Source organism: Trachypithecus francoisi, unplaced genomic scaffold (assembly GCF_009764315.1).
Source record: "Trachypithecus francoisi isolate TF-2019V2 unplaced genomic scaffold, Tfra_2.0 Lachesis_group4, whole genome shotgun sequence".
NCBI classification, from domain to species: Eukaryota; Metazoa; Chordata; class Mammalia; order Primates; family Cercopithecidae; genus Trachypithecus; species Trachypithecus francoisi.
The window spans coordinates 64,324,514-64,396,602 of NW_022681469.1; positions in this window are offsets into that span (position 1 = coordinate 64,324,514).

The window sequence follows — 72,089 nt, forward strand, 5'->3', positions numbered from 1 at the left end:
AGAAAAATATTTAAATTGTGAAAAATGCTTTAGTTTCTATTAAAAAAGATATGCAAATTAAAAACTAAGAAATTTTAGCTAAATGCCTATTAATTTACCCCTCAAACTTATCAGTTGCTCAACTGAAACCTTTTCATAGTGAGATTTTCTCCCCTTGCAAGTATCTCCAAATATGCATAATAATTATTTTTTAAGATTACAGACAATTGTAATGAAGTGAAAACACACATTTATAAAATGTTTTCCAATTTTTGCAAACATGAAAACCCATAATGCTTAATATTGGGCAAAGGTAAATTTTCATATATTTAAAATATTATGGGGTGACGTCACCAAAAGAAAGAAATGACACCTAGGACATCAGAAGACCTACAACACCTCTGTATCATCTCTTCTTGTACTGCCTCTGACGCAGGCTGAAAATAAATGTAATTGGTCTTGAATGTGTATGGCATCTATCTTTTAAGTAAGCAACATCTAAACCTAATTTGTTGTTGATGGTCTCTAGAGTAGAAACCTGAAACTCAAAATTTCATCACTTTTTATTTTTCAGTGAGATCATAAAGAATATACAAATAGAAAATTAACATATGTGTCCTTCATTTAAGATTCTTTAGGAAAATTGCTGCCTTAAATAAAGTTCTTAGTGCCTTTTTCCACAGACTTTACATCAGCCTGGACAAATTTTTTGGGACAGTTTTTGTTCATGAAAAGGTCATGAAGAAAGCCCCAGTGGTAAAAGATCGTTCCTGAAGGTTTTTAAAAAAATTAACACTGAAACAATATTTCCTTTAGAAAATAAACAGAAATTCTATAAACTATCATACAACATATATTTAAATGTTTGAGTTTATTCATATATGACGATCTTGTAAACTTTCATACATATGTATTTTATAATATATACACATTACTTACATTTATATATACCTTATGGAAACATACAGTATTAAATACAAAATGCATATCCACAACACATATGCATATGTACACATTTGTGTGCTTGTACACACATGCGTGTACACATTGACGTTTTGGAGAATCCTTAGTTGATTTGCATATGCTTTGCTATCATTTTAATTTGGTAACCTTTGAACCTAAATCACTCAAGTGCCCAAGTGTTCAGTACCACCAACATTTCTGGAATCCCTATTTCTTTCAGAAGATATTTTGATATTCTAGTATATATATATACACACACACATATATGTTACATATTATATATATTTATTATATATGTGTATACATATGTATGTGTATGTATATTATATATGTGTGTGTATTATATATTTCCTTATTCTGAATATATGACTCCTGATAAGAGAGTCTTTCTTGACTACAATTCTGAACCTTGGTACAATCACTATTTTGGAACCTTCCTAATGCTTGCAATGTCTCCTATTCTAAAATTATTTGCAGTATAGTTTTATTATTCTTCTCTTTGAAATATTATGTATAAAATATTTCTCTTTAATCACACTATCCACGTGACTCTAATTACAGCATGCATTGGTATTTGTCATTGTTTTTTGAGAATATCAGCCTGATGATTTTTAAGTACTTATTTTTTCTGAGCTTCTGTTGTCGTCCTAAGCCACAGAATCCAATTTTGAAAGTAAAACAGCTAAAAATCATAGGAAGAGTAAAACTATCCTATACGTGCTCTCACGTAAGCTATTTGTTTTGTAATTCTGTGAAAACAAAAATATTGACTCATAGTTCTTTGAGAATAAATCAAGTTAATTACTTAGTTTCCTCCTCTGTGGTCTTAATCATTTTAACAGTAGACTTTCATTCTTCAAATTATCTGATAAGAAACTGGTATTGTTTTTCTTCTTCAGTAGGATGGCACCACATACAGGTTTACACTTAAGGTAATAGATAAAACTGTGCTCGTTGAATGAGTTTATGATAGCAAGGTCTTGAGGTGTATGCCCAAATATGTCTTATGATGAGTGAAAAGGGATTATTATTTTACAAATATAATATTCAACATTTATACCTTCCTATGTGTGTATGATAGCTTCTCAAGTTCATTCTAAAATTGGTCTGTATCCTAGACACTTTAATAGCCTGATGTCTATAAAATCCTGTCAGAATTCAGTCAGTGAGTCTATCTAGTTTTGCAATTAGATAAAAAGATAACATTTTGATTAAGGCAGAGATCATCATAATCAATGATTTAGTTCTTTGGTAACATCGGAGATGTAAACATTACAAACAGACATCCGTGCAGTAGGATTAGACTTGCCACACTACTGATTTTACACTTAGTCATATGACTTATGTAGGGTAATGGGACATGACTACAAGTAACCTGTGCCACATCTGAGCAGAGGTTTTAAGAGCCAGCTCATTGTTCTGCTCTTGCTCTTTTCTTTCTGCCATGAGACTAATATATCTCAGATGGGGTTGGTTCTTTATTTTAGAATGATGGTGCAGAGCCAAAGCTGTCCATGATAGACATATAGCGTGTGCAATATATAAACTTTCTTGCAATAAGCTATATAGATAGATGTTGAGATCATTTGTTACCATAGTATGACTTATTCTAGACTCACTGAACTATGCAATATATAGTGCACAGATGCAAAAGGTGTATAGAATACAGCATATCAGAGACAATAGTCAATTTTGCTCAATCAAGCAATGCTTGTTTTAGACAGGATTGACTTTATGCTGTGTCTGCCTTAATACTTCAAGAATTTGAGGAAATTGCCAGCTAAGACTCTATTAGAAAGCCATTTTTCAGTACAAGCTGGTTTTCTTTAAATATAAATGAGAGGAAAACAATGAAAAACTAATGAGGAAAGTAATTTGATTTGTTTTAATCTCATAATAAATCCAACATAGTACTATAAAATCATGAAGAATAAATAACAAATTAACTGAAAATATTATCTGGAGAAGCTTTTGGTTTGCTATGAATAATTTTCTACTCACTGTTCTAGCTGGTGGAATGAGATCAGCAAGCCAATCATTTCCAGAAGGGTAATTAACCTTACCAAAATCAAACTCCAAAAGATCAAACATTGTATCAAGTTGAAATTTAAAGATTATAAATGTAATCAGTAAATTTGTCAGATCACTGAACAGGTATGATATGGGAGAGCAGACGATTAGGCTGGAGAGGACATGAAATATTCTTCTCCGGATTTTTCTAACTTTTGAAACTCTTAGTTTCATTAATGACACTACAAATGCAGGCACAGACCCCATGAAGGGAAGACCACAATATGTAAGAGTCTACACATTTTGTATGTCTCCTTGGATACATACATACATATTGGACTGACACAATAATAATACACAGGATTTTGAGCTCTATTTTTAAAATAGCAGGTATGATTATTAAGTCATATAATCATAGGATAGAAACAAATAATAAAAGATCATCTAGATGGTCTCTGGTTAAAAGCAGACTTCAAATAGTTTATCTCTTTCTAAACTAATTATGTAAGAAATCTTTGGTGATTTAAATCTTTCTCAGATTTCATCCTCTCTTAAAAAAAGATGAAACTGATAAATGCAATAAACTACATATTTTTGTTCTAAATAACTAAATTTAGCAAATGTTTCAGTAGATATGTGGTTAAGAATTTCTGGGGAGGAGCAGCAAGAAAACTCATAAAATTTTGTAAAATCTTATATCAATTACATTCGAATAGATTACTGTGATAACTATGTTTTATAGTACGATGTTTTGATGCTATTTAATTTTAACTACAAATTCACTCAATATTATTAATCTAAATACATGCATTGAATAAATAAAATTGTAGGGATTACTCTTTTTCATATTTTATGATTTTAGTATTTTTGTATTACTGATAGATATATTTTGTTTTTAATATTTTGTCTTTCTTCCTCTAATTCTATTTCCTTTTCTCTTTTGTTATTTAGAAAATGAATGGGAGCAGTGGTGTGCATCTGTAGTCCCAGCTACTCACAGAGTTAAGGCAGGAGGATTTCTGATGACCAGAAGTTCACTTGAAGGCCAGCCTGCGCAATATAGGAAGATGCCATCTCAAAAAAAAAAAAAAAAAAAAAAAGGAAAAAAAAATGCTCCTTGTTTTCAAACTAAACTTCTTTTTTTTTTTTTTTTTTTTATTATACTTTAAGTTCTAGGGTACATGTGCATGACTTTTATATCATGTATAACTCCCCAATGCAATCCCTCCCTCCTCCCCCCTCCCCATGATAGGCCCCAGTGTGTGATGTTCCCCTTCCCGAGTCCAAGTGATCTCATTGTTCAGTTCCCACCTATGAGTGAGAACATGCGGTGTTTGGTTTTCTCTTCTTGTGATAGTTTGCTAAGAATGATGGTTTCCAGCTGCATCCATGTCCCTACAAAGGATGCAAACTCATCCTTTTTTATGGCTGCATAGTATTCCATGGTGTATATGTGCCACATTTTCTTAATCCAGTCTGTCACAGATGGACATTTGGGTTGATTCCAAGTCTTTGCTATTGTGAATAGTGCCGCAATAAACATACGTGTGCATGTGTCTTTGTAGTAGAGTAATTTATAATCCTTTGGGTATATACCCAGTAGTGGGATGGCTGGGTCATATGGTACATCTAGTTCTAGATCCTTGAGGAATCGCCATACTGTTTTCCATAATGGTTGAACTAGTTTACAATCCCACCAACAGTGTAAAAGTGTTCCTATTTCTCCACATCCTCTCCAACACCTGTTGTTTCCTGACTTCTTAATGATTGCCATTCTAACTGGTGTGAGATGGTATCTCATTGTAGTTTTGATTTGCATTTCTCTGATGGCGAGTGATGATGAGCATTTTTTCATGTGTCTGTTGGCTGTATGGATGTCTTCTTTTGAGAAATGTCTGTTCATATCCTTTCCCCTTTTTCATTTTAATTTGAGAGAAGTTAACTGTGATAAAATTGCTCAAATTAGAAAGACCACTGGTTACTTTACTATGTATAATTTTTAACTTGCAGCATAACTATTGTAACCAAATTAAATCCAAAGTAAGCACCAATATAAAGAGTTACTTGGAAATAAATTAGTTAATATTGTCAAGTAATAATACTTTAAAATCCTTAAAATGAAAAAAAGGAGTTATTTCACAATGCACAGAACAAAGATACACAAAGTAAAAATTCACTTACAAACATACAAAAACTTCTTAGTTTTTGGATCATATATAGTATATTACCACCCTATGAAGTCCACCATTAACAAGATAAAAGAGGTGCTATAAGTCTATACATTAAAATTATGCTTGGAAGCATTAAGAGAGGAGATAGAGATAGAGAGAGAGAGAGAGAGAGAGAGAGAGAGAGAGAGAGAGAGATTTACCATTTAGGAGCTCCTGTGAATCTTCTCTCCTGTTACTTGATGATATTTTTATAAAGTGGATTTTTTTAATCTTCCATAATCACATTCTATTACTTTATTTTAAAGCTATAATCCAGAAGCAGATTTCTTTTTCCAAAACTGCTAGTGGTCAAAGAAAATAAAGGACAAGGAGACGTTGTGGGGTGCCCACAATCAAGCCGATTAAACTGCAGGATATACGGTTTGTCAAAAACCTTTTTGCTGCCTCACATTTTCTAAAAATGGAAAAGGTGAAGCTTTCACAAATAGTAGGCTCCAAATAAACCAGTACACTCAGCGCAAAGCTTGTGATAACAGCGAAATATTATTTTTTTCCACACATTAGGAAATTCTACTATTAGCTGGTAACCATCATCATAATAGGACACTTCTACATATTAATGTGAGATTTGACTTATGGACTCTAAAAACTCTTTCTATCCCTCAGGCTACATTTGTCCCAAAGAAGCATAGTCACAATGTAGCCTTGAGGGACTTTTATACAAAACTTATAGGAGTATACAGATTCTTTCCTTGGAAGGGAAAAATACAAAACAAAACTGGGTCACTAATGGTGATTGTTAGTACAGTAAAGCTAAGAACACTCCTTTACTTTTTCTTCTTCATTTTATTTTCTGTTTTACTCTCTGATTTTCTAGAGATAGAAGTACTGTGTGTAGAGAATCCAATATAGACTATATGATAGTCACACATGATGCTATGTATCAGTGACAGCATACTCTATCAAAATTCATTTATTTCTGTCCATCACCATATCTAGGTATTGAAGTAATAGTCGAAGGCTTTTTATATGTGTGTGGAATAGAGCTTTATCATAATATAGCTTTCTTCTTTTTATATTTTAACTTATATTTTTACAAAATCTTTCTTTACCTAAATATCACTATTTCTCAGCTTAAAATATTAAGAGCAAATATGACATGATTTTATTGATATTATTCTTCATTTTTCCAGGTGTCTGCTTTTCCTATTATAAAATTTGTGGTATATTTCACATTCACTATACTTGACTACTCCTTGTCTCAACATATTTCATCAGTTATTGTGGTTGCTGAGTTGCCAATAAATTATTTAACTGAAATAACTGTTCTCTGGTGGACAGCATTTCTTAGGAAAAACTCCATGAAAATGAAACTACTTTAGGAAGTCTTGAAAACGCAAAGCGGTATTAAAAGTATCTGATTTCTAGGTAAGCTTTGAAAAAAATATGATTTTAGGTATATTCGTTTCTTAAAATTCAATTTATCTAGAAACAACTGGTGTATTGTTATGCCATAAAAATAGCATGAATAATAAAATAAGCAAGAGAAACAAACAAAAAAAGAGAGTTGTCCATAAAATGTTTTTAGGTCATATCTAAGCCTCCATTTTTTAATCCATTAAAATTAATAAACAATAACAAATTCTTAGACTTTTAGTACAATATTGTCCTTTTTAAACATTTAAAATAAAAGAAAAATATGCACTTAAAAATACAAATATACATTTTCATATCTAGTACCATGATTGCTTTAGCTATTACATGTTAATACCAAATTGATAATCACCAACTAACTTAATAATGATGATTTGTGATGACAATTTTGAAACACAGTTTAAATAAAGAAGCCATTAAACATTCTGTATTTACAACTTGTGTGAATAAATGATTTATTTGTTTTATACTCAATGAGATTTGTAGAATAGAGCCGATGGATCAGTGGGCATAAAAAGCCTTTCCTGTACACTTATGTTGCTCAATAATATTTTTCAACAGCCACTTATCTTGTGACTTGGGTGATAATATGCAATGCCATCATACCCAGATTATACATTTAGGTATGGTCTTGGGAATGTATTGCTTAATGTATTTATGTAAATGGCTATCACAAATGATATAAACTCACCAGATAATACAAATAAACAAGGCTAATGAAACAGTAACCTTAATTTCAAGGGACTTATTGTCGCCTAATATACTACATAGATGACGATTAGTGTAGTAATTCATCATGCATCAGTCACGGAGGTACAGAGGTAAGAATAACAGCAGCTACTCTTACTGGACATTTATTGTAATTCAAGGACTTCAAAGCACCTAATACCTATTGATTATTTTAATACTTACAATGTTTCAGTGAGTTTGTTGTTTTTAATTCACTATACAGGTAAGAAAATGGAGAGAGATAAAGCTCAATGAATTTGGATAACCAGTGACAATATTAGAAAATTATTCAACCTGATTGAAAAGATTCAGATCTTAATCAGGAGGCTCTGTGGACTTTGCATCAATGTTGTGATCAGGAACATTTACAGGGAAAAGGAAGCCTGGAAGAGTCAGTAGACCAGAGTGCTCAGCTCACTGATGCTAGGCTCTAAGAAAGGGCAATTTTTGTAAAAAATACGAATGCATTTTTGTTGAGTAAGTCCAGTGCACCAAACAGGAAGGGGGCAAGGGGTAAAGAGGTAGATTATATCAAGGATTTACTTCAGTGGCATAATAATTTCCTTAACTTCCATCAGTAAAAATTACTAAGAATCCCAAGGCTTATTAGCCAGGAGATACACAGACCACCAGGAATTCCATGTAAAATTTGCCTGCTGGATGAACTTGCATTGGAAATTTTTTAAAATAACATTTAACTGAAGATTGGCATTTCCTTCATTTACAAAAATAGACAACAAACCACAGTGGCATTAGCAATATCTGTGACATTATCACCAAAATACATTGCAGATATTTTCGTATCACATTATACTTCTTTTGTAAATCTTAAAATCTCATTTATACTCTCCACTTTTTGAAAGTTGTGTTATTAACAAGTCTTTCACCACATCCTCTTATTTAATGATTTAAATAAAAAGCACACGTATTACTAAATCACAAATTTGTATTTTTCAATACTTTTATAATTTTCACAATATAATGGATTTTCCTTGTAACACTATGTATTTTATATTATGCATTAAGAAATATCACCATTCTAAGAAGTGATTCAGAGAATTCACCACACTGCCAAAGACAAGAAAATAAATGATTTCTTGTTGCTAAACCCAAACTAGGAGCCCAATTGATAGCAAGGACTTCAGTTGAATCACTTATCTGTTACCATATCTGAAAAAGTCACACTTCTGTTTCTTATTTTCTGGGCCTACACTATAATTATGATAATGAAAACACTGATTCCCTTGACCACACATCAAGATAATTTGGTAAAAAATGTAATACATTTAGTCTCAATAATACCTTACAGGCTGTGTGTATATATATATATATTATATATATATATATCTGTGTATATATCTGTGTGTGTGTGTGTGTGTGTGTATAAAATAATCTCCTTCCTTCCACAAGAAAATAATTTTTTGTCTCTGAGTATTGTAATGTATTGCCTTTTTTGTCCATCTTAAATTAATCGTCTGTGTATAGGATTTTTGCTTACTCTATTAGGGTACAGTTAAAATAATAAGTTTCTTCCAGTACAATGAAAAAAAGTTAAGTTTCAGTAGGAATTCCTCCAAAATTTTCTAAAAGTTTATTTAAAAAATCTAAGTAGCTGTTTCCTATGCTAGCCTAATTATATATTTTATATTGCTAGCATCAACTAATAATATTATTGAATGCATGTAGTTGGAAATGTAGAATTATTTATAAAAAGTAAAAGTGAAATACAATTTCTTTCTTTCTTTCTTTCTTTTTTTTTTTTTTTGAGACGGAGTCTCACTCTGTCACCCAGGCTGGAGTGCAATGGCATAATCGCGGCTCACTGCAAGCTCCGCCTCCCGGGTTCATGCCTTTCTCCTGCTTCAGACTCCCTAGTATCTGGGACTACAGGCGCCTGCCACCACATCCGGCTAATTTTTTGTATTTTTACTAGAGACGGTATTTCACCGTGTTAGCCAGGATGGTCTTGATCTCCTGACCTCGTGATCCGCCTGCATTGGCCTCCCAAAGTGTTGGGATTACAGGTGTGAGCCACCGTGCCAGGCCCTGTGAAATACGATTTCATTTGCAAAAATAAACAAAGAGTTTAAAGTATTTTTGTTAGATCGTTTTGGTCATAAAAGGGAAGTTTGTAATGTACTTTAGAAATAAATTAGGTATGATTTTTTTTCTGCACATGTGTTATATCTCACTGTAAAAATATAAACTATGTATAATCATCAAATTGCAATTATTATACAATATGGAGTGTCATGATGTAGTGAGAGGGTAGGAGATTTGAGATCACATGAAATTTCTCCAAATTACTTGCTGTGTTACATTAGTGCAGGTTGCTTGATCTCTCTGTGCCTTCTTTCTTTCTTTTGTAAAATGAGTATGATAGTAATTTTCATGCAGAATTATTGTGAAGATGAAATGATAAGATATGTGAAAATGTTTGACTCACTGGTGTGTTAAGTTTATTGTGGCCAAATTTGGTGAATTACCTCATACTAGTCCAATATGTATTTAGCTGAATTTTATTCTTCGTTGTTGACTTTAGGAAACAGTTCTTATTTGATAATAAGTTTGATTACAATCACAGTTTTCTAAATCTTAGTTTACCTTGAAAAAATCAAGTGATTTGGACACAATGTATAGAGAAGAACACATAGTTTGTAAATCTAAATCCAGTTGATAATTCTAATCCCATATCATAATCATTAGTTCTCTATTTTGGTTAACTTTAACTGTATCATTGCAGATTTAACTCAACAAATATTTATCCATGAAAATTGCTCTTTATTGTATGCTTTTTCAAGTACATTACATGATTTGTGAAACAAAATGAACTATAATTATCACTAAAATTAAAATGTTAGGATAGTACTTTATGAAAGTTCAACAGAGACTAAATATAACACTATCTCTCTCCAGAGCAAAATCAGCAATAAGCATAAGAAAGTGAAATACACAAGATCTGAGACCAGACTGCCTGGGTTGATGTAATTGCTCTGCAACTAACCAGTTATGTGACCTTAGTTTAATTGTATGTGAAATGATACTAATACATAGCAATACTATGTACTAGTCCTTTCTCACATTGCTACGAAGAAATACCAGTGGGCTCACGCCTGTAATCACAGCACTTTGGGATGCCAAGGCAGATAGATCACGAGGTCAGGAGATCGAGACCATCCTGGCTAACACAGTGAAACCCTGTCTCTACTAAAAACACAAAAAATTAGCCGGGCATAGTGGCAATGCCTTTAGTCTCAGCTACTTGGGAGGCTGAGGCAGGTGAGTTGCATGAACCTGGGAGGCGGAGGTTGCAGTGAGTCGAGATCACGCCACTGCACTCCAGCCTGGGAGACAGAGTGAGACTATGTAAAAAAAAAAAAAAGGAAAAAAAAAGTATATACCTGAGACCGCACAATTTACAAAGAAAAGAGGTTTAATTGACTCACAGTTCTGCATGGCTGGGGAGATCTCAGAAAACTTATCATGGCAGAAGTCACCTCATCACAGGTGGCAGGATGGAGAATGAGTGCAAGTAGGGGAAATGTCAAACACTTATAAAACCATCAGATCTCATGAGAACTCACTCACTATCATGAGAACAGCATGGGGGAAACTCCTGCCATGATTCCATTACCTCCCACCAGTTTCCGCCCTTGACATATGTAGATTATGAGGGTTACAATTCAAAGTGTGATTTGGGCGGGGACACAGAGCCAAAGCATATCATACTACTTACTCCATAGTGTTATGATAATTAAATGAATTAATACTTGTAGAACAAATGCCTGTCACAAGCATCTCACAATAAAATACACTGATTTTCTCACTGTTATCATCATTTATATTTTAATTATGGATGTGGCTTAGCTATGTCCCCAACCAAATCTCACCCTGAATTGTAATAATCCCCATGTGTCAAGGGCAGGGCCAGGTGGAGATAATTGAATCATGGGAGAAGTTTCCCCGATGCTGTTCTCTTGTGGTAGTGAATACGTTTCATGGGATCTGATGGTTTTATAAACGCGAGTTCCCTGCACAAGCTCTCTCTCTTGCCTGCTGCCGTGTAAGATGTCCCTTTGCTCTTCCTTCATCTTCTGCCATGATTGGGAGGCCTCCCCAGCCATGTGGAACTGCGAGTCATTTAAACTTCTTTCCTTTATAAATTGTAAGTCTCAGGTGTGTCTTCATTAGCAGCGTGAGAACAGACTCATACAATTATTGTCAAGGAAAACATAACTTTTTAGAAAGATACAAAAAATATTATTTGAGGATTTAAAAAATGTGAAATCACATCAGTCATATTTAAACTCCATACAGGCTTCCTGAAGGACTTTGCATTCGAGAAGAGGGACTTCCATTTCTAATACTGAGGGAGAATGGCATGGCAGGTATGTGTGTATCCAGTAGAGCCACACTACCTAGATTGGAAACTTGATTCTACCATTGCATTCACTGGACAAAATTTGGCGAACAACCACAACTGTGGCCTTCATGAAGTGAGGAAAATAATAGTACACCCCTTGTCAGTTTATAATGAAGATTAAATCACTATTTAAACGAACATGATCAAATACTATGATTAAATGGATGATAAATGCTCCATAAGTATTAACAACAATGCTTCCTTTAATGATCTCTGAAGATTAGCTACCAATAGATTGACATTAATTAAACTAACTGTGCATTTTGTTCTATAGTTTAATATTTATGTCAATCAAAAGTATCAATACTCAAGAGTACTTGATTTCCTCTTCAAAAGATGCAATTCACTGTGGTAGGGTTGCTAAAGTTTGCTAATATTCATGTTAGCAAATCTCTTAATCTACATGTTTTTTGTCACTAATCACTACATAATCAAGTATGCCACATATGACAGACAGACCACCTTCAGCTAAAGCAGAACGTAAGTACTATTCCTTTCTTATAAAGAAAACACTTCTCTGATGAAGAGAAATCATGTCATTTCCTGAGTGGAAGTTCACAAGGGGGTACTTGCAAAGTGAAAAGAATGAAAACGAGTCGATTTTGAGTGGAAACATAGGGAAAACCGGAAGAAATAGTATAAAGTAAAAAAAAAAAAAAAAAAAAAAATTATTCCATGCTAAATATGACCCCTTCTTACAATGAACTATAGTTCTTTAAAAATGGAAAGCTTATTCTCTGATTATATTCTGTCATAAATCATATGGACAGATGTGCGCCTTAGTCATGCATCATGGTTGATTACCATCATTCAAGGTTTATGCAACACAGGCTGAGGATTTTATTTTTTAATTTAGAATTTAATTTTCTGATATTGCAACAGACAGAAAGTAATATCCCATGAATTTTTCTTTGTTATAGTACATCTGCACAATAGAAATATTTACATCAAACATCTTTCTTTGCGACTTTAAAATCATATATAAATCTGTTTATTCTCTTCTAAAGAGTAGCATATTTGAGTTTTTAAATGTGGTTTACAATAAAGTGTTTGAAAGTTTGTAATTACGTATTACCTTTCCTAGTTGTTAAAATAAATGGTAAATCAACACAATGTCAAAACGTGTAAATAAATAAAATTATCTGAAGAAATAATGTTTATCAGTGTGATGGCAGAGCCAATTTAAATTTTTGGCACAAAGTCAAGGATTTTAAAAAATTACAGTGTGTGTGAAGACCTTTCAAATATTGTTGAGCTACAGCAGCCTGACTTAGGTGGGTGGGATAAATCCATGGGATGGTTTCCTTCAAAAGCAAACTCTATAGGACCAGAGTAATCTATTGGAGTTTCCATTCAAATCTTGTTGATTAGTACAAGTCAGAACTGTTACACAGAGAAGATTAACATGAGATTACTCAATATTTCTATTAGACAGAGTTCAGATTTGACATTGGTCATGGATATAAAGTTAATGCTGAATTGGCTTCGGAATTCCAACTCAAAGTTATCTGCCAGCTCCAATGAATGAACAAAAACAAGACTGTCATAAAGCAAAAAGAAAAGAACATATGGCTGAAACAAAACAAATGCTGTTTTTGGCTGATAGATAGCAAAATGGTAATTATATATACATTGGCAATCATATTTTATCAAATTAGAATTCTAGATAACAAAATATATACTTGTTTTACCTTTAACGAGAAAATTCAAAATAAAGTCTGAATTTATTTTTCAAAGAGACTTCAATTTATTATGAAGTACATGATCTTAAAAATCATTTTCTATTCTTGTGAAACATACATAACAAAATATGCTTAGCTGAATAGACTATAATACATAGGTGAAAATGGAAAAAAAAACAGACTAGAGTATAATCATTAATCATAAAAAGAACTTCATTCTTTCAACACTGAACAAATACTTATTGATTGATAAAATGTATAAGGCATGTGTGGTATTGTAGAAAACACTATAATTTGGTAGATTCAACCCACTCTGCCCCTCAAAGACCTTACATTCAAAAGGAAAGACAAAAAGATACTTTATATAATATGAAGCATGAAAACAAGTGGTATCTACCAGAATAAATGCTATATATACCATAACTTATATTTGTCTTTTTAAATAATAGACCTACAGACCTGTCACAATGGAGAATGTATGTCTCTATCTATCTATCATCTATCTATCTATCTATCTATCTATCTATCTATCTATCTATCTACATATTTTTTAAACAGTTGTTTAGTTGGGTCAAGTATGGAGCAGGGTTCTGAACTCTGAAGTTACAGTAATGGATACATGAAGTTCCTGCTCCTATAAAACTTACATTCAAGTCAGAAGAAATAGACAATCAACTAATCAACCAAACAATCAAATTATAATTTTAAAAAAATACTACCGAAGTAGGACAAAAAAGAGAGTGATGAGAGGTGCTGTTTTAGATTGGAAGGTCAAGGAGAATTTCTCTGGAAAGGTCACATTTGCACAAAGATCTGAATGAAGACAGAAAATCTGCCACAGGATGTCTGAATCTGAGACAGAAGAGACTCAAAGTATACAAGAGGAAGTATTCTAGGAGTAGCAAGGAAGGCTGTGTGGCTGCAGTGGCCCGAGCCAGGGGACAGATGGCAGAGGAGATCAGAGACATATAAGGGAGTATAACCACCAAGAGTCTTGTAGACCGTCAAGGAATAGGCAGGCCGTGAGGAAACTTGTATTTGCAAGGTTTTGAGCAGAGGAGTGGTATGATTTGCCACATTTTATTTTATTTTAGAGAATAAAGTATTTAATTATCCAGTAAAGACTGAATATATTCAAAGAACACAATGATGTTATTCAATATACATTTACATTGTTTAATGATTATCACAATCAGATTAACACATCCATCACCACTCATGCTGTAATTTAAATCACCAGAACTTGTTTATCTTATAATAGAACATTTGTATCCTCTCGCCAACATTTCCCCATTTCCCCACCCTCAAACACTAGTATCCACTGTTCTGCTCTCAGCTTCTGTGAGTTTACCTTTTCAGATTCCACATGTAAGTGAGATCATACAGTATTTGTCCTTCTCTGTCAGGTTTATTTCACTTATCATAATGTCTTTCAATTTCATCCATGTTATAAAAATCGGCAAGATGCTCTTCTCTTTATGGCTAAATAATATCCCTCTGTGATCTGGCCTACTTTAAAAGAACCACTCTGGCAACATGGTGGAGTTGGACTATAGAGCTGCCAGTGCAAGTATGGAGATAATTTAGAGAGCTTTTACAATAGTTTAGAGGAAAGATGCATGTTGGTTGCCTATGCAAGGGCATTCATAGTGATAATGGTTAAATAAGTATTTCTGATCAAATTCTAAATTGATTAATTCTATGGTATGGGAGAAAAATATAAACCAAAGTTAAGTGATTCGTGAAGCATAAACAATAAATATTTTCTTGAATTATTTGCTTTTGACTGATTTGGGTTTTTGAATATATAATTAAAACCCATGGGTAGATCACAGTTTCAGAAAAGATACAGAGTGACTAATTTTATTTTGTAAAATTCCTTGTGAAAAATTGAATTTATAAGTGGTATGTTTTTAATAAATATTTTATGCATATTAGTTTGATGATTATTTTTATTTAGTTTTGTGAAAATTTATATGATATAAAAATTTATCCTTGTGTTGAAAATAGTCTAGAAGGCTGTTACAGGCACAATATCATAGACCTGTTTTTAAAATGATAGTTTGACAAAAACAAGCAATAGGGAAAAGACTCCCTGTTCAATAAATGGTGCTGGGATAGCTGACTAGCCATATGCAGTAGACTGATGCTGGACCTCTTCCTTACACCATATACAGAAATTAACTTAAGATGGATTAAAGACTTAAATGTAAAACCCAAAACTATAAAAATCCTGGAAGACAACCTAGGCGATATCATCATGAACATAGGCATGGGCAAAGATTTCATGACAAAGAAACCAAAAGCAATCACAACAAAAGCAAACATTGAGAAATGGGATCTAATTAAATTTAAGAGCTTCTTCACAGCAAAAGAAACTAATAGAATAAACAGACAACATACAAAATGGGATAAAATACTTGCAAACTATGCACCTAACAAAGGTTTAATACTTAGAATCTATAAGGAACTTAAATGCATAGGAGGAAATAATAGGTTGTCTGAAATATGCAAAATCTGTTGACGAGTTTATCGCTACTCTTATAGATTCACAATATTTTCAGAGAGGTGCAAATTTGCATATGAGAGAATTCCAAAAGATCTTTCAAAATAAAATACATAAAATAACTTAATTCTAGGTCATTGGATATGTTCAATGACAGTCAGAAAGCAGGTAGTCAGTTTTCATTGAAATAATCAGGGGGCACTTCATGTAAAATGAAGTAGTCATGATGGGGAAAAGGTGAAAAAAATGCTAGGAAGGAAAGGAAAAAGATAGAAAGGGAGGTAGTGGGAGAAAGAAAAGCAGGTAGGCAAAGGTAGTGGGAAATAAAGAGCCATTGATATATGCCAAGAATTATACTAGGATTTTTTCACATATAGCAAGGTACTATCAAAGAGCATGTGTAATTTCTAACAGAATGCATGACAGCATGCAAAATTATTCTTGATTTTTATAAGATCTCTCAGGATTTGTAGATGAGATCTTTAAAAAATCTATAACATTATGAATTGTACATTATAACCATCTTTTTTTACAGAATGTTTAATTTTTCAAAGTAGCATTTTTTTTTTAACTAGCTTCAATTTTATAACTTTCACCACTGCTAGCTACATGCAAGTAATGTGGCAGTTCATCACAGATTTCAAGCATAAAAGCATGCAAATGATGCAAGCTTCAATATAGAAAAGCAGCTATGGAACACGGTCTCTTTGATAAATGGATAATCGTAAGGCTGTTTTCCTTTTTGCTAGATCTTTTAGCCAGAGTTAAAATAGAAACTAGGATTAATGGCAACAATGTAGTGTAATATTTGCATATATTTTCCACACAATCAAACAGAAAGATAATTTATAGTATGCTCTAACTTATTGGGATAATGGTTGACAGAATACGATTTTGAGTTTATGAATTAAATCTTTATAAGTGCCTCCATTTACCTTTCAATAATCAAATTTGTTGGGCTGCATATAATTTCTTTTGTACGAATAAGTATGTTTGTAAATTATTTTTCAAAAGCCAGTGTAAATCTTTAGGAATATTACTCAGAAAACCCAAAATGAATCAAATGAATAAGGACTGGAAATAAGATAAGTCAGTTATTATTTATGGCAGACCTATGTGGGAAAAACTATTTTAGTGTTCTCACCTTTACATTTCATAATACTCATTTGCATTGTCACAATACCGCTTGATAAACATATGTAAACATGAATGACCCCTTTAACACCATGTCCTAGAGAAAGTTCTGATATAACATAAATGTTCAGTTCTTGAAAGAAACAGTCAAAGAGAAAGAAAAGGAAAGAGCAGGAGATAGAGAGGAAGAGAGACAAAATAGACAGTAATTTTTAGAACAAGAAGCTTCTTATAGGAGAAAAATATCTTTGAAAAATGCAATGTTGCTTGTAATGCATAAAATATTTGAAGGTTTTTCTTTTGATGAGATAGACTCTTATTTACATTGAATCAGTTGATTATAACTGATCTATTTCAACAACCTCTGGTAAATTTATACAGAATGAAAATATCTTTTATTGTATTGACTTTTATTCATTTTGACTCACTTCCTTCCTTTGTTCATTCAACAAGTATTTTCTAAGGATTTGGGGCCTCTACAAGATACTACTAGAAACACAGTTGTGAGTGAAATTCAATCTCAGCAGAAAAGGAACTCAAATTCCCATAGGAGGGAAAGGCATACAAATACATGACGGAAAGAAATGCAAAAATTTAACTGAATCACAGACACAGAATTATACAAACTATCTGGGAAATAATTTCAACTTCCTCTCACAGATAATTTCCTAACAAAGGTCATTTTCGACCTGGAACTTTTTATTCATTTATTTATTTATTATTGTTATTGTACTTTAAGTTCGAGATATATGTGCAGAATGTGTCAGTTTGTTACATAGGTATACATGTGCCATGGTGGTTTGCTGCACCCATCAACCTGTCATCTACATTAAAACCTGGAACTTTTAAGGAAAAAAAAAAAACGACTGAATCAAGCAAATGAGGATGCCGTGAAGGGGGTTAAGAGAAATCAATGACATTTTGGCAGAGGTAACATTATGTATAAAGGCATGAAGGCAGTAAAACATTGAGTGTTCAAGACATTACATGTAATTTTCTGTTTCAAACCAGACATTTTAATGAAACAAGTTGGACAAAGATGAGTTTTGAGATGTTGTCATTCGGCCATGTCCAACCCTTTGAATGTGAGAACCTTTTGGCTTAAATGTGGTCATGGTTATCACCACATTATGCCTGGTCTTTTATTTTATTTTATTTTATTTTAGCTCATTAACTATTGTTAGTGTTCATGTATTTTACATGTGGTCCAAGACAATTCTTCTTCCAATGTGGCCCAGGGAAGCCAAAAAGATGGACATGTGTGGTCATGGCAAAAGATTTGAGGAAGACTGCAATCAAAGAAGAAGCATGCACTATCAAAATTTTAGGAAGGACAGTCTCCCAGAGACCTAGAAGAAAGACTGAACAATTAGATCATGTGACTATTATAATATCCAAGTGAACAACAATGAGATTCTAAAAGAAGATGGAGGCTGTAGTTTTGCTTACCATACCCTTATAAAATAGTGTTACATTATATTTTCTAATTGAAAATTAAAATAAACATTTAGTGCAAAATAAGAGGGAACACAATGTATAATTTCAAAAGCTGTGTTATTTTATATTACATACTTGCCCTTCTCTTCTTGCTCTCTGGCCTTGAAATAAATTACAGTCCCACACTGCAAAATTTTATGGTATTATTTTTCTGGCCAACTTAGGGCTTGTAACTGCTGGTTTAATTGATGTGTTCCACTATATGATTAATTCAATAATAGTGATTTTGGACCAATCATAATAATCCATATCAGATGCCTGACACTTTTACCTAATAAGCAAAGATGAAGGCATAATCTAGAAAACACAGATTCTCATAACCAATAACGTAAGTAAAATAAAAGCAAGGCCAGTTATGTGCAATATATTATAAGGTATCATTGGCTTATACTTAGCAGAAATAAATATTTTATATCCTGGATATATGTCTCACTGCTCATTTTTACCTATATAACAAACCTGCACATGTACCCCTGAACATAAAATAAAAGCGAACTTAAAAAAATAGATCGCATTATTAGGTATTTTCATAGCACACTTCAAAAGTGAAGTTGATAATTATCTCAAAAATAAAGTATGGGTGAGAAAAATGACTTTTTAAATGTACCTCCCGAACAATTAGGAATTATAATATCAAACTCTGAAACAAGTAAAAACAGTAATAAAGTATCATATGCATTTAAGTAATAAGATCTACTGACTTAAATGTTTCCAATGAAGTTCATGTGTTTTGATGAATATCATAGTAAACATTTGGAAGATACCAGTGGCAGAGATGGTGAGGACATAAAGTAGAAAGGCACATGTACATTTTCATTTATCTTATCACAGCAAGGGTATTACTTAGTTTATTTTTGCTTTACCACCCAAAATAGTCATCTACAATTGACTTTCTACCACTTTTTTCCCCCTGTAGTACATGGGATATGGTAGTGGTTTTTTATTTATTTTTTTGCATGCTTAAATGACTAGGTATTTTAGAATTCTGCAAGCACTTTAAAAAAAATTTTTTTTTCAACTCCTCCATGAAGCATATGCTAATGCCTGCAACGGTCCTTCCCTCATATTCTGAGATAAGAATGGTTTGGATTTTATTAAATCAAAGGGGATGAAAAGTATAGAAATGGATTATTCTATATCTATCTCTTTGATATTCATATCTGAGGGTGGCTAGCCAAGGCATCTAAGACATAAACCAATGATTCCATGCCATAGAAAGGAAAGAATCATACACTGTTAGGTTTTATAGATCAAAGTCAGTATCCCAGGTTTTATATTTGAATGTCATGATCTATGTAGAAATGTACTGAATGAAGTTTCAAGTAGTCAATACCTGTGACAGACATGGTTTTCTTTTTGTAACTATTGATTGCTTTTCTGAGGAATCTCCAAATCCCACTTTGAAGCCATTCAATCTGGATCACAAAAAGACATCTTAGATGACTAACGAATTTGCCAAGGGTATTTGGAAGAATTTTTGGCTTTCTTCCAAAGTATTTTTTAGCTTAAAATCAAGGCTTACTATTTTATGACAAGAGCTTTTTACCTTAAACAAAGTCTGTTGAGTTTCTGCTTTTAATCCCCACACACAATTTTATAATAAAGTTTGAAAATGAAAGATTCAGGTGATTCTAGTTACATTAACTCTTTTAAATTCACTTAATTTTTAAGCTAAGTTTTCATTGCCCCTTATCTACAATTCATTGAAATTTTCTTTATTACTAGCAGTTTGTGGTTTTATATGCTTCTAACTAATCATTGTTCATTATACCAAGAGAATCAGATTTCCAACTGTGGTTTGATGTCATTGTGTATATACAGGACGTCCACAGGTGCCTGGAAGGCCATAAAGAAAAAGAAGGAAACTAGCCAAGATTAAAGTTTCACAGGTCCAGATGTGGCTGCTGCTGCTGTTTGGGGAAAAAAAAAAAAAACATTTTAGACCTTGGCATTTCGGCATTACAGCTGGCAAGTAATAAGAGAGAATGAAGTCTGTGTGCGTGCGTGCATGCATGCGTGCATGCTCTTTTTGTGACAGAAAAGGGGGAAATGGAAGGCAGGAAAATCCAATCTGCTGGAGTAAAATAGAAATGTGGATGAGAGACTGTTCAATCCCACTGGCAATGAGGTATTTCCCTTTTATTAATGAAATGTTCTGGCACAGTGGAAAAATATAATTTGCATGAATGAGCACATCAATCTAAAAAAGTAAAAGTCCTGACTTGTAGTCATTTCTTTCAGTTTATTCACAAAATTATCATAAGCAGGATTCATTGTCTTCCTCATTAGTTAAGTTATTGTTTTTTTTTCCACCATTATTCACCTGCATATATCCTTCAGAGAGAGTTCCAACAAAGGATCTGGAGACTACATAGTTCATTAAATCATGTGATATGTAAATATCAAGTGGCTCATAGCAGATGTTCATATCAGGATATTACAAATAAATCCAAAATTCTAAGTCTCAATGACTCATTTCCAGAAAAAAAAAATAGCATTATATTTGCTTAATATTAAAATGTCATCAATGTGATTGTAAATTATTACGAATTATTTTTCATGTGTATGTAATCTACCTCTTTTTATTTTTCACAGTGCCCATCACTGGATACACCACCAATGAAAAGAGATGTTCTTAATTCTAGTCTAGGAAGTCTTGGAGAGTAGTCTGCAGAAATCTAAATGGCAAGACAAGTTAACATCTGTTCATTCTTTACTATAAGTCTACACTTACAGGGTAAAATTGAGAAAACACAATTTAAAATCGTCCTAGTCTGAAGAAATCAATCCTTGTTTTTTTCAATGGCAATTTAGTGTGGTAGTTAAAACAACACAGCTTTAACATGTGTCCGTGACATCAATCTAAGGCACTGATGAGTTGAAATGTATGTGTGTGTATACACACACAGACACACACACACACACACATATAAATCTGTGCTTTATTTAAAAGGCATACAAGAAAAAATATTTTAACACTATTTATTCGTTCTTACCCCAGAGTAAATGTTCACATTCTTGACTATATTAAAACATTCAGTATCTTTATTAAGTTTAGGATAAGAAACTGAAATAATGCAATCTCATTCTATAAAGAGTCTTGATTCCAGCTAAGACTCTTATCATTAATAATATATCAGGACTTGATTTAGGGAGTCACTTCATTAGTTCTTTAGTTACCTCTATTGATACTATTTTCGTGAAATTGCTGGTCACGATGGAGTGTGTCTTATATAAGAAGTGAAAAATGACAATAGTAACTTTGTAATTCTTGTGTCAAATTAGAAATTGCTTTGAAAACTTATCTTCCAAAATTCTCAGTTGAAGCACCTACCAAGATTTTTTTTTTTTTTTTTTTTTTTTTTTTTTTTTTTTTTTTTTTTTTGAGGCGGAGTCTCGCTCTGTCACCCAGGCTGGAGTGCTGTGGCCGGATCTCAGCTCTCTGCAAGCTCCGCCTCCCGGGTTTACGCCATTCTCCTGCCTCAGCCTCCCGAGTAGCTGGGACTACAGGCGCCAGCCACCTCGCCCGGCTAGCTTTTTTTTGTATTTTTTAGTAGAGACGGGGTTTCACCGTGTTAGCCAGGATGATCTCGAACTCCTGACCTCGTGATCCGCCCGTCTCGGCCTCCCAAAGTGCTGGGATTACAGGCTTGAGCCACCGCGCCCGGCCCCAAGATTTTTATCACAAAAAAACTTTAAGACCTCCCTTGACGCTCCCTAAGTTGGTGTTTTCACCTCCCCTAGATTGTACAAAATGCAACACAAGGAAGAAAGTATTCCTTAATACTAGTTGGAATACTAGTTGGCTAGTATTCCAACTCAGTAACACTCTAACTTGACCATGATGATGTTGAAGCTTTTCTGCAATACTGACTGTAGAGTCTTTAGCCTCATCATTTACTTCTTTACCATAATGCTTAGCACACATAGAGGAAACTAAAACAAGCAAAGAAACAACACAATGAGGTGAGGAGAGTGGCTTTAGTTAATAGAACGATACCAAGGAGTACTTTATTATTATTTCAAAATTTCAAATTGTTCTAGCTTGCCAGGATATACTCTACTTTCCAAAGAAAAATTGAAATGAAGAAAAATACAGTTCTAAGACAAGAAAGTAAGAACGTAATCTGGTAAATGTGCTAATTTTGAAATGTTTTAAGGAAGGACATTTTCAAAGGTGTAATGCCTATGAGCACTGACACTTTTCTCTTTTGTTTTCAGCTTGTGACTTTTAACCAAGACATAGGGTATACATACAAAGTTACTAAATATCTGTTATAATTTAAATGAATTCTAAGCCTTGGGGCATCAGCGAGGTTATTTTTAAAGGGAAATTACTTTTGAATTTGCCATACTACATTGTGTTCCATTGCAAGAAATTTAATCTGAATGCACTGAAAAGAAGAGATGTAGTTTTCACTTTTTGGATTGTGCTATATCCTATATTTAACAGATTTTTGTCATATTCTTAAAGTCCACCAAATGTACTGAAAAGTAATAGTATATATCCATGTCTTTCTTTTCTTACAATTGACTAAATACTAAAAACAATAGGATTTTTCTTAAAAGTTAATCATGTAAAACGCAATAAGTAATCACAAGCTAAACTTTGATCACTGCTAGTTTAAGTTCTGTCTACATAATTGCAAATCTCCGAATATCTTTTTAAAAGTAAATATTTTGGAATAAAAATTTGTTTTCCATTTATATATTTGCTATTCTATAAATTTTGTTTTCATAAATATATTAATAAATTTTATGTAATGAAGATTTCAGAGTAACAATGAAAATATTTTTATAATTAAATTCTGAAGTTAATCTCTATGTTCATAATCTATAATTTACCTCATGAATTTCAATCTAATTTCATATAACCTGAGATGAGATTTTATGGATGAGAAAAGTTTCCAGAAAACTAGACTATTTAAAATGTATAATTAAATAAATAATAAAAATATTTTATTAAACTAATGGCTTGTAATAAAATAATTTTATCCCTCCATTCTTCCCCTTATTACTGCCCTCTTCCTCCACCTATTCCCTCACTTTTCCTCCTTGCTTCCCGTCTTGCTCTTCCCTGGTCCTGGCCCTCGCTTCTCGCCACCTTCCCATCCTCTGTCTTGTTTTCCTATTTCTCCCCTAACCTGCTGCCTCCTGGTCACCCCCATCTTCTTTTCCACAACTTCAATCCTCCCTTTTGCTCCCTTTTTGTCTCGATCCACTTTTCACCCCTCCATCTTCTCTCTTGTTTCCCTCTCACTCACACCCTCTGCCCTCCCACCATTCCCACCCTTTCCTCCTGGCCCTGCTCCCTGGCTCTTCCGCGGCTCTTCCTCTTCAATTTCCCCCTAAGTCCCACCCCTCATTTTCTACTTAGACCGCCCCCTCATTTTCTGCTTAGACTCATGCCCTCAAAAAAAAGAATAATCGTTTTATTTTGACATTTTGTGTAAAAATCTTTTAAAAATTTATTACAATTTCTAATATGCTGTATATACTTTCTACAATAAATACTTTAATATTTCCTTATTGATATGAATTCACCCTTAAAAATTTCAATTATTTGAAATACTTTGAATCTATTCTGTAACATAGGGAGGACAAATTCTCTAAATTACTAGAATTTGCTATTGATTTTTGTATTTTTCTCCACTATTAATTTATTATGAATATTGGTTGCAAGTAGAACTTAAGGTAATAGGCTTATAAAATACATGTAATTGTACATAATTTCAATGGGTCTTGGTATAATGACGGATCGCACTACTTTTATAACAAAAAAAATGAGTTTTACAAATTTTGCATCTTTATTCCTCAGATATTTTGTATTTATAAGTATGAGTATGAAAGGTCATTCCCTCATAAAAAAGATATTTTTACATTAGCAAATATAGGTTATAGTTGTGGAAGATAATAATTTATTAGTCCAACTAAGAAATTGTGATGTGTGTGTGTGAAAGTGGGAGCAAAAGAGAGATCTATCTTAATATCTGTCATATACACACACAATATGTTTAGTTCTTGCTGAAAAGTGAAGATTATGCAATTCACATTTTCTTTGGGAATTTGATCATGTTATCTTTAAACGACAGACAATTATTAACTATGGAATGTAATGGCATCTAAAGCAAAGGAATTCTAATTAACAATAAGAATGAACGTATGACCTTAAAGAGTGAATATACTAACTAATTTTGTTGACTGACATTATCTCAAATTTCAGAAGTGGTCTAAAGAAGCCCTGCCTATTTGAAATATAATGTAGGCTATATATTTAGTTTTAAATTTCCTAGCAGTCACATTAAAAAAAATAAATTAAATTAAAAGGTGAAAGGAACTTTAATAGTAGATTTTATTTTACTTAATATATCTACTAAAGTATTATTTCAGTGTGTAATAATTTAAAATGTATTGAGATATTTTGTGGTTTTTTTTTTTTCTTATTTTGTCTTCAAAATCTATACATTTTAACCCAGATTAGTCCAGTTTAAGAACTCAGATGCCACATGTGGCTACTTGGTATTTATAATATTGGACAACACAGGTCTATAGTGTAGCTAAAATCCAGTAACAGCATGATCTTCTTTAAAAAATATCAGAGCATCTTCTTCCTAGACACCATATTTAGAAGAATATAAGCAGGCAACTGTCACATTTAAATATTACAATGACTATAGAAACAAACCTTCTATGAGTGCAATTAAGAGGAAACTTTTCAAAACAGAGGAGGTAATTAAGTAGAAAATGTGTGGTTAAATCCACACAAAAAATGTTGGATGGAAAGATCCTTTTCTAAACAGAAGAACACCAAACATAAAAGGAGAGGGGAGGGGCTGAAACTTAGCATAGGCAAAAATTACCATATTTACTGAATAGAAGGCCAGTTTGGCTCGGGAAAACTTCTTCTTTTTTCCCCCCCGAGAGAATGGCCACACGCCAATAGATACAGGCCTAAAATAGAGTATATACTATGGTAACCATAGTAATGAGTAGTTGGAACTAAAAAAAGCTGGTCTTGGGTGAGCAGATGTTCCGTCAAAGCAAGAATGAAAACATGAACTGCATTTCACAACCTCCATTTTATCTACATACAGTAAGACAGTGTTCTATGAGCCTGTGGGAGAAATGTACTGAAGGAGGAGGAACCAGAATGCCAGGAATGCCTTGTTATCAGTACAGGCACACAAAGCTAGGTTCCAATAGAAGAATTCATCAGCAAGAAACATCCCCAAGTAGGGCTATGAAAGATTGATACATATTCCAATTACATCTATATCTACATTCATGCATGTAAACTTTACTAAGTAAAGTAGCATGTCTTGTAATCTTGCAAAATAGTCTGTCTAGGTTGAAGTATGAAAAAATTATGTACTATTTCTCAATTTCCTTCAGGAAGTTTAACTTAAATATAATTTTTCTAAGAATAATATGGTTATCTATATCATGCCAACACCTTCCTAGACTTCAAGTTATTTTTACTGCAGAACTAGATCAGTGTTGTGGTTAGGAAGGAATATTATGCAGATTGCCTAGGTTTGAATCCTAGCTCACCAGATGACTTTGGACAAGTAACTTACACTCCTTAAGACTCAGTTAACTCACCTTCAAAACAGAATTAAATAGTGTCAATTCATAGTATTGATATGAGGATTAACATGAAGAAATTAGGAGTGTCTGGCACACAGCATTAACAAATTTTAGTTATTTTTAACAATAATTCATTGTTATTTTTATGCCATATGCCAGTAAATTCCCAAATACCTGGCAAGAAAAACATTGAAACTATGTTTTACTGTGCCTAGCAAATTTTTGTTGATGCATGTGTAATATATACATAAATGCACGAAAAATGCACAGAGACTCATGTCCACATATACTTCTATATTTTCCATCCCTTAAAGCAGGCATCTGATGAGAAAAAAAAAGTCATCCTCAGAGAAGACAGGTAGTTCTCATCTTCCAATGTGCTGTTTGGCTAACAATCCATCATTGCATTCATCTGGTAGTGTTTCAAAACATATCCCAAGCTGCAGAAGACTACTGAGCCAGAGGAGCATTGAGTCATAATTAGCTCAAAATTAAAGTTCACCAAGGAATGGATTCAAATTCAATTTAACATAAAAAAGCTTTAGAAGGAGGGATCATTGTGTTGAGATCTCAATGAAGCAAGCTTGCATTCTTGATTATTGGAAACTCCTTGATAAAGAATCTCCCTAGATCCTTAAATGCTTTGTGCAGCTGGGGTTTGAGGTCATACTTTTCACTCCACTTGGTGTGGGAAAGAGAGTTGGCACACGTTCGTCTTGATCTACTTGTAGCCCCAAAGCATTCTCAAAGAAATAACAAAAGCAGACAGAATTGCCTTGCAAGAAATGTTTCTCAACAATAAATTTCAGAAAGCAGTGCTATATCTGGGAGGAGAACATTCCAAATACAAGTTGAATGATAAACCCCACTGGTCAGGGACAGAAAGTCTTATCAAAGGTCTAACAAAAGCTTTATGTTATCCAAAGTTTAACAAAAGCTTACACATAAAGGCTTTTATCATAATGTTATACACACTTATACATATATATACACACACATTTCTATACATATATACCTATATAAGTATGTGCATATACTGAGTATATGTGTGTGTGTATATATATATATATATAAAATAGAGTATGTGTATATATATGCATATATATATAAATAAAATAGTGGAGAATGTTCCACATATCCCAATAAGGGGTCAGTACATATGAAATGAATATGAATTATGTTCTTATGTAATACAGAAGAGAAAAAGAAACCCATTAAGATAGCTAGAGTAATACAAATCTGTGTGCTTCCATATCATTTTAACTATAACCAAAGTGTGGGTTGAGGAGGAAGTTAAACCATAAATTAAATAATTGTTTAGAATTACATTCTTCCCAAATTTTTGCATCACCCCACTCTTGCATTAGGATAGACAATAATTGTAGATTATTAAAATGGTAATACTCTTAATGTTTTATAGATTGACATTTATGATGCCCAAGAGCTTAAAGAAATGTTAGTGTCACCTTGCATTTAAGTTACCCTCAGACTTTATTTATAATACTCCAGGATTATTCCTTTGCAGCTAAGGATAAATATTCGAAGAAGTAGGAAGTTTGGCACAGAGATTAGGCATAAATGAATATAATGGTACTAAAATGACAGAGATGTGGATTTAGAAACACTTGTATCCATACAAGAACAAAAATCTTTAAATTCCAGTTCTATCTTCACATGGACCTTGTCAATAATGTTCATTGAACTGAAAAAATTTAGACGCTGGAAGAATAAAAGACCAATTTGCCAATGTAGTTTGCTAACATTCTGTAAAAGAAGAGGGATAAAGTTTTAAAATATTAAGTGAACTTGTTTTAATCACTGATGGGAACAAGAGAACTGCATGGTCAATCTAGTTTTGAAAAATTGGAACAAAAACATGTTTTAGGTTATTTTCATCAGATGTGAGGTTTTACTTGAATTTGCTCTTTGTTTTTATATGTTATAGCTCAGATGTCTGTGGTAGGTTCCATTCTCCAATTTGGTATATATATATATCCCATATATTGGATCTGTAGTAATAATTTAGTGCCAGGAATTGCTTTAGGCTTTTCAGGAATTAACTGTTCAAATGGTGTGCCCTTGGAAAATTACAAATCAAAGCATGGGCACTAACTGAATCAATATAATTGCCCTCCATTTGGTGTGGGCTTGTGTGTTGAAAAAATATATAATCCTAACAAAAGTAGATGTTTTGGAGACTAATAGAGGCACAATAAGAGAGATCAGACTCTCTTTGCAAGGTCAATTAGAGACTGCTTGTGCAGTTTCCCTCCTGTCTAATGGCCTTAATATAACCACATATTCTTATTATTGCTTGAAAGTTATTGAACATATGTAATCGGTGTATCTGCCTTTGTGGGTCCCTTCAATATTTCTGTTCAAGGCAGCTGCGCTTGAAGCTTAAGGGTTTGCAGCTGTTGGAAGCTATATCAGGAACGTGAGGGTTTGGCACTCATTTTCATAGTTCCTACTGTGTAGAAGTTTGGCAAGAACTGTGGAAAGGGTATGGTGACTTAAAGAATGTTTGTAAAACTTTCCCCCATCATTGTGGTTCTGAGCACATTAAGTCTGGAGTTGGAGAATATAAGGGTGGTTATTTTGATTGGAGCATTTGGGTTCCATTTATACAATTAACCGTAAGGGCAAAACATTCTGAGATTTTGCTTAAATTTCGCTTTTTCCTTGATAAGTACAGTAAAAAGAATTCTGTGAAGTAGAGCTAAACGGTGTTTCATTTTCTCAATTCCAAAAACAATTTTCAAAGCTTTAACATGATCATTCATACATATAGCATCTTTAAGGAACATATTAATGATGGTAATCCTAAAAAATTTTTCAAGCTCATAAAACCATTTTATTCACATACATTGGGGAAAAATTATAATTCTCAAATCATCACATAGAATATTTGAAGTCACTTTAGAAATAAACCAGTCATGGAGGATTAAAAACCATTACTTTAGAAAGAAAATTTAATGAATTTTAGCTTTGCCCAAAAAGGATATTTTGTAAAATTACCATACTGAGATGTAGTGATATTTATGACAAGATTATTTAACTCCTATAAAGAAAAAGAAATAGTTAGTATATTTTTACAATTTCTGAACGTGAGATTATTATAAACTATGATTCTCAATGCTTGTAAGAGGAAATTTGAGAAGGTGACATTTTTCTGGGTAGATTTTAAAATAATGTGTTGGAAGAGATTAATAATTCAAAGATATCTCTATTTCTTGATTGATTATAGCATATAATTAAAAGATATTTTTCAACTCTAGTAATTTTGAATTCAGTTTAGCCATAGAATCACACTAAATTAAGAATGAATTTATCTAGATGGATATAGATATAAATACTTTGGGAATATTCGTGTCAGGTTAGCTATGCTATTAATCAATTTGTAATTGTTTCAACATTTCTGATGAAAATGCATCAAAAGCCTTAGTGTGGTGGCTCACACCTATAATCCCAGTACTTCGGGAGGCTGAGGCAGGTGGATCACCTGAAGTCGGGAGTTCGAGACCAGCCTGGCCAACATGATGAAATACCATCTCTACTAAAAACACAAAAAATTAGCTGGGAGTAATGGTGTATGCCTGTAATTCCAGCTACTTGGGAGGCTGAGGAAGGAGAATCACTTGAACCCAGGAGGCAGAGGTTGCAGTGAGCCTAGATCACACCATTGTACTCCAGCCTGGGCAATAAGAGCAAAACTCCATCTCGGAAAAAAAAAAAATGCATCAAAATAACTATATGTACATCAAATACATCAAAGTATGCATATATACTTTTTAATATATGTACTCTGATGCATTTATTTACATATTTGATAGATTTATATTTTTGGAGAAAATATTTACATTTCTCACTGAAAATATAATGATGCATAAAAACAAAATAGTCATTAATAATAATCCTCCATAAAAATATCTGGAATGTGAAAGGGAAATTTCAATTCTTCTGATAGGATTAATCTTGGCGATGGTTATATTTCCATGTACAAACCAAAATAAAGAAAAACAGATAAATGAATTCCTCAAAATTAGCTTTTCAAGCATATCAGTGGAATAATTTAACAAGTAAAGTTTCTGCTACACTTTATGTAGACGTGATTTACCACAACATCAACCATATGGTATGCACATACTCTGTACTACCCCTTGTTCAGGCTGTTAGCATGAGAGTGTATCCAAATAAGAAATTCATCTAGTACCATTTATTAAACATTTCTTTTGTGTGAAATATTGGAGATTCAAATATTATTTCCGAGTTGTTCTCTGTATGTTTGTTTTATCAATCTTCAAAGAATATTTCAGGGTAAAATTAGTTTTTCCACCTTTTAGGAAATGCCATTAAACTCCAAGTCATTAAGATAATTTTTGTCTAAATTAGAAAGTAAATCACAAGCAAGTTGTCAACATTCTGATTCTTACACTAGTTCATAAATCTAGTTGTCTGAAACCTAGGAGTCATTATTTCCCCTGTATTCTTTTCCATCCCACATTCATTCCATCAGCAGGTCCTGTGAATAATACTTTCTGAGTAGTTCTTGATTCCCTCTTTGTCTCTATTTCTGCCCTGACAGTATCTATCTAAGCCTTCACCCTTCATCATCTCAAATCTGGGTGACTGAAATAGCCTCTTTATTATCACATTCACTGTAGTTGTCCTTTAATGTAGTCTCCACACTGCTTTCTGCTAAAGTGACTTTTAAAACTACAAATCAGGTCATGTTAGCTACATATCCCAGGATGTTCCCCCTTTCAGACTTTGAAATCAGCAGTATGACTGCAGAGACCACCTTTTTAACTGCAGAGACCACCTTTAAAAACTTCTGGTGCTGCTTTTAGGAGTTTATGCTCCTCACGCTTTAGAATCTTTGCCCACCCTGCCTTCTCCCCTCCAAATCAATTACTTTCTACTCATTCTTCACATGTCATCTCAACTCAGTGAAGCCTTTCCTAAATTATCAAGTCAGATTCACTTGTTCCTTGCCACTATAATTTTTTTTTTTTTTTTTTGGATGGAGTTTAGCCCTTGTTGCCCAGGCTAGAGTGCAATGGCATGATCTTGGCTCACTGCAACCTTTGCCTCCCAGATTCAAATGATTCTCCTGCCTCAGCCTCCTGAGTAGCTGGGATTACAGGCATGCACCACCATGCCTGGATAATTTGGTATTTTTAGTGGAGATGGGGTTTCTCCATGTTTGTCAGGCTGGTCTCAAACTCCTGACCTCAGGTGATCTGCGTGCCTTGGCCTCCTGAAGTGCTGGGATTACAGGTGTGAGCCGCCATGCTTGCCACTATAGAATTTTTTTACTTTACTATTAAAGGTTACAATCATATTTTTGTGATTGTTTATTTAACATCTACACGATGAAGGTCATGAACACAAGAATCTCTATGTTCAAATGAATTAAATGAAAATTTAGATTAAAAATAATTCAGAAGGAATATAGGCCTTCAAATTATATTTTTCAAGTAAATGAACATTTCAGGGAAAATAAGAGGTCTACAAATGCAGGAATAAAGAGAATCTTATGCACGTGTGCATGCGCATGTGTGTATGTACATGCTTTTCAATAGACTTGCTCTAGTTGTAAATTTTCCACATCTCTTGAACAAACACACTATTTACTACGGTTGGCAATTATGTGTATAAATAATTAGTTGCTAATATTATTCTTAAAATTGGGGAATAAACATTGAGTTATGAGAATGCAAAAGAAGAAAATAATAATTCTACCTATAGACAGTGGGTAAGGAATTATAGAGATGAGGGATTTTGTGCCAGGCCTTGAATGGTGACAAAAATTTCAGCAAGCGCATGAATGGCAAAGAACACTATAGGCAGTGCAAACTATGTGAGCAAAATTATGGCCTCCTGATTGTGCTTAGCGTATTTTTGAAATTTTAAGCAGCTACTTATGAGTGAATAATACAAATAACAAGTATTTAATGAGCATTTACCAAGTATGCTTTGAAATGTACACTTTCACTTAATTCTCACAAGCATATCATGTATGCACTACCGTTACCACTAAAATTCATAAACCAGAGTGTTCCGAATTCTCATACTAAGCATTAGAGCATTTTAGTAAAATTTGCATGAATGAATAGCAAAGGAATAAATATATCTGAATTCAGACGCCCACAAACTTGACTACCAGATTATACTTACTCTTGAGGAGTAGAGGCAGAAAGGGGTGAAACTGGAATTATAAATGGTAGTTGAATTGTGAGTGTATTGGATTCCATGTATAGGAGTTTAAACTTTGTCCTATTGGCAACTGAAAACACTGGAAAGTAAATCATAGGGTGATTATAATCCAATATAATTTTTAGAAAGATTTGTAGGGTGGACCATATGGAAAATTAATGAATGCAAATTGATTAAATTGCCTATGACTGCATTAAATTGCATATGACTGAGCTAGGCAACTAGAAAACTTAAAGGTAATTTAATTCAGCCAGTTTCTAAAACTAAATACTGAGTGATTATGGAATCCTCCTTCAAATTCTGCCAAATGCTGACTCTCTAAGGGAAAAGTGTCTGGTGAGGGTAAACCGGCTTTGAAAAATAGCTGAGGTGCTATGAGACAGCCAAGTGGCGTTGTCAATATAAAATCAGCAATGTGGATGGCGAGAGGAGGGCTAACTCATGATACAAATAGAAAAATTGTGGCTGGGCACAGGGGCTCACTCCTGTAATCTCAGCACTTTGGAAGGCCGAAGGGAGAGGAGAGGATCACTTGAGCTCAGGAGTTTAAAATAAGCCTGAGGAACATAATAAGACTTCATTTCTATGAAAAACAAAACAAAACAAGCAAACAAAAAAATAGTCACATGTGGTGACATGCACCTGTATTCCTAGCTACTTAGGAGGCTGAGATGGGAGGATCACTTGATCCCAGGAGATTGAGGCTTTGCAGTGAGCTATTATCATGCTGCTGCACTCCAGTCTGGGCAATTGAGTGACACCTTGTCTCAGGAAAAAAAAAAAAAAAGAAAATTTGTAATATTCATATAGACATTATTTAAAGAAGGAAGTAATCTGACTTTACAAAAATACAGTAATACTTACGCAAAATATTTATTATATCAGAATATGGTTATTGCTGGCACCACAATTCATTCAAATGGAAATGTTTGTCCATATACTCAGTATAGATTTTTGACAATACTTTCAATATTATGAAGATAAACATTAGTGTTTCCAGCTAATGTTGCATAACAAGCAAGGGCCAGATTTACCCTTCCACTTAAACAAACAGAAAAACAAACACAAAATACACACAGAAAAAAATGGTTGACAGGCATTAAACAAAAGGTAGTGCAGAACTGTGATCTCTCAGAGAAGAGCAATTAATAAGGTGAGCCTTACAATTGCACCAACGTGTTTCTGGAGAGCGGTATCCAGAGTGCAGTGCAGAGAAAGGGAGAAGACTCAAAAATTGAACAAAATTTTTACTGATTTGAGGATATAAAACTAAGTTCCAAAAGGCCGATGCAGTTAGATTTTGATGGTTAGAGTCACGGAAAAGAGAGAGATGCACAGGCCAAGAGAGAGGCCTCTGTCTATTTGCAGTGTGCTCTGTCCTCAAGTCTTTGACTGACCACTGATCTACTCAGGTGTGAGAGTAGACTACAAAGGGAAGGAGAAAGAACTAAAGGAATAGGAAGAAAAATATCTGGAGCTCAAGGATTACAGTTCATGTTTCCATTATTTAGAGTGGGAAGCCTTCTTAGCACATGGAGCAGTAAGTAGAATCCTTAGATTTACTCAAAATTTAAAACATCACTTTGAGAAACACTGTTAGGGAAACAATAAGGCAAGGCATACACTGAAATAAAATATTTTCAAAACACATACTGGAAAAACACTTTTACCCAGAATACATAAAGAACATCTACAACTCATTAATAATAATACTATTTAAACAATGTCTGAAATATTTACATAGATACTATACCAAACAATAAACAGGTATACCTCAGAAATATTGAGGGTTCAGTTCTAAACCACTGCAATAGAGCAAATATCTTAATAAAGCATGTCACAGGAGTTTTTTGATTTCCCAGTACATATAAAAGTTATGTTTACACTATACTGTAGTCTATTAAGTGTGCAATAGCATTATGTCCAAAAAAAAATGAATATACTTTAATTTAAAAATACTATATTATTTAAAAATGCTAGCAATCATTTGAGCCTTAAGTAAGTCATAATCCTTTTGTTGGTAGGAGGTCTTGCCTCGATGTTGACAGCTGCTGACTCATTAATGTGGTGGTTGCTAAAGGTGGAGATGACTGGAGAAGATACTTAAAATAAGACAACAATAAAATTTGCCACATCGATTGGCTCTTCCTTTCACAAGAAAACTTCTCTGTACCATGCAAAGCTCTTTGATAGTGATTTACACACAGTAGAACTTCTTTCAAAATTGGAGTCAATCCTTTCAAATCCTGACACTACTTTAGCAACTAAGTATATGCAATATTCTAAATCCTTTGTCATTTTTACAGTGATCACCACATTGTCACCAGGAGTAGATTTATACTCAAGAAATCACTTTCTTATACACCCATAAGAAGCAACTCCTTATCCATTGGAGCTGTAACATGAGATTGCAATAATTTAGACAGAACTTCAGGCTCTACTTCTAATTCTAGTTCTCTTGTTATTTGTGCCACATATGCCATGACTTGTTCCACGGAAGTCTTCAACACTTCAAAGTGATCCATGAGGGTTGGCATCAACCTCTTCCAAACTGCTAATGATATTTTAACCTTCTCCCATGAACTACAAATGTTCTTAATGACATGTAAAACGGTGAAGCCTTTCTAAGCCAGGCATTGACATTTCTCCAGCTTTTAAAGTCCTAGGCAACTTCTTCCATTAGACAGCTGTCTCATCTGCACTGAAAATCTGTTGTTTAGTGTAGTTACTTTTGCCAATGATCTTAGCTAGACATGGATAATTTGCTGCAGCTTTTACATCAGCACTTGCTGCTTCACCTTATACTTGTAAGTTATGGAGATTGCATCTTTTCTGAAACCTCGTAAACCAACCTCTACTAGCTTTAAACATTTCTTCTTCGGCCTCCTCGTCTCTCTCAGCCTCTATAGAATTGAAGAGAGTGAGGGCCTTGCTCTGGATTAGGATCTGGTTTAAGGAGTGTTGTGGCTGGTTTGATATTCTATCCAGACCACTAAAAATGTCTCTTTATTAGCAATAAGTCTGTGTTGCTTTCTTATCATTTGTGTATTCTCTAGAGTAGCACTTTTAATTTCCTTCCAGAGCTTTTAATTTGCATTCACAACGTGGCTAACGGCTTGGTGCAAGAGGCAACGGCTTGGTGCAAGAGGCCTTGCTTTTGGCCTATCTTGACTTTTTAAATTATTTATAGCTTTTTATTTTAAGTGAAAGACGTGTGACTCTTCTTCCACTTGAACACTTAGAGGCCATCGTCAGACTACTAACTGGCCTAATATCAATACTGTTGTGTCTCAGGGAATAAGGAGGTCTGAGGAAAGGGATACGCATCAACAAATGGCTGGTCGGTGGAGCAGTCAGAACACACCAACATTTATCTATTAACTCTGCTGTCTTATATGGGCATAGTTTGTGATGTCCCAAAACAACTACAATAGTAACATCAAAGATTACTAATCACAGATCAACATAACAACTATCATAATAGGGAAAAACTTTAAAATAATGCAAGAATTACCAAAGTGTGACACAGAGATATGAAGTGAGCACATGGTGTTGGGAAAACGGTGCCAACTATTGCTTAACGCAGGGTTGCCAGAAACCTTTGGTTTGTAAAAAAAAAAAAAAAAAAAAAAAAAAATTATCTTCCATTTGCATAAAGAACAATAAAAGGAATTATTTCCATATAGCAATGGCAAATAAGCACATGAAAAGAAGCTCACCATCATTAGTCATGAGATAAATAAAAATGAAAACAAAATGAGCTACTAATACAATACGGATAACACTAAAATGCTAATAACACTAAGTGTTAATGAGGATGTTAAATTTATCTGTATTATTTGTGAAAATACAAAATTGTATGACTGCTTTGGAAAACAAGTCAGCAGTTTCTCATAAAGGTAAACACAGATTGTCTTATACCCAGGGAATTGCAGTGCTAGATATTTATCCAAAAGAAATGAAAACATGCATTTCCATAAAGACTTACTCAACTTTATTCTTAATAAACAAAAAAGGCAGCTTTATTCTTAGTAGGGAATTACTAAAAAACAAAACAAATTTCCAACAACTGATGAATAAATAAATAAATTATGGTGTATTCATAAAATGAAGCACCGCTTAGCAATAATAAAAACAGCTTACATGCAACAAGAATGATTCTTCAAAGTTTATGTGTGTGTGTGTGTGTGTATGTGTGTGTGTCAAGACAGTGTCTCACTCTGTTGCCAGGCTGGAGTGCAATGGCATGATCTCAGCTCATTGCAGCCTCCGCCTCCAGGATTCAAGTGATCTCCTGCCTCAGCCTCTGGAGCAGCTGGAACTACAGGCACGTGCCACCACTAGCTAATTTTTGTATTTTTAACGGGGTTTCACCACGTTGGCCAGGATGGTCTCGATTTCTTGACCTTGTGATCCGCCCACCTCGACCTCCCAAAGTGCCGGGATTACAGGCGTGAGCCACCGTGCCCGGCTCTTCAAAGCTTTTTTTAAGTAAAAGAAGCCAGCTACAACAGAATATATTCTCTATAATCCCATTCTTACGACGTTCTAGAAAATGCAAAGCTTTAGATTCATACAGCAGATGAATGGCGATCAGTAGCCAGAGATGAGATGAGGAAAGTGACTGCAAAAGGTATAAGGCAACTTTCAGACTGATGGACATGTTCTAGAACATGATTGTATGGCGCATAGATGATTATCTAAACCCGTCAAAACTCATTAAATTGTACATTTGAAGTTGGTAAATTGTATTGTATGATTAAAACATTAATGCGAGTGTTAATTAGTAGAGGGGTTGTGTGGGGGGGCAGGGAATATATGGGGATTCTGCATTTTCTGCTCAATTTCACTGTGAACATAAAAGTACTCCAAAAAATGTGTATTTTTAAAAAGTCAATAAAAAATGCTGCTGAAAATTAAATTTCACTTATTAAAAAAATTAATGTGGCTTTGCTAAAATCTTAATACCTTAATATTATAAAGGAAATAGATAAATAACATTTATAGGATTTTTAATTAATTATTGTTTTAGTAGAAATATTATACATGAGAAAATACTGAATATTTGTTAATATGTAGCCAAAGTTAAGATTAGCTTTCCCTCAGTAGATTACAAAATGTAACCTCTATTAGCATTAGCTAACATTTCTGTTTACCTTTTTGGTTTGGGAAACTATTTTTTTTTTTTTTTTTTTTTTTTGAGACAGAGTTTCGCTCTGTCGCCCAGGCTGGAGTGCAGTGGCCGGATCTCAGCTCACTGCAAGCTCCGCCTTCCGGGTTTACGCCATTCTCCTGCCTCAGCCTCCCTTGTAGCTGGGACTACAGGCGCCCGCCACCTCGCCCGGTTAGTTTTTTGTATTTTTTAGTAGAGACGGGGTTTCACCGTGTTCGCCAGGATGGTCTCAATCTCCTGACCTCGTGATCCGCCCGTCTCGGCCTCCCAAAGTGCTGGGATTACAGGCGGGAAACTATTTTTGTAAAAATTATTATTTAGTATTTCTGAAGGTATGTTCTAAAATTTTTAATTGATTATTTTTTTCAGAAGAGAAACAATCATTAAAACATCAGAAGGAATCTAGTAGTTACAGTGCTGGGTAACAGCCAGACCCCTAAAGTACATACTGTATGTTTCCATTTACGTGAATTTCAAGAAAAAGACAAAATATAGTGATAAAAGTCAGAATGTTGGTTCTATTTGTGGGACTAGTGTCTGGAGACTGGCATGAAAGAATCTCTGGGGTTTCCATAAATGTTCTGTATTTTGGCTAGGTGCAGTAGCTCACGTCTGTAATCCCAGCACTTTGGGAGTCCAAGGCAGGCTGATCACCAGGTCAGGAGTTTGAGACCAGCCTGGCCAACATGGTGAAACCCCGTCTCTACTAAAAAAAAACAAAAATTAGCCAGGCGTGGTGGCAGGCGCCTGTGATCCCAGCTACTCAGGAGACTGAGGCAGGAGAATCACTTGAACCCGGGAGGCGGAGGTTGCAGTGAGCCAACACTGCCTTGCTGCACTCCAGCCCGGGCAAGGGAGTGAGACTCCGCCTCAAAAAAAAAAAAAAAAAAAAAAAAACCCCAAAAATTCTATATTTTTATTTCAGTAGTGGTTACTTGGATATGTGTGTGTGTACATGTGTGAGTTTCAAGTTGTGTAATTCATCAAGTTGTATAAGAATTGTTCACTTAGTCCATGTATTTTGTACTTAATTTTTGAAGCACTTTTTTCTGTATGGGAGTTACATGATCTATTCATTTTTTTTGTCTGAAAATCTATTAATTGCCCTGGCTTCTTGTTCTTCATTTCTTCCCTTGGTAATACACTTCCATGTACTTTATGGGTTCAACTCTGCTTTCTTTTTTCCTCCCTCCAGTCCTTTCATCTTTCTTTCCTCTCTCCTATGTTTTCCTTAACAAATATTTTGGAAAACCTGCAATATCCTCAAATATGGTAGGTACTAGGGATTCAAATGAATTGCTGAAATGGGTATTGTCCTGCTCTCATGGAGATTAAATTCTAGGAAAAGCGACTTAATTGTTTTCAGAAAATTCAAATAAATTGAGAAATGATAAATTGTGCTAAAGGCATATAATGTCAGGTTGTGAGCAAGGCAGTAAGTTCACAGATGGTTTTCCTGAATAAGCAAGCATAGGTGGATGAAGGTGGAGGGGGAAGTCACTGGCTGCGTAGTACATGTGGACAGACACTGTGACCAGAGAAAAGCATCAACATGAAAGAAAAATGTTCCCCTCACTTCAACTGGCTTCACCAAAACAGTACTCTCTCTGTTTATCTATGGCCTCTATATAAATTATTCCAACTGTATAGTTTTCAAACCTAATCTTAACTGATAACAATATTAAACCCTATTGTCATCTTGTCTGAGAATAAGTTATAGGTCTTTTTTCCACTTTTTCAGTATAATCTCTAGACCTTTTCATATATATCTATGACTTCAATGAATAAGTCTTCAAAGATTTGTCCTAATTCTAACTCTAGCCCAGATTTTCCCTTTGCACCCCAGATTTATATATCTATCTGCCTTCTTGACATCTCCAGGGTATATAAATACATCCAAATTGGAAAAAAAATCCTCTCTGCCCCAAATTTCCCCAAATTGACCTAGTTACTAGTGTTCCCTATTTTGGCATCACGTCTATTCTGACACAAAGCCAGAAACCTAAAATTTAACCTGGACATCTCTTTATTCTTGTGTTCCACATCAGTATATATTTCCATGACATTTCAGATAACCTCTATTGTTTAGATTGATTAAATGTTTCTCATACCAATTCATATTTCTTATTTTTATTTTCATTATTTTTGTTCATTCTACATCTCCTCCTTTATTGGGCCCCAACACACTTCCCAATAACTTCTCATGGTGCCTGATACGTGATAGGGCCTGGTTAGGTACTTTGCAGGGGCTAGGGATTGTCTTAGTCACTTCCTTTTAATAGTATATAAAGAAGAAAATTTTCACTGAAACATAGTACATTTATAATATTTCTAACTGAATAAAAGTTGTATATGTTTAGTAAGTTTATTTTTATTAAAACTGATTTATTTATACAATTTGACATGCATTCTGTGGAAATGATAGGCCAATGACCCAAATTACATCTGCACAGATCTTGTTACCAGGGTAATTGCATTCCATATTTTCTTATATGTGAAGATGTGTTTACTAGCAAAAATGGATATATTCATCTTTGTTTCTCATTTACTTTGTTTAAAACTATAATGTCTGCTATATACCACATTAATTTTTAAATGTATAATTCTTAGAAAGCATCATTAATGCTGCTTAAACTGAAGAGTGATTACAGCACAACTGTCTCAACAAACACCTAAGTCCTTAAATACTACATGGTTGCTATTTTATTTTCATAACTTGCACTTCTCAATTGTCTTTATCTCTCATTTATTATTTCCAAAGGTTCTTTATGTAACCTTTGAAACATAGTTAATATGATTAGTCCTGACACTTGGTGTCCTTGAAGAGTTGCTTGTGATTGAAAAGTGTAAATATAAGGTGAGTTGTGTATAGTTTGTGATTCTCCTTGAAGGTTAGATTATTTTCAATATGGACTATTATGAGTATAAATACAAAGTTATATAAACTTAGGGAAACACAAATGCATGCAGATGTACACATGCATACACACACACACTCCAAAATAACACACTGGAACATGTTTTTGAGACACACATCAGAATAGTAGAGGGCAAAAATTCATTCATAGTGCTTATATAAAGTTAATGCCCACATTTCTAATGATTTAGGTGGTTCTCAGTACTCCTTCCCATCTTTCCCATCATAACACCCTTTTCCTCATTTACAGGTGGACTTGAGGGTTTGCTTGGTTTCCTCCAGGGATGTCACACCTTATGTAAACCTTTGAAAAGTAATGACTACAATTTGTTTTTACCAAATATTACATTAGAATTTGAGGGCTTTTTGATCTTTAACTCAACATGATAACTTTTGCCTCCCTATTCCAGAAAATGTAAACAGTATTTTGAAAATTTGACCATCCATATGGCAAAGGATTTATAACAAGAATATACAAGGAGCTCAAAACATTCAATATGAAAAAAATCAGGTAATCAAATTCAAAAATGGATAAAGATCTGAATAAACATTTTTCAAAAGAAGATATAAAAATGGTAAACGTGTATATGAAAAGGTACTCAACATTATTGATCATCAGATAAATGAAAATCATAACTAAAATGAGGTATCATCTTACTCTAATTAAAATGACTATCCAAAAGGCTGGTAATAAAAAATGTCAGCAAAGATGTGGAGTAAAGGGAACCCTTGTACACTGTTGGTGGGAATGTAAATTAGTACAACCACTATGGAGTACAACATTATGGAGGTTCCTCAAAAAACTAAAAATAGAACTACTGTATGACCCAACAATCCCACTGTGAGGTATATACCTGAAAGAAAGGAAATCAGTATATCAAAGGGATATCTGTATTCCCTTGTTTATTGAAGCACTATTCATAGTAGCTAAGGTTTGAAATCAATCTGATTGCTCATCATCAGATGAATAAAGAAAAGGTAGTATATATGCACAACGTACTATGCAGCCATAAAAAAAAAAAAAAGGGTGAGATCTTGTCATTTGAAGCAACATGGATGGAACTGGAGGACGTTTTGTTAAGTGAAATAAGCCAGGCACAGAAAGACAAACTTTGTATGTTTTTACTCACTTGTAGGAGCTAAAAATTAAAACAATTGAGTAAAGAGTTAAAAAGTTGAATGACAGTTACCAGAGGCTGGAAAGGGTAGTGGAAAGTGGGAGAAGTGGGGATGGTTAATTGGCACAAAAATATGGTTAGATAATATGAATCAAATCTAGATTTAATAGCACAACAGAGTGACTATGGTCAACTATAATTTATGATACATTTAAAAATAATAAAAAGAGCATATAATTGGAATGTTTATATCACAAAGAAAGGATAAATGCTTGAAGTCATAGATATCCCATTTACCTTGATGTGATTATTACACATTGTATTTTGTTATCAAAATATCTCATAAATTCCATAAGCATATGCACCTATGTACTCATAAAAATAAAAATTAAAATTAAATAAAAACGAAAATTTGTCCAAATTTTTAAAGTAGAACTCCTTCTAGAATGAAGCAATAAACTACTTGCCCATATAGTCAGTATAGTGAGGGCCAAGACTAAACATAAGCTGTGAGGCATCTTAAAGGCCATGGAATGTCTCAGGTACTTGATTATGTAACATGGATACAGTGTAGGGGAAAAGAAAGATGTAGATTTTTAACAATATACTGTTGTATTCTAAAAAATTCCCAAACTATCGGAAAGTAAGTAGATTGGAATTAGACAGCCACATCAATTATTAATCATTCATTACACCCACAGCTATTATTGAGATAAAATAAGCTGATCTGTCATGTATGAAAAAGTATGAATTAGAATGTTTGGATTGGTAAAGATAAGTATCAAATTCATCTATACTAACTATACATAGTCACCCCTTGGTATCCATGAGGGATTTGTTCAGAACCTCCAAGGATAACAAAGTCCACGGAAGCTCAAGTCACAGTTATAAAACGGCATAACATTTGCATACAACTTATGCACATTCTCCCATATACTTTAAATAATCACTACTTATAATACCTAATATAATGTAAATATTATGTAAATAGTTGTTACATCATATTGTTTAGAAAATAATGACAAGAAAAATGTCTGTACAAGTTCAGTGCAGACACAACCATCCAATTTTTTGGTTCCTAAGTATTTTTGATTCATGGTTGGTAGAATCCATGGATGCCGAACCCATGGATAAGGAGGGTTACTGTACTCTCTCTGTGTATTTTATATATTAATATATACACAAATATGTATACACATACACACACGTCTTCCTTTCCCTTTTAATATAATAGAGGTGTTTTTGAAATTGGGTTATTAATTTTAATGTTTCTCAGAATATCCTGAAATAAAAAAGGAATGTGAGCCAGAAATAACAAATTTTAACACAAGGGACTCTACTCTATGAAATAAATTATTTTTGGGTATACTTTCCAGATGCATAATCTATTTTTGTGACCATAAATGCCATATTTTATATACCAGGTATAAAGATTCAGATGAGTAAAGCATAGTTCAATGTCTATGAGTAAATTAATATAAAATACAAAGAAAAAGTGTTTCATTTTCTTTGTCATATTACAATAGGCACAGACATGCCATGCTAATTTACAGAATCCGAAATCAAATTCTCAAATTTTCCTTTTATTCCATAATATATTTTGTGGGGAGGATAAGGAAGCATTGGATAATCACAATGTTAAAATATGGTAAAATATACAATCTAACATAAAAAGTAATTTTTTCTATGAGCTTTTAGGTTTACATTTTTTGTTGATTTTATCTTCTATTTAAACTGTATGTTACATTACAAATACTGAAATTGCATCATTAAATCACATTTTTCTTCTTTCATATGTCAGTTACCTATTGAGAACAGATGTTATCTCTACACATTAATGCTTACTCTCAAGTCATATACTGTAAGCTTAATGTACTGAAAAAAGAGAGAAATAAAAATGTCACCATATTTTAGCTGAAAATAAAGTTTCATCAAAATGATGTTATAAACTTTTAAAATTAAAGCAAAAAATACAATGACCTAATAAGACATCTACAGATTTCTTGGACATTAAGAGATATACTAAAAAGTATTGACAATGTATTTCCCTCAGTATGAAGTCTCTGCTTATTATCTGCTTGATCTACACAGTTAAGACAACTCAGACCAAATTTGTGTTCAATTCAAGTGATGTTAGTTTTTAAAGTGGTAAAATGGCTCTGCATTTACTCTTAATAAAAAAGTCTTATTTTCTTTTTTATACAACAGATATGGTGTTTTCAAATAAAATTCACTAGTAATTGTAAGATAGTATATATCTGTATTATTTTTACCCATTCAATTTTTACTTCCCCTTCCATTTCTTGTCCTATACCCCCACTCCCTTAAAATAAGCATTTTGAATAGCTTATTTTAAGAGAATTTTCAAAAGAAAAAAATATATAGTTAAATAACAGTAAATAAGTGCTCTACTTTATGTTAAGTCATGTGCAATGGGTTTTATTCTGCCAAACATGTATAGAGAAAAAAATAGTACTGCAGAAATTTTTCTGCCTTTGGGGTGGGGGAAAGTACCTATTCTGTCAATTATTTTATTTTTTTTTTATGATGGTCTGAGAAAGAAGAATTTAATGCCTTTTTAGATGTGAATTACATATGTCATATTTTCTGAATCCATGTGTTATGTATGCCCCACACGCAGAACAAATAGTTGTATAATTGGTGTTTTTAGGAACATGGAAGAGATAAGTATACTTGAAGTCATTAAATTCGGGTCATTTCTACAAAAATGATATGAAAATATGGTATCATTCTTTATATTATAACAGATTTTATTCTCCCAACTAAGTCAGAAAATCAGTTTTTCTCCTACTGCAACTTCTTCAGAATGGAATACAGCATCTGCATACCAGACCTTCATGACTGGATGAGAACACAGATTATTTCCAGTTAAGATTCTCTGGGAAATTAAGTATACAGAATGGAATTCTCTAAATCAGAAAGTTCACAATATGAGAGCAAAAACTGCTTTGACCAGAAACCAAGTCTCTAGTGTTTCACAAGTTTAGTTTAACAAAAACAAATCGGCTTTTGAAATCCTGAGCTCTGCTCAATTTCTCAGCTGTTGTGCAGCATACTATGATTTTATTCATTCAATAAACTAGAAATGAAGGCCATACTAAAGTACAGATATACCTTTTCTCTGACCAAAATACATGTTCCTCCTCTAAGCCTTGGACTATCACTATGATTTTTGTATTGCTTACAATGATACATCTATAATATGTTACAGACCCACAGAGTCTTTAGTTAGGCAGGAAAAATTCATCATCAACACAGGAAATACACAAACACACAATTGTGTCCTTTAGTAAAATATCAACTGCACAGAGAAAGAAGAGTGCATTTCTTAAGCTCTAAATTTACATAACTAATATTGACAAGAGTGAGAAGAGGTTGATACTGTAATAATGGGATAATCAGAACCTACATAACTATTTTATTAAAAAGCCTCTAATTTATCAACTCAACAACTAACTTCTATATTAATCTCATCAGTAATTTCTCAGTCACATCTATTTTTATAATCTGATCAAGGGCCCATATCATATTGTTCCACTTGAAAAAAACTGTTTGCTCAATTCAGACAATCAAACCTAAGGAGAAAATTGAAGGAAGCTAAAAAATACATAAGCCCAAGTTAATGTTGTAATAAAAGACCAAGAAGAAAATATCTATTTGTAAGTGCTTGAGAATGTAATTTCTTAACACATATTCCTTGGTCAATAAAATGTGAATGAACATGTTGAACATGGCCTTCATAATGCTATTCTTGGAAATAAATGGAAATATCCTATACTGACAGGAAATATCTTGGAAAAATTCCACAGAAACTGCTTTAACAAGAAATAGAAATGTTATACTAATCTTTGCTACATGTCTAACTCATGAATTGTATTCTACAGACTTCATTTATCCATCGTGCACAATAAATGGTACAGATACTTGAACATTAAAAGTATTGTTTTCCTTCTGAAAATTATTTTAGTGTTTTATTTTGAAAATTAATTTGACATTTTTTGAAAATAACATTAATGGGTAGGGATTTGGATTATATTAATATTATAGTGTATACAACACATAGATTTTAATTTTCCCTTATTAAAAGGTAATTTAGGGGTTATGACAGCTAATTATTTATTATATTAATAATTATATATTATATATATAATAATATATATAATTAATGCAAATTAATTTTACTTCTTTTAAAGTATATCCAGTAATGAAATCCAAAATTACACTTCATTAATTCACTCTAACTTCAAGAGTATAAATAGCACTCTACTTTTTAACCTATTGAATATTATAAGAAAATGGTGTGGATCTTACAAGTTAAATTTACTTATATATTTAAATATCAAAGATTCTGAAATTCGTTTCTTTAATTATAAGCAGTGATTTAGTAGTGGCCTATCAAATAAATAAAAATTGAATTCCATAAAGTAAAACCGAATCATTATGAAATCCAAACCTTTACAACATGCATTTTAATAAGAAATATGCAGTTTGAAAAGTCTGTGATGATATTTAGGTTTTTACTATTTTGAAAATATGCTAGGTTCTAAAATTCCATTTATACATGAAGTGCTATAAGTTAAAAAAAAAAAAAGTTGCTAGGCAACCTTTAATGACCACACAAAGCAGCTATAGTGTCAATATTGATTAAGTCTGTCTGAGAACCACACACACTAAATAATTTGGCACCTTTTTCTGTAATTTATGTTGATAAACTAATTTCTAAACAGACAAACAACTTCAAAATGCTTGCTTTGCTAGATCTGGAAGGTGTTACATTTAAGCAGATTATAGTTTTACAAGTATTAGTACATTTTTTATTTACCCAAAGCCTTACAGCATGTCAAGATTATATTATATTATACAATCTATTACACAGGTTGCTGCTAATGTGCATAGTATTCATAAATCAGCTCAATGTCAAAGGGGAATAGAGTAAACCATGTATTTTGGCCAGCTATCCCTACTAACAGCAATTTTTAAAAATCTACCATTTTTTAATTTTTTTGAGATGGTGTCCCGCTGTGTCATCCAGGCTGGAGTGCAACGGCATGACCTTGGCTCACTGCAACCTCTGCCCCCGACAGGTTCAAGTGAAAAGTCTACAAATTTAAACAACACTCTACAAATCTATTTTCAGGAATTAAAATGTAACTTAAAATTTAAAATGTACAACTAAAAATGTTATTTTAAACACTATGCTATCAAGAATTCAAAATTAGTTTAATATTCGATTTTCCATTTTTTTCTGTTGAATACTTGAAATTGTTTTACAACTTCAAATGCTTATTATAAATTTTATTGTGAGAGATACGATTTTAACAGACTTCATTGACCTTGGGAAAAATAAGCTGGTTTTCGCAGTTTCCAGAAGGGAACCACAATGACTGAGTTTCACTGGAGATTCTGATCCAAAGAAGAGAGAGTCAACCGGGAACATGGTCTTATGAAGTGCTGAGAATGTTTCTAAGAAGTACAGCTAACAAACTTCAATCACTTTTCAGATTTGTAAGATTTATATTGAATGGAAGAAATCATGCAAAATAGAAACCAGTGATTATAATATTCCTGAACAAGGAAAAGAAATAAATAAAGGAAAAATAAGAAAACTGAAATAAAAATGGAAAACGGAAAGCTATTGCATGGTAGAGGAAATTCTACTACTCAGCTATAGAGCAATGTTTATAATGCAATTAATATATCCATCCTTATTGAGCATGGGAGTTAGATTTTCTAAATATGAAGCAATATTCTATTGAAAGAAAATGGATACATGGACACCATTAGGGAGAAGGAGTAATATAAAATAAGAGTCAAGGAAAGACTCTTAATTAGTAATGATACCCTAATTACAATGAATCTTATGACACAGAGAAGGAACTTAAGCCTTCTGGAAGAGTACATTGAACAAGGGAAATTTTAAAAAGTCTATTGCTAACTCATATAAATACTAATGACATCATCAAAAGGGTCAGAGAAGCATCTTTACGGGTAGGCCAGGGAAGTTAACTGAAGGACTCTGTAGAGGAGATGGTGTCCTTCATTTTCATTACCTCCTGTGTAAAGGATCCTAGAAGAGAGAACTGCAGGGTGGACTTGGCTCTAGGCTCTCTCTTATTCTATTTCTATGGTAGTTTTATGAATTCTTGAAAACAGATTATAGCTTTCAGTTGTTTTTCTTTGGTTTTAAAAATTACTCTAAGTATAGATATTAATGTTGTGCATATAGTTTTGTATGGTATATTCAGTGGTTAAGAAACAGAGGTCTGAAGACAATCCCTCTAAGATAAGCAGTCTTCCTTCATGACTAAATAATTGGATGACCTTGGCCAGTGTGGTGGCTCACAACTGCTGTAAACTTGAGAACAGGAGTTTGAGACCAATCTGAGCAATGTACTGACACCCCCACGCTAAATAAATAAATAAATAACCTTGAATAAATTCTTAATTTCTCCCAGATTCAGTTACCATATTTAAAAAGTAGCAAAAATAACAGTACCAACATCACAGTGGTGTTGAGATAACTAAAGGTAATAATTCTCAATTTCAACCATACAATAAATGTTCAATGATTGTTAATTTTATTATCACTATTCAGGGTTTTTATAGTTTCATCACTAATATTGCAAGACATTTTTGAAAACTTGTTCTAAAAACATCAGAGAGATTCAGCACACTATTTGCTAGAGTTAAATAACGCGGTCAGATGCTCTACCCCTGAGCTATACCCCCACTCAAGTTAAATAATGATGAATGATGGTGAACAAGGGCAAATATGTCACTGTGAAATAATTATTGTACTTTGTAATCTTAGCCTTCAGTTATGGCTTCTTGTAAAACTTTACACTTTTAAGTTTAATATGGTCCAGAACATATGAAATCCCTTTCTATAGTTATAATAGAATAACTATTCAGTTAACTATTCATGTTTATGTAATTACATGGAACTCTAGTATTTTTACTGATAATTTTATGTTAACATCCATTTTCTAATGTTAAGGACGTATGTAAGAGTATGGGAAGGCAGAATAAAGATAAAAATGTAATACAAATAGTAAACATAAAGTAATTGTCATAACATATAGGACTATGGACTACTTCCCAGTAGGACTGAGTAGACTCCATCTAGAGCCCTGCTCTATGTCTGCAAAAAGCAGTGTTTATTCATTAATCCAAGTATGGAAACATGCTACAGATCTAATGGATGAAGAAAAAAATGGGGAAATTACAACATAAACAGCGGTATGGGAGTACCTTACTGTACAACTAGCTAGAGCAGGACATAGATGATATGCCCTGACCCAGATCACCATGCTGCCTCAGAAGCCAAAGTAGCAAGGGAAGAGTTAGTCTACGGACATCTGCTGAAATTCTCTTTCAGCAAAATCGCATCATCTGACAAATTCCTGACACACCTTATTGAAAATTCCATCCATCAAAGATAAAGGAGATGAATTATTTGGGGAACAGCTATTCTGGACCTAATTCTAAACCAACAAAGAACTGATTCATTAAGTGAGAGAAATAGAAATCCTGAGAGAAAAGTTTCGTGTGATCTAAAGTTTCATGACAGTTCAGGAGATAGATACTAGATTCTCACTGCTTTTTCACTCTCAGACATTTGAAAATACATACCCACGTGCCTTTGCCTTAAAGGCAAGTGCTGATTTTTTTTGGTGCATGTTCTTTCAATTTTTCACCCCAATTCTTCAAAAAAAAAGTTGTAACAGCTTTCTTTAGATCTATATCTATCTATAAAATATCTATACACATTTAATTGACCCAAACCTTTTAATCTTATAGTTTTTGCATTTAATTTTATAACACAAACATGTATCCACTTAATTACATGGAACTGGCCTATTGTGAATAGTTCAGTACAATAAACTTTATGGTTTAGACAAATTGTGATATAGCTTTCACAGCTATTCTGCTCCTCTTTACTTCTATAGCAGCTGTGCTGTTATTGTTATTAATTCCAGCTCCCTGTATAGTCCTGATTGGTCTAGGCCAATCTTTCTCATAGTGTGATCCAGGGAACTCTAAGCTTTCTTAAGAACTTTTCAGGGGCTCTGCAAGGTCAACATTACTTTAAAATAATATTAGGATATACGCTGTTTCTTCCCCTCTCATTCTCTGGCAAGTGTACAGTGCAGTTTTCCAGAGGCTGCAGATGAGTGCCATCCCCACAGATTGAAAGCAGATGCAGGTATGAGAACCCATCTATTAAACCAGATGTCATGGAGATGTTCAAAAATAATGAAACAATGGTACTTGCTCATTAATTCATTCTGTTTTGAAAATATATCTTCTTTAAAATATGTATTGGTTAACACATGATTTATTTATTACAGTTGTTAAATGACATAATAAATATATATTATAAAATATCTATTTTAATTTCCAGTATGGTAAATACTGATAAACACAAACAAAACCTTTTAGGGTCCTCAGTGATTTTTTAAGAATGTAACTAGATTCTGAAACCAATAAGTTTTATATATTGACATAATCCTTTGTCTTATTCCCTTAAAACATTCCCTGAAAACACCTTGTACACTGGCCTTAGTTAAAGAAAGAAAATACAGAGACACTAATATATAAAATGATTTTTTCAAATAAAAATTTTAATACTGTGTTATTAAGTATTTACTTCTTAATTCCATTTCACAATTCAAGCCTGGAAATCCATCACCCTTTTGGATTACAGCTGTATTTATTATTTTTTTAGAATTTGAAAAGATCATTTGAATTTTGACATGTAATTATTTCAGCCACAAAAAGTATATTGTTATATGGCACAATAAATGTTTATTACCCAAAATGTATTTTGTTATGTGACATGGAAACCTAAGCATTTATTGTGCTTTCAAACAGCAAAAAAACAATTTTCTATTTGTATTACTATGCTGTCACTTTATTTCAGTTAATTATAGATTAGAGGCAAAATTTATTTTATAAGAAAAGGGGAAAAATAACCAAAAGTAACTTTTGGAACTACAAGAAGTTAGTAAATTCAGAAAAACCTGTGCACGTCAGGCAGGCCCTGAGGCCATAGAGAGACTGAGGAGTGAGAGAAAAAAGAACAAGAAAAAAAAAAAAAAAAAGAGGTGGAACTGTAGAATTGTTTGCATTCTTGTAACCACAAGAATGAGGGCAGTTAAAAACACAGAATGCATCTGACCAAATAAAGCTACAATTCTTGATCAAAGCTGCATGGTGCATTAACTCTATTCCCAGCTGCCCAGCAATAGGACCCTGCGTTACCATTACCTTGTGGTTATGACACTACAAAGGGAATAAAAAACATATGACAATTAAACAACAATCATTAGAAATAGTGATATAGGAGATAGAGTCAATTCAATCCTGTAGGGAGAATTGAGGGGTGTTTGGGTGGGGTTTATGCTACAGGAAAATAAATGATGTTGTGACCAGGAGAAATAGTTACAAAAGCCTACATGCCAGAGAGCACATTATCTTACCGTTTACTCAAGTACTCATGTTTGGAAAGAAATACCATATATATTTAAAATTTGGAACCAATAAAAGATGTTCTTTTGGTGCCTTTATGGTTCAGAATAGTCTAGGTATAAGTGTTTGGTTTGAGCTCTCTCTCTCTGCATTTATTTTATAATGCCCACACTATACTTGAAATACAGGCTGAAAGTGTATTACTTGTTCAGTGTCGCAGAGTTCATAGGTATTGAATGCAGGATTCAAACCCTCATCTCTCTTTGTCTCCAAAATTAATTCCCTAAATGAGTTCTTCACTTTTGCGAAGACTTCTTTCTCAAAGTAAATATGACTGCATCTCACATTGTATTATTATTGTTTTTTCCACTGATCTGCTTGTTTAAATTGGTGACCACATTTTTAATATGCTGACTTCTAGTTATTTATTATTCATCATATTAACACTTTTATATTCTTACTTTTTTTGCTGCAACAACTTCAAAATCACTCTGATGTTAGTCTTAAGTGAATTTATATGTTTAACATATTTCTATTTACAACCAAATCTAGACAGAATCTGATGCTGAGAACTGTATGAACATCACAAGATAATTATTCTAAGAGATTGTGAATAGATAACACATCCGTAAGTAACATGAATTTAACTAATATTTAAATATTTTATCTTGAGTAAGTTAAATTATAACATTTAAATTATATCATAATTTACATTTGAGTAATTATAACATGGTTATGAAAACATAAACTAAAAAATGTGGAGACATTATTCTTTGACTGAATGATTTAAATATCACATTTGCCAATAACGAAAAACAAAGGCGTTTCTACTACCTTTGAAAAGCTTGCATTGAACCTGTCACAGATACATTACTATTTAAAAAAAGACTCTTGACCTGTCTATATGTCAAAGATCTCCTTCTCCACTAATTTTTTACTTCACTTTATCCCCTCTGATTTAATTTTATGTTAGCCAACATAGTACACTTGCTTCAGAAATGAAAATTTACCTCATCGTATATTTCCTGTGAACCTAGTAGTAGGTTCCACAGACCTGAAGTAGGCCCACTAAATACATTTTCAACTAAAGCAGAAATATATTATCCCATTATAAAGGTGACAGTGTAGGGGAGAAACTTAAGCATTAAACAAATAAATACAATTGTAATAAGCGGTACAATAAAATATTAAAGTGGTAAACTATGATGACGTGATCAGTATTCATTTACCGAAACAGTAAATTACTCCTTTTTATCAATCTGCTATAATCAAGTTTCTAAGCAAACCACTGTAGTGGAAAATGGATCCTTGCTATCTAATTCTCATTTCTTCCTCTGTAACTCCATGCTACACTCAAGCATACAACCATGCTTTACGCTCAATCAAGCAAGAACATGGAACACATACTCTTTCTGCCTTCATAGACAAGCACTCCAAGGCAGAATTATTTAAGTCTCCCCAAGAGATTCACTTGGTTCATCCATAAACAAAAACTGAGAAAAGGCCTTTCTGTGCAATAAAACTCCACATGTCATTTTCTGAGGTATTTTAAAGTGATAAGCACACTAGAGGTAAATTGCTATTCCAACACTAACCATATAAAAAAGATAATTCAGATCTAGCTACTAGGTTATGCAGGATTATTTTTCTTGTGCTGCCACTTGATTCTATAGGCAGAAACCTGACAGTTCCAGCAATTCAATGTTCTAAACAATTTACATACACTAAAAACAGCAACAACAACAACAACAACAAAAACTTAGTTTTTGAATAAATTGAGGTACAGAAAATTTAAGCAACTTGTTCAGGGGCTTGACCATTTATATATGACATATGTCTATGAATCTGATTCATAGACAGTTCAATTAATGTCCTCAAGTAAGGGTCAGCAAGGCCCCTCTAAGAATTGTGGCTAGAGTCAAAGTAAGAAAGATATTTTCTAATAAAAAATAAATGTATAGGTAAGATGTGGAATTACCAATTATGAATATATGTCCACAATGTAGTTTAATTACTTAATTTTTCATCTTGTACAAAGAGGCAAAAAAATGGTACTTGATTTAATTCAGGTTATATGACATTGCCTTTAAAGGAAGTATTATTAAAGTAGGCCAGTGAATCCTCAAAAATAATCTACATAATTTGTTTATGTCTTTAAGAATCCTAAATATATTTACAAAGCTAATGTATGTGCATAATTAAAATGCTCCTTCTTAAGAAAATAATCGCCAAACAATAGTTTTGCCAAATATTTCTCTTGATATTCAAAGGACAGATTTGCTACAGATGATCAGAAAAGATGGTGATCTAGTATAATTCCACACAGCTCTTCCAGTTACTTCAGAGCAAGAAGACTGGATGTGAGTTGAGGCTTAACAAGAGCCTAAGATTTTGATCGGATTTGCAGATGGAAAACATTTCAGACAGGAAGAATGGAATGAAAAAGGCAGATAGATGACTTGCATTTGGAATAATGAGTAGACCTATGTATCTTTAGATAGAGACTGATCCAGTTGAAAATGAAGATGGAAATCAAACTATGAAAAAATCTCAAAAAGTAAGCTAAAGAAACTGCACCGAATTCTTTGGAGTGTCATAAAATTTCCCTTAGTCAAATCTACAATTTTGTTTAAAAGAATCTTGAAGAAATCTTAAGTGTATAAAATATTGGACTTTCTGATTAACACATTCAATAAATACATAATAATTTTATAAATATTCTATGCTAATTACTAAAAATGGAAACATTACAAAGGTAGAAGTAATGCTTTCAAGGATGTTGTGATTTGAGTACATAAGTGAGCACAATGTAATGTTATATGTGCTACATAAATTAAATTTATAACATAAAATATTTAAGCCTACTTATAGCTAATAACCCATGGTATTTCTAAAAATAGGTTATAAGCTTCAAAAATTATATTTTCCTAGCCGGGCACGGTGGCTCACGCCTGTAATCCCAGCACTTTGGGAGGCTGAGGCGGGAGGATCACGAGGTCAGGAGATCAAGACTATTCTGGCTAACACTGTGAAACCCGTCTCTACTAAAAAATACAAAAAATTAGCCGGGCCTGGGGGCGGGCGCCTGTAGTCCCAGCTACTCGGGAGGCTGAGGCAGGAGAATGGTGCAAACCCAGAAGGCAGAGCGTGCCATGAGCCAAGACTGAGCCACCGCACTCCAGCCTGGGCGACAGAGCGAGATACCATCTCAAAAAAAAAAAAAAAAAAAAAAAAAATTACATCTTCCTTTACAACTTTAAAAATAGTCTGCAGATTCTTTCACCATAATGTTAGTAAATCCTGCTTAACAAAACAGTGAGATTCTGAAAAGAACACAGTATTCTTTAATGAAATTTAATCCTTTATTTTGTATGCAATCCAATAGAAAGTGACTCGCATGTCACAACCACTTATGGATATAAATCATTGTCATCTTCAGATGAGTTGTAATTAAAAGCATGTTATTTATCTTTGTAATGAGGATTACAAGGATAAAGATCATTTTAAAAGCAAGATAGTTATTTTATGTATCACTTAAAAATTACATCAGTAGGTCAGAATTTTAGTTTGGCTTTATAGTTTTATGTTATTGTTTTAATGTATTGTATAATGTATTTATACAGTATAAATGTAGTATATACATATAAACATACAGGCCATATAATGACCAAAGTAAGATAAATTTAAAGCAAAAGACGAACAAAAATAAGCATCTTACCTAAATGGCTAACAGTTTCTAACAATTATTATTATAATTAACATATAAAATGCATATTAATTCTATATAAGTAATATATACAATTTATCTCACGGTGGTTATTATATAGCAAGAGTGTATGTATACAGATATACATACACACACATATCCAATATATAGACTTACATATTCACTGTATATATCTAGCATAAATATATATGCACAAACACATATATAGGCTATATAATAACAAAAGTAAGACAAAGTTATATATAACTTGTATATGTTTATATATACACAAGTTACTGGATTTTATATCAATCATGAATCTTCAGTACAGATTTTCCATCAAATATATATCCAGCTCTGAAACTGCAGATATCACTAGAGTACAAAGCTAATTCATCTCACTGGGAATTAGTATATTGATGTTTTCACTGGAAACAATAAATTCATGTTGACAAAGCTGAATTGCAATGGAAATCAAAAATATAGAGATGGACAGATAAAACACACAAACCTATATTTGGAGTCCAGGCAAAACTTCAAACCAACTTAGAGCCAGACATTTTACGAATTTGGGATGTCTGGAAGCTTTCTTAAAAATATGTATTTTAATATCCTGTGTTCTATGCGGACTTATCCCTAATACACCAAATGTGCATTATTATCTTTCTTTGAAACCAAGCAGAAGAATCATTTTTAGTCATTCCAAAATTAATAATGTGCTGTTGAAAGTGATTGGAATTCAACATACTTTTTTTCCATCAGTTTTGTAACTTCAAGCGACAAGAACAAAGGTAATAATATTTATCACTATTTCATAAATAGAAACAGAAACGTAGCTTGTTTATGAGAGTTGCCACAGACTTGGTACAAAAGAAGAATCTAGTCTTCAGATGTTTATATTGAACAGTTTATATTTCAAGAAATATATTCAACACCCAAATTCTGCAGACTAGAAAAGACAACATATTCCTAATCTAGTTATTTGTAAATGCTAATTTATTTATTCAAGATGGGTTAGTTGAACATCTAATATATTTCAGGTGATAATCTAGGTACTGTGGATAAAATGGTGAACAAAACAAAGACTCACAGACATGTCATTTTAAAAAGAGGTGACAGATATTAAACAAATGACCAAATAATTAGAACATACAATAGTAAGTAGTAATAAGCATCATGATGACAAATAAAGCAGAGTGAATGGATATTGAATAGGAGGATCTATTTACTTTAGGCTGGTCAGGGAAGGTTGCTTAGGGAAAAAATGTAGTGATGTGTGCTGAGAGGTGAAACATGAGCAAAGCTGAAATCTCCAAATAGTCCTTGTCATGTTCAAGGAGCAGCAAGGAGGTGGGTGTTTTTCAGGTGAAGTGAACCGTGGGACGTACTTAGTAGTAATCTAGATGGAAACATTGAGATTACAGGAAGGAGTTTGGATTTTATCTTAAACTGTGAAAGGGTGCCATTGAAGTGTCTGGACAAGAGGACTATCTTATTGACATTTTAAAATGATCATTCTGGCTGCTGTAAGAAGATTGAAGTGTAGAGGTAAAGATGAAAGCAGATAGTCAATTCCAGATAAGAGATTATGACTGCTTGACAGAAGAATAAGAAGCAGAAATACTGAAAAATGGTACTTTAGATTTGTGTAGAAAAACTATACAGTTACATGCAACAACTGTTAGTATTTCAAAAGCAAAAAGCTTTTTCTTGGGTTCCTACTATTTAGAGAGTATATAAAATGTGGCACCTGTGGTTAGATGAAATTATAATATCTCCTTCTCTCAAGTAATAATATAGTTCTTTACTAGTTTTTACATTGTTTTTATTATCATAAGTTGGAGATATAAATATATATATTCTGGATAAAGAATCACACTATAAGGTAACTCATAATACTTTATAGCAATCTGCAATTTATTAACTTAATGACTCTTTTGTAACACTCGTTATTTTTAGTCAATTAATTATATCCTCAGTAATAAAAAATAACATCAAATTTTATTAGAATTAGCAAATTAATATTTTTCTATGAATGAAAATTAGTAATATAAATATTACTAATTATTTTCAGATAATGGTGAGATAATTATCAACTAAGATGATCCAGAGATACAGCTAGGTATTTAAAGGACGTATAAGCTTTTGTCAAGATGTAAAGTCATACCAAATAGGAAAGGAAGCTGCAAAAACAAAGTTAAGGATGTAGACTTCTTTTGAAATTGTAGATTGAATGAATAGGTTAGTCTAATGGAAACACAAAATTTTAATGGGCATAAGTAGAAAAAAACCTTAAAGAGGTAGAATGGGACCAGATTCTTGAGAACTTGGAATAGCAATCTTAGGAACTAGGAACTTATTCTGCAGGCAAAGGGAGCAACTGCTGGTTTTGAGTATATGCATAAACTGATAAAAGAAGTTGTGTTTAAGAATTTATAGGGATTTAGTGTGATAATACATGTGAGTCACAATCCATAAACTTTGTTTCCACACTGCACCATGCATGTTTCATAGCTCCAAAGCCTCATTAGAGAATGAGCAATGTGTCTACACATAGGCCAATATCTTATATTTTAGCATAAGTTTCCTTCCAGACTTATATAGTTTAGCAGACACCTCTTAAGATAAAATATAAAATATCTATGGAAATCATGAATAATTTATAATTTTGTGTAAAAGATTTGATAGACCTTAAATGCAATTAAAAATAAAAAGTCAGAAACATCTTGGTTGCTCTGTTGAATTCCCACTTTTACCATATGCCAATTCTAGTTTTTCTTATTGTCTCAAAGCCATGCCAATTTATAATTATTTACCTTTTCAAGGAATTGCATTTAATATATAATATTTTGTTTAGACCTTATTTATACCTTTGTAATTTATATTTTTATTCTCATTTTTTTTTCTTTTCTTTTTTTTTGAGACGGAGTCTGGCTGTGTTGCCCAGGCTGAAGTGCAGTGGCGCGATCTCGGCTCACTGCAAGCTCCGCCTCCCGGGTTCACGCCATTCTCCTGCCTCAGCCTCCTGAGTAGCTGGGACTACAGGCGCCCGCCACCTCGCCCGGCTAGTTTTTTGGATTTTTTTTTTTTTTTTTTTTAGTAGAGACGGCGTTTCACCGTGTTAGCCAGGACAGTCTCCATCTCCTGACCTCGTGATCCGCCCATCTTGGCCTCCCAAAGTGCTGGGATTACAGGCTTGAGCCACCGCGCCCGGCCTTATTCTCATTTTATAGGGAAGGAAATAAATTCATAGGGATGAAGTTGTAAGACATAAAGTTTATTTAGGGACAAAAATAACGAGACCTACAAGGGTAATTATATAAACTGCAAGTTAATATAGCGTGTTCTAAGGCAGAAGAAAAGATTCTCAGTTCTCCCAGGTTTTTCCATGCTAGCAACAGCTATGGATGAAACTACTAATTCATTTATTTGAAATAGATTAGTCGAGCATCTAGTATCTAGCAAAAGATAAATATAGAACATATAACCATATAGAACATGAGAACAGATGATAGAAGGAGGGAGAGGAAGGAGAGAGATAGGTAGGTATATAGATAAATAATATGTATATCTACCCTATCTAACATGTATACACAGATGTACATACATATAGGTGAGAAGCATCGAGTCACATGAGTAGTTACTGACAGAGACTCCTTCCAGTAAGATTAGCTTGGTGCAAAGTAATTGTGGTTTACATTGTTTCTTTATCAACTTGTTCCTTCAGAAACTTGATACAGAATCAGATATGCATTTCTGTACCAGCATGTTGATGTTTACTAGTAAGCAACATATAACATGGCTCAGAGACTTTAATCTATGCCACATAGTATGGGGGAAGTAGACAGTTGAGGCATTTAAAACAATAAAATGGGAACAGTAATCGTAACGTCTAGAATTGACGATTATATTTAGTTTCTACCCAGATGCAGAATACCTGAGTTTTTTAAAAGTAATTTTCTAACACAAAATTTTGAGTTTTTGTAAATTTGGAAGAGTATTTAGGTCTTAATTGCTCAGACTATAGCATCAACTCATAATTAAGACATAAGAAAATAAAATATTAGGCCGGGCGCGGTGGCTCAAGCCTGTAATCCCAGCACTTTGGGAGGCTGAGACGGGCGGATCACGAGGTCAGGAGATCGAGACCATCCTGGCTAACATGATGAAATCCCATCTCTACTAAAAAATACAAAAAACTAGCCGGGCAAGGTGGCGGGCGCCTGTAGTCCCAGCTACTTGGGAGGCTGAGGCAGGAGAATGGCGTGAACCCAGGAGGCGGAGCTTGCAGTGAGCTGAGATCCAGCCACTGCACTCCAGCCTGGGAGACAGAGCGAGACTCCGTCTCAAAAAAATAAAAAAAAGAAAAGAAAATATTAAATCATGGAACATAATTATAGACATCTCATTACTTCTATCAAGACAAGCTCTATATCTCACAGAGGTTGAGAAAGAATATTATATGTATATTCGAATTTGAAAAAATCAATAAACACTTGATTAGATTTTTCACTTTGCATTGAGGTTGTTATTTTGAAGATGTTGGCTTTAAGAATATAAAGATGTTAATCTCCTTGAAACTTTTTCAGTTCCACCGAAAGTCAAACACCAAGCAAAGAGTCATGTGCCTTTTAAAGATGAAGGGTTTCCTCACACTTACTTGCTAAAGGGCCTCTTCTTGATGAATAATTCCCTTTGTTATGTTAGACTGTCCCATGGATTGTTTTTTTAAATATTCTGGAAAGTAAAGCAAACAAATAATTTATAAAGTTTGAACTTTGACGCAAATTTGAACCTTCTTAGTAAATTGGTTTAAAAATCAAAAAAGTACACTTCTGTCCTACTGCCAGCAGACTCTTCCATGACACCTTGGAGACATTACTGATCCCGTCTCTCAGGCATCGTTACCCTCTTTGTTCTCTCATCACTAGGCACTCAGAGCACTATTATCTCCCTCACTTCTTCCCAAATTGGATTCTCAGAGATTATTGCCACTATTTGTGTGTGTAAATTTGGCTCATGTCTTCTCACCCTCTGTTTAGCTGCCTTATCTTTTTAGACAAAATCTGTTCACCCTCTTAACTGCTTTGGACATTTCCGGCTATCTTCTTTCACACTCCGGGGCTGTGACTTCCTCCTTTAAGTTCAGGTTAACTCACAGTGAGTGAGTAATAGTCAACTTAGAATCTGGTTACAGAACAATCAAGCTATTTATCTTACAATTATTCTCAAATGCTCTGAAACTTAAAGGCTTAGTGTTTTGGCACAAGTTGAATAGGAATTCTGGATTCTACACTTTTCATGCTTATGTGACACAGCAGCCACAGATTCGGAGGCTGTGGCAAGAGGTTGAGTGGCTGGATACAATGGTGACTAGTTTAATGAGTCACTCATTGAGAATTTTAGTGCTGAAAACTGCATTCAGAGAAACACACAAGTGGTTCTTAAAGGACATAGGCAAAATCATTTCATAGGTAGAAATCACCTGACCAGAAATTATAACATCTGCAGCATACCCTCTCTCTCAGGAAACAAAAAAACTTCATAGTGTCCCATGACCAAATAAGTAAATAGTTTTTAAGTTTAGAACCAGAATATCTTTTCAAGTAAAAACTCAGTTGCTTTGGTGCTAGGTTGCATTACTGGCACCACTTCTCCCTCCCGTCTTATCTCCATGCTTTTTGCCACATGAGTTTGCCATTCTTCCCTCAAAGAGGAAGAGCTTATTTCCCCACTCTTTGGCTATGAGTTTCATCATGAGACGTGCTTTTGCAAATAGAGTGATGTAAAAGTGACAACATGCCAGTTCCAAAAGCTGAGGCCTCAAGATATGTTGTATGTTTCCATTTGCTCTCTTGTCTTTTTGCCATCACCATAAAATGTACATACCTGGTCTAACCCACTGGTTTCAGGAGAATGATGAAAAACACATGGAATGGAGAAGCCCTTGCTAAGCTGCCCCAGCCAAGCCCAGACTAAGTAAGTGTTCCTAGTCACCCTGTAGAAACTAGAGTAAGCTCACATCAGATAACTGCAGTGGACCAAGCTGATGGTTTCTTTAGGATCACCAAATTTCCTGTAGTTTGTTATTCCATAATAGCTCTTCAAAACACTTTGAATAGAATCATTTTTGAAATAAGCACAGAAATCAGTTACCTACAAGCTTGCCCAGATTGTTACTCCATTAGAGTTACATGGACATATTTTCAACTAGGCATCTCTTAGAAATTGTCTGCAATCATTATTAACAAAAAGCAAACAGGGTCAGTAACTTTTTATTATGGACTAAAATAACACATATTTTCTGAAATAATATGAGATCAGCCTGACTTATCCCAAAGTAAATTTATATTTTTTATCACACAGTAATTTATCAATAAAATTAATTTACAAAATCATGCCTTTGAAACGTTGGCAAAGCTCTAAATTTGTTCCTGAACTTCCAAATGCAGACAGTACACCATGGTGGTTAAGAACAGAATTGTAATAATACAACCAAAGATATAAGCCCAAATGTGCTATTTATATTTGTCCTTGAAAAATGCCTAAGATTTTTCTGAGCTTCAGATTTTTATTGCAGAGGAAGTTAATAATAATAATATTCAATTTTCATATAATGCATACATATACTTTGTCTAGTATCTGGAAAATAAAAGTGAGTATTAATATTTTCCAAGAAAGTTTAAGTCACATTCATTAACATTAGTATTTATTATTTTGTCTTCTATCTTTTAACAAGTAGTTGTTGAAAATATGGCATGAGATGAGTTTGCCTTTAGGTGACAAGAAGATTAGCAAGGAAGTCCCTAAGTTTGAAGAAAGGGCCAAGTTAAAAGAGTCATTGAAAAAGAGTCAAGTTAAAAGAGTCATTGAAAAAGCACGGTCAAGAAGGCCTGGTCATGACATCATGGATCTCAGGCAGCATCTCATGGGCAGAAGCGCAGAGGAGAAAACAATGTAAATAGAGAATGGAATTCATGCGAACTTTAAGACACTCCATGTCAGTGAGAACAAAAGTTGGTAATTGATTTGTGAAAGCCAGTATGTACCAAAAATGTAAATGTGTGTATCCTTTACCCAACAATTCCATTAAAATAATTCATTAAAATAACAGCAATAAATATGTGTGAAAGATATTTATACCCAAAGAAGTGCACTGATGCACGGCTAATAATAGTGGAGGTAGAAAACTTGCATGTTCATCAAAAAACATATTTAAGTAAATTATAGAATATGAACACTGTATCCATTAAGATACATATATTAAACACATATATTTCATACACTTACATTTTATGAATTGATGTGTGTGTGTGTGTATGTACATATGCAAGTACAATGAAATGTTTAAAAGGACGATGACCATCTAGTTTAAAACTGTCTGGTTTATAGGTGTTGTGCTTATATTATCATCTTTATAGTTATCTGCATTTACAGTTAAGCTAAAATAATAATCTAAAATTGTTCTGATCACAAAAATATAACAATAAACCATTTAAGGTGTTTCTAAAAATATTCTTTTAAGAGAGAAGAGTTAGACTTAGATGTAAAAATGGAAAAACAAGCTTCTGATAATATAATTGGCCTAGTGGATTGGTAACCTTGTATGGTTGATGCTAGGTATATTTGGTGGAAGTAATTGTTTTTGAAGTATATGATTGCCAGTATATAGGGAATCAGAGGCTTAACTGTGCTTGTGAGATATATGGAACTGGATCAGCCACTCTGCCAGAAACTCTTCCTGTTATAGAACCGTGTGCATTATGACTCGTCGTCTGCAATCCTAGGTAGGAGTTGTGTATGTTTGAAGCATAAATTGGTAATTTAAAGAGACTGTTTCAGGGAATAAGTAATATTTTATTTTATTTTTTATTTTTTTGAGATGGAGTCTCGCTCTGTCACCCAGGCTAGAGTACGGTGGCACCATCTCGGCTCATTGCAACCTCCGTTTCCTGGGTTCAAGCTATTCTCCTGCCTCAGCCTCCCAAGTAGCTGGGATGACAGGTGCCTGCCCCCACGCCCAGCTGATTTTTGTATTTTTAATAGAGATGAGGTTTCACCATGTTGGCCAGGCTGATCTCGAACTCCTGACCTCAGGTGATTCACTCACCTCAGCCTCCCAAAGTGCTGGGATTACAGGCATGAACCACCGCACCTGGCTGGAAAAAGTAGGATTATTGAGGGCATTGAGTGCACCAAGTACCAAACTCCATTCATTGTTTCTGTATGCCACCTTATTTGTCTCTCTAATAACCCTGCGTGATGACCACCGCCATTCATTAAAATCTTTTTCAGTACCAGAGTTGAACAGAGTGCTTTGGGGAATTATTTCATTTGATCCATACCCCAATCCAATGTGGTAGGTGTTCTTCCTTTTATTAAAATTTATTCTTATTTTTATGTGACACATAATAATTGTACTTATTTATGGGGTACTGTATGATATTTTAATGCAAGGATACCATGTGTAATCATCAAATCAGGTTAATTAGTATATTCATCACCTCAAACATTTATCATTTCTTAGTGTTGGGAACATTCAAAATTCTATCTTCTAGCTATTTGAAAATATACAAAAATCTTTTAACTGTAGTCACTATAGTGTTGTTAACTATTGAACACTAGAAATTATTTCTCACATGTAGTTCCAGTTTTGTACCCGTTAACCTGTCTCTTCCTATCCCCAATTTGCTCTATACTTCCCAGCCTCTAGGAACCACTGTTCTACCCTCTGCTTTTATGAGATCAACTTTTTAGCTCCCACAGGTGAGATGAAACATGTAGTATTTACCTTTTTGTGCCTGACTTATTTCACTTAACATAATGACCTCCGGTTCCATCCATGTCCTTACTTGAATGATAGTATTTCATTCTTTTGACGGCTGAGTAATATTCCATTGGGTATATATTAATAGACCAGTTTTTATTCATTCATCCACTGATGGACATTTGGACTGATTCCATATCTAGGCTATTGTGAATAGCGCAGTAACAAACAGGGATGCAGATATCTTTTTGACATACTGATTTCCTTTGGATATATACCTAGTAGTGGGATTGCTGGATCATAAGGTAATTCTATTTTTAGTTTTGTTGAGGAACTTCCACACTGTTTTTTATGGTTTTGCTAATTTACATTCCATCAACAGTGTATAAGAAGTGTCCACATCCTCACCGGCATTTGCTACTCTTTCTCTTTTTGATAATATACATTTTAACAGCTTTAAGATGACTTCTCATTCTGGTTTTGATTTTCATTTCCCTGATGATTACAATGTTAAGCATTTGTTCATATATTTGTATGATGTTTGTGTGTCTTCTTTTGAGAAATGTTAATTCAGATTATTGGTATATTTTAATCAGTTTTTTTATTTTGTTTTATTTATTTATTTATGTATTTATTTATTTATTTATTTATGTTGCTCTTGAGTTGTTTGAGTTTTTGTATATTCTGGGTGATAATCCCTTATCAGATGAATAGCTTGGAAATACTTTCTTTTATTCTTTAGGTTGTTGCTTAACTTTATTGTTTCCTTTGCTGTGCAGAAGCTTTTCAGTTTGATGTAATCTTATTTTTCTATTTTTGCTTTGGTTGCTTGTATTTTTAAGGTCTTCTCCATAAAATCTCGTTCAGATCGATATTCTGAAGCATTTCCCCTATATTTTCTTCTAATAGTTTCATAGTTTCAGATCTTATATTTAAGTCTTTAATTCATTTAAAGCTGATCTTGGCATATGGTCAGCGATAGGGGTCTAGTTTCATCTTTCTGCTTGTGGATATCTATTTTTCCTGGCATGACTTATTAAGGACACTGTCCTTTCCCCAATTAATGCTTAGTGCCTTTGTTGATAATAGTTCTTCAATACACATTGGATAGAATAATTTCCCAAATAAGCACAGAAATCAGTTACTTACAAGCTTGCTAATGTGGATAATCAACTGACTGTAAATATATGGTTTTGTTTTTCTGGGTTCTCTATTCTGTTCCATTGGTCTGTGTGTCTGTTTTTATGCCAGCACTATGCTGTTTTGGTTACTAAAGCTTGTAGTAAATTTTGAAGTCAGGTAGTGTGATGCCTCCAGCTTTGTTCTTTTTGCTCAGAATTGCTTTGGTTATGTCAACGTCATTTATGATATTCTTATTCTTAATTTGTAAATAAGGAATAAGGGACCCTATTTGAAGCTAAGTAACTTGCCTGAGGATGTACAATATTAAGTGGCAGTGCTGGAATTTGAATCTTTACAGTTTGATAGATAATAAGCTTAGATTTTTATTCACTGATCCCTGCTACCCATCATCAGAGAAAGAGTTTTTTATATGGCGGTGTCTCAGGAAGAGGTGTCCATCATTGCTTCAAAGTGGAAAACCAATTGAACTTCAGCTGTGACTCAACAGATGGTCTAATTTAGTGTGGAGGACCTTCATGTTATTAGTGGTGAATCGTGCAGCTACCGCTGATCAAAAGCTATTTACCTGAATATAGCCATGTCTCCAGTAATGTGTGGTGCTATCTTAAGGGATATAATTTATACTTGTCCCCCGGACTCATCTGATCACCTATCCCAAAGCCCTTCCAAATTGGCCAGAAGAGTTCCTCTCTTTAAAAACTTTCCAGTGATGGTCATTTCAATTTTGCATAGTAGTGAGAGCAGATTATCTTAGGCAATAATGGATAAAATCTCATTTTCCAATATTTCTGGGGAAATGAAGTTATCCATATGTCATTCTATATATATATATAGGCACTATTTACAATAGCAAAGACTTGGAACCAACCCAAATGCCCATCAATGATAAACTGGATAAAGAAAATGTGGCACATATGTACCATGGAATACTATGCAGCCATAAAAAAGAACGAATTAATGTCCTTTGCAGGGACATGGGCAAAGCTTCAAACCATCACTCTATGCAAACTAACACAGGAACAGAAAACCAAATACCGCATTTCTCACTCATAAGTGGGAGTTGAACAAGGACAACACATGGACACAGGGAGGGAACATCACACACTGGGACTTTTTGGGGTGTTGGGGACAAGGGGATGGATAGCATTAGGAGAAATACCTAATACAGATGATGGGCTTATGGGTGCAGCAAATCACTATGGCACATGTATACCCATATAACTAGCCTGCACATTCTGCACATGTATCCCAGAACTTAAAGTATAATTTTTAAAAAACAATATATATATATATACAGTGAATTTAGACATGAGCATACTTTTTATATAACTTAGACTATACTCATTTAAAAACTCAGAATGTAAATTGGAAGATTTTATATGGATCTACATTTATTATTTGTTTTTTCTGATCAATAGGAAAATGAATGAATGAAAATAATGAATGAAATGAATGAAAATAATTTTTTTTTTTTGAGATGGAGTCTGCTCTGTCGCCCAGGCTGGAGTACAGTGGTACCATCTTGGCCCACTGTAAGCTCCGACTCCCCGGTTCAGGCCATTCTCTTGACTCAGCCTCCTGAGTAGTACAAGTGCCTGCCACTACGCCCGGCTAATTTTTTGTATTTTTAGTAGAGATGGGGTTTCACTATGTTAGACAGGATAGTCTCGATCTCCTGACCTCATAGTCTGCTCGCCTTGGCCTCCCAAAGTGCTGGGATTACAGGTGTGAGCCAACATGCCCGGCCATGACAATATTTTAAATAATTTATTCTAAGTTTTAATGAAATGGAGGAAGCCTTACGTTTTTTTCACAACTTTATAAGTTAGTTTGTACTTCATGGAGTTAATTTGTAGCTCCATGGTTAATGTCTCCAAAGCTTATCTAACACAAGTGAGCACATATATACAAGATGAAGTATGTGTTTATGAGGAAGAAGTATTAACATCAAGGATGAACATTCCTCAGACTGAATTGTCTCCATTGACCAAATTCAAGAGTAAAATTCCACAGAGGAAACTACCCATGAGAGACTCTCTTCAACAGGCACATTACTGAGTTAGTCTACCAAACATATGAACATAATTGTATCTATTTATAAGAACAAAGCTTCTATTTGAGGAAGTGGTCAGGTTGTGAAAAATATCCCCAAAATCACCCCCTTTTTCCATAACTAGAATGAAATGACAATCTTGAAGCTGGGAAACAACAACAACAACAAAACTAAAGCTCTATGTTCATCAAAATTATTATGGAAACCCATGTCACTTTTGTAACCAATAAACTTCAAAGTATTGGTGGCTTTTCTTTCATGTGTTACTGCTTACAGTATTTTTAAATTAGGGACAATTTGTTACAAGCAAGGCAAAATCACTGGCAGTATGACTCACACACAATGGCTAAAAACATAATTAGATTTGTTTGGCATCTAATTTCGGGCTATTTGAATTCAAATATTAAAAACATAAACGAAAATTATGGTTTTGGAGTGAAATTGAGTTTAGTATATTGGACTTTGGAAATCTTATTTCTATGAACTACATGGCAATATGAGAAATTCCATGGCAGGTTTTGTGTGCATTCAAAAAGAGTTCAACATATGTTCCCAAATAAATGAGACTTATTTTCTGCAATATATTTTAATTATTTACATCATAACAAAGTATCATAAAGATGGTCCAGTAAATGAAAATAAAGAGCTATTTTTCTGGTTTGAAGAAAAGAGATTTGAATGATTGATACTGTTGCTCTAAATGCTTTTAGATCAATAAAAATGCACATTGTCCCAGGTGTACTGGAAAACTCAAAAGAAAGATAAACATGAAGAAATCCTATGAAATGTTCACAATCTAGTTTGATAGCGTAATTTGAATGAACAAAATCTTCATGCACAGCAATTCAGTAGAACTATCATACACGTTCTCTTGTGTGATATGGGTTACAGGAAAACTCTGAGTACACTTCAGAGGAAGTGATGGTTTTCTCAAATGGAATTTACGAGCACATCTTGGGTAGGCAGTGGAAGGGTGAGGACACTTTGTGGGAAATCATGAATAAATTCAGGAAAAGTGAGTGGATTTAGCATGGGTATTAGGTTTCTATTGATGTTATGAAAAATGAACAGAAAGTTAAAAAGTTAGTGGCTGAAAGCAACACCAATTTATTATATTACAGTTCTACAGGTCAGAAATCTGCAACTTTAAACTAAAATCAAGGAGCCAGCAGGGTTGAGTTCCTCACTGGAGACCCTAGAGGAGAACCCATTTCACTTCTATTTCTGATTTCCAAAGGCCTCTCTGTGGTCCTTGCACAAAAACCCTTAACGTTCAGAGCCAGCAACAGGGAGTTGAATCCTTCTCCTGCAGTCATCTCCCTTTGACCACTGCTGGGAAAGGTTCTCTGCTTTAAATAACTCGTGTGATAAGATTTACCTGGCTAATGCAGCATAATCTCTCCATCTCAAAGGACTTTATCTTAATCAAACCAGCAAACTCCCTTTTGCCACATAAGGCAACATATTTACAGCTTCTGAGATTAGAACATGGACATCTCTGGGAACCATTATTATTGTCTACCAGATCCTACATATGGGATGGAATAATTTTCCTCTCTTTCATTCTTAGAGTTTTCTACACTTTTAAATCTTGTCCCTTACACTTTATATTAAGCTAAACTCTACCCAATAAAGAGAGTGTGATTCTAATTTGGATGTGGAGATTGGAACAATGATCATGGTGGGGAGAAAAATAAAAGCCTTGCTTTTAATTGTTTTCTGATTTGTAGCAAGTCAGTCATGGTGTTAGCCTAAAAAATTTAAGCCCATTTTCATAAGAATGTTCTAGCTTGAAATCCCAACCTCATCCATATAATGATACACATAGACCTTATGGGTCATGGTTTACAGATAGGAAAACAGGTGGACTGCTCTTGTCTTGTCTCCAGTCATCCAAATTACTTCAAGAATGAAGACCAGTATCTTCTGCAAAACAGTCTAACTCAGACTCTGGCCTTCAGACATCAAAACATACAGAAACCTAAACGTTTAACAAATTGCTAAAAGTACTCAATTTCTGCCCGTCACTTTCTCTCCTATCCCTTTGGTCACACCTGCCACACAAAATTCCACTATTTAACATTCTATTTACTGTCCTACATTTGGGCTCATCCTTCTATATGCTGTGGCATGTAAAGCCAACCCCGTCCAATATGGCCTACCCTTTTTTGTCCAAGCCCAAATCTTGATAGAAGAGACTAAGAACACATTCCTAAGAAGCAATAGTTTTGTCTTGAACCTCAGTAGCAAATACAGTTTGTTGGATATTTTGAGGTCATTCTATGAAGAGTATTAAATTTGGGGCAGATAATTTTTCCTTGATGAAGTAATTCATCAAGAATAAGAAAGTTTGAGGACTTAGTTGATATTTTTAAACATTTACTTAAGTATGCATGCTAAAAGAACAAGAATTGGGTAGTTGAGGATAAGAGCCCAGGTGTGAGGTTTGCATAGTAGTTGAGGCAATCAAGATTATGACAATTTGAAGAAGGACTGGCTTCATTCAGAAAGTTGTAAAAATTTTTAAAGTGGCACTTCTCCTTTCAAAACACATATGCTATTTTTCTTTTCTTTTTGAGTTGGAGTCTTGGTCTGTCACCCAGCCTGGAGTGCATTGGCATGATCTCGGCTCACTGCAAACTCCACTTCCTGGGTTCAAGCAATTCTCCTGCTCCAGCCTCCCTAGTAGCTGGGATGACAGGTGCCTGTCACCACAGCCTGCTAATTTTTGTGTTTTAGTAGAGATGAGGTTTCACCATGTTGGTCAAGCTGGTCTCAAACTCCTGACCTCAAGCAATCCACCTACTTCGGCCTCCCAAAGTGCTGGAGTTACAGGCGTAAGCCACTGTGCCAGGCCTCATATGCTATTTTTATGTAAATGACATATCTTAGATACTAGTTTTTCATGTATGTATCTGTGGGTGCCTACATGAAGAAAAAATCAGAGATCGAGTGAGTCATAATTTTGCCATTTTAGATTCTGTTTGAAATTAAAATCACCATCAATTTTCAAAGGTGTATATGAATTGGCTGGGCACAGTGGCTCATGCCTGTAATCCCAGCACTTTGAGAGGACTAGGTGTGCAGATCATGAGGTCAGGAGATGGAGACCCTCCTGGCTAACACAGTGAAACCCCGTCTCTAGTAAAAAATGCGAAAAAAGCCGGGCGCGGTGGCTCAAGCCTGTAATCCCAGCACTTTGGGAGGCCGAGACGGGCGGATCACAAGGTCAGGAGATCGAGACCATCCTGGCTAATACGGTGAAACCCCATCTCTACTAAAGAATACAAAAAACTAGCCGGGCGACGAGGCGGGCGCCTGTAGTCCCAGCTACTTGGGAGGCTGAGGCAGGAGAATGGCGTGAACCTGGGAGGCGGAGCTTGCAGTGAGCTGAGATCCGGCCACAGCACTCCAGCCTGGGCGACAGAGCCAGACTCCGTCTCAAAAAACAAACAAACAAACAAACAAACAAAAAAATTAGCCAGGCATGGTGGTGAGCTCCTGTAGTCCCAGCTACTCAGGAGGCTGAGGCAGGAGAATGGTGTGAACCTGGGAGGCGGAGCTTGCAGTGAGCTGAGATCGCACCACTGCACGCCAGCCTGGGTGACAGAGCAAGACTCTGTCTCAAAAACAAAACAAAACACAACAAAATTTGTGTATGGATTTCCCATATCATAAAAGCTAACTCGTGTTTAGAAAATGGATTCTAGATTACAATAAACATAAGAGAAAACTGGATTTTTTTTCCTTATAATAGGTATGTGTAAAGGTAACTGGAATCACTTACTGGAGTAACTCTCAAACACTTATGTCATTACGCGTTTTAAAAAAATTCTATCTAAAGTTTTAGCCTAAGAAGATATGAACAAAAAAGAAACAACAAAGGAACCTTCTTCTACATTGCAAGCTATTAATTTTAATAATGAACTGAAGAAAACCAAGTTACTTTGTAATACATACTTAAGAAATTGAAAAATAATGAATGATTGAAGTGTGCTAAGCCAAAGAACTTCTGTACTAAAGAATATTACATAATTTGGATAAGTATAATTGAATATTCCAACTAATAACTAACTTTATCTGATACAAAATTAAATAATGGAGGCATTGATTATGAAAACAAAGTATAAAAATTGCTATCTTGAAATACAAAGAAACTACCAAAGTACAGTAAACTTGAAAAAAAAATTATAGTTTACTTGCAACAGGACACTGCAATATTAACTTTTCCTTAAATTCACTTTTAACATTTTACTTCAAAATTACAGCTATAGCAAATTTACAGAAGTGAAAGTGAGAATTTAATCACTGATGCAGATAATTCCAGCCCTTAGCGAACCTAAGAAGGCATCTAATTATAATTTATTTAAACGAGCTATTACTGTGATCAAATAGAACAGATTGCCATCCAACTTTCTATGGTGTAAAAGATATTTTAACCAGTTCATAGAACAAGAAAGTGGAAAAATATCCAATAGATTATTACTTCTGTATTATTCAATGCATTTGTGGAAGGTTGTTACTACAATGAACAAGATTAAAAGATCCCTACATCTAAACCAGTCATAATGAGAAATTTGGAGAGAAAACTTTCAGAAATTACCCCCTTACTTACCTTGCGTATTAAGCTCTTTACACTTAAAAAATACATTTGTAAGCATTTAATATTGGACATGATCATGAATTATTTAAGAGACAGGTATCTCCTTTTTCCTGGGCCTCACAGAGGTTTGGCTAACCACAAGTTCACTCCCTTTCATGTCGGTCAATTTAGAATATTTGGAAACCTCATTAATCATTTGTTGGAGGGTACTTCTAGGACACGACTCTCTCAGTTACAAAGAGGGTCACATGAAAGTTAACGAGTCATTTAAATAACTCATTGCTTCCTTGTTCCATTTATTTTTGTGAAGATATTAGAGCAGGAATCATTTTTCTATGGCATTGGGAAATTAAAAATAATAATCATCTGCAGTTTTCATATTATTTTGATTTTGTTAAATGTGTTACATTTTATTTTAGGTCTATGTATTAGAACGTCCTAAACATAGAAACTAATTCTACTATTGTGGCTTCTGAAGAGTCGGAGAGAGTTAGATTTCTAATAATTATCATATGTAAGAACAGAAATAAACATATAAATCTGTTAAAAATATTAGTCAAATTTTTCATTCTGACAACAGAATTGTCTAACCATAATTTCCAATAATATGGTAACAGGGTATATTAATCAGGAAAGGTTTTTTATACAGTAATCTAAAAAATGTCAGAGACTTAATACAACAAAGATTTATTTCTCATTCCTAAAAGTGCACTGTACACTGTGGATTCCCCATGACATCCCCAGGTCAGTATCCTGTGTGCAGTACATAGTGATTCAGGCAGC